The sequence below is a fragment of the Bidens hawaiensis genome, unplaced genomic scaffold (assembly GCF_021521415.1).
Source record: "Bidens hawaiensis isolate Kalapana, Puna unplaced genomic scaffold, B.hawaiensis_p1.1 tig00009385_1, whole genome shotgun sequence".
Classification (NCBI taxonomy): domain Eukaryota; kingdom Viridiplantae; phylum Streptophyta; class Magnoliopsida; order Asterales; family Asteraceae; genus Bidens; species Bidens hawaiensis.
This window is the reverse complement of record NW_027491692.1, coordinates 656,898-728,986: the sequence shown is the minus strand read 5'-3', so window position 1 is coordinate 728,986 and position 72,089 is coordinate 656,898. Positions and strand designations below refer to the sequence as shown.

Genomic DNA, 72,089 nt, shown 5'->3' with positions numbered 1-72,089 from the left:
ATTTCCATACATCCAACTGTTACGATCCATCTAAAATCAATAAACAGAACCAGATATTAATTGAAATAGGATATACAACGTGGATAAATAAACCCAAATTAACCTAAAGTGGTTGGTCCTTTATCTCCGTAAGTTTGCTTATAAATAGCAAGCTCGATAGAGTAAATAGAAATTTGTCGGTTTTTTTTATTAACCAATCAAAGTGCTAAAATGTTTATATATATATATATCGTAATGAGATAGAACAATCAAAAAGTAATACATTCGGACAAGGACAGTCCACATTTACCCGATCATATACCTGAATAACCCGACATAATTTTATTTTCTTATATATTTGTTTTAAACATATATATGTATATGAATATATTATTATACATAAAATCAATATTATATTTTAAATGCATTATCAAATTATCAAGACTTTTAAGTTTCCTAACACTAATTTCCCAAATTCCTCCTGCCCGCTTAATTACAATCCGGTTCTTTCTTTTAATCTTTCTATTTCTCTAGATCTTAATCAGTATTACTATTTGGCAAGGAGGATTAATATTGTTCCATTAAGTGATGCAACTCGCAACCCTATTCAGTGACACATTATGATTAAGTTTTAGTTACCCTTGTTTCAATATATCTTAAATCTTGAATTTGTAGTCCATATATTTTTTTAGTCGGTTCATGTTAAAACCGAAAAAAGGTTGCAGTCAATCTATGATGCCAAAACTCGTTAGAAACTCGATAAGTTTTGTGCCATTTATAGCCGATAGTATACCCGAAACCCGCGGGTGTGCCCGATACCCGACGGGTAATTACCCGATAAATACCCGATGGGTTTGGGACTGGTCTGGGGCGAGGTTTTTTAATCGGGTCCGGGTCTGTAAATACCTAGACCCGTCACAAACCCGACCCATTGTCATCCCTAATCATTAGTTGATATACGTGATGTTTATACCGGTAGCCACTTCTTAAAAAAATTGTGCATAATAAAACTTTAAAGTTTATTGGAAAAAATAATTTATTATTCCAAAAACCTATATGCGATCAACCAAAACATCTAAATTATTCAATAAATGCAAATGGATTCAAAGAAATAATAGGAACAAAAACGTACCTTGAATTACAGAACCTTGACTTTGGTTTGAAGAATGAATGGAACCAACATCTAGCAACATATATATTTTAATTAAACAAGATATGTATCTACTTTTTAAATTTTAAAACATCGTTGCTTAAATTTTAAATTCTAAAAGGATTAAGGATTTATATATATAGATATATCATCATCATTATTGATAGAAAGAATACATGACGAGTTTCTTTGTTTAAATCATTTGCATTTAAAATATTAATGAAAATTAATAAACTTAATATGAGGGTTGTTTCTTCAAATGTAAACTATCACATTTTCCGTCAATTTAAATAATATAGTCTTATATATTATTTAGTTTAAAAAAATGGGTTCACGTCTCAAATATGACATTCCATCAAATAATACAGTTTCCAATAATACTAGTTAATTTAAAAAATCTGGCTAAATATATATTCAAATATGATGTTTTAAATTTAGTAATCAAATGAGACGGTTATCAATAAGACTCTATTAAATAAGGTGCTCTCATTAAACTATTTAATTAAAAAAATTGGGTTGAATCTCAAAAGTGACGGATTTCTTCAAAACCGTCTTAAATAGTTTTCACAAACTGTCTTATTTGATGTTTTAACTTTAGTAATCAAATGAGACGGTTATCAAATAAGATGATTCTATTAAATAAGGCGTTTTCAGTAAATTATTTAATTAAAAAAATTGGTTTGAATCTCAAAAGTGTCGGTTTTCTTCAAAACCATCTTAAATAGTTTTCACAAAGTGTCTTATTTGATGTTTTTTGTACTAGTGATACCATAAATACAAATTTATCGTCATACCATTTATTTTTTTTTAACATATAAGTTTGTATGTTTAGGGCCCAATTTTCTACTATTACATGGCCCTCTGAGAGCCACCAAATTCTAAGGGACGACCCTTCTTTTGCGATAATTTTCTTTTTCAATTTGATTTAAATGTAACAACCATAAAATTTGGTTATTATTAAGTAAATTTTTTTCACTGTTACCTCCCTATATCAGTTAGATTTACAAAAATAATCAGTATCTACTTTTTGAACGACTAAAATTCATCAAATCCGAATTCGGTAGGTTGACCTCTTCAAGATCAATAGCGCACTACACTTTAACTCCAATGGCTTTGCTAATTGGACCAAAGTCTCCACCCAAATAACCATTATACGCTAATCAAAATCCATAAAGAGTTAGTTCTAGATCGCTAGCATAAAAAAATAATATATATAAAAGTTTCCACGATAGTGAAACAAAAGTGTAACTTGTTTTACTCGAACGTCAATAAAACTTGCTTATTAGTTATTACTCTTGAGCGGAATATTTCCTTATGTATTAGCAATGTTGTCGATGAGTTATAGACTTACCTTGTGAGCTTTTTGAAGGTTCTTAATTAATCTAGACATAAGTTTGCAGTTATTAATAATTTCTATGGCAAAAAGAAGACTATAGAACTTACCATGAGATCAAAGGAAAATATCACTCTTAACTCTCGCTAGGAAAATATCACTCTAACTCTCGCTCGTCAGTCGTCAGTCATAACAGTTTTTGAAGTGCTTTAGTCATAACCTTATGTATTAGCAGTGGCGGATCCAGGAATTTTTTTCAGGTGGTGCACAACTTTTAGATGATTCAATTTCATAGAATCGGGTATAAAAAATTCCGGGTCGGTTTGAGGTTCGGGTCGGTTAGATGGTTCGGGCAAAGTTCATTACATAATAAAAATACAATAATAAATTCCGGGTCCGTTTGAGGTTCGGGCCGGTTAGAAACCATATTCACACAATTAACCTTACCTCAACAAAAAACATCCACCAACACCACCACTCTTATCTTTCCAACTATTTTAACACCCAACACCAACAACCATGATTTGAAATATATTATTCGTGACCACAAGCCATTAAAACTAAATTTAACAAATAACCTAACAATTAAGTAGTTAGCAATCAAGAACAATTAACAAGTCAAGAACAATTAACATTTAACAAATGAATGCAAACTTACCTTCAAAGTGGGAGGATTCGAGCAATCGAGCTTCGAGAAAGAGTAGAAGACAGGAGGAGAGGAAGGCAGGAGGTTGGAGAACGGCCGGAAAAGCCGCGGTGGTGGTCAGGGAACGGCCGACGGGGACGAGGGGACAGGGGAGATAGCAGGCGCCATTGTGTTTAGTGTCGGTGTGTTTTATTTTTTGACTAATAAAACCCTAAATGGGTTGTGCAGTAGTTAGTAAAAAGGAAGAGTTCAAGAAAAAAAGTTCAAAAATTATATGGAAATCCGGAATTGAACTTGTGACCTTCAAGTTACAAAACCAGCACCTTACCAGCTGGCCAAGCGTTTCAAATGTTTTTAAGGTGGTTCCTTTCTAATTTATAAGGTGGTTCTTCTAATGTTTTATATATACAAATACACTATTATTTCGAAACTCGGGTGGTTCCGGGGAACCACCCATTTCTACTATAGATCTGCCCCTGTGTATTAGCAATTATATTTAAAAGATCTGTAAGTCATTTCTTGATTTTATATTCAAACAATTACAATGAATTGACAGGTAAATAGGCTACAAGTTGCGCTGCAACCTCCTTTTAAATAGCAAACCCAATCCTATTAAAAACAAAACTTTAGGTTTGGAAGTTTGTTATACCATGAACAACCTATGATCTAATTATCTATATCAAAGTCTAGACATGTATCATGACTATTGTGTTAAAATATGACCATAATTTTTTATGTTGAAGTCAAAGTTTAAAGGCAATATTATGAGTAAATTATTTTGCATGCTTTACTTATCATCAACTATATTAAGTTTTGATAAATGATAATTATCAGTTGCATGTGGTGTATATAATACAATTAAAAATAAATAAATATAAGGAGTTACTAAACAACTTTAAAATCTAATTTAATAAGGTTGCAAAATAAGATTTCATAATATTAAATTCTTTTTTACAAAATAAAGCAAAGAGAATTAAAATATAATTTCAAGTGGTTGTTGAGGAAAGACCAACACCACGTACCTACGCCCAAGCCTAAAAATGCTTCAAATTCTAGAAACGGCATAGTAGTTAAAAGATATAAACAATAATTAAAAAGATTGATAGATTAGGAAAATGTTAAAATACAAAAAAAGAAAAAAATAGAAAGTGTAAGAAGGATTTATGGCTTAATAAAAACTCATCAAAAAAATTTCAAAAAAAATAATAAAAAAATCATAATTCAAAAATATAGATACAAAAAACTAAAATGTTTCCCTCTTCTTTCTCGTTAAACAAAACGAAAAATACACAATGTCGGTAAAAAGACATAATGAAGGTAATAACAAAAAGCACAATTACAAAAAAAAAATAAATCGCAAAATATAACACAATGCATAACAAAATATAACACAATGTTGAATAATATATCGCAATATCAAAAAACATTTTGTTTTCTTTTTTGAATTTTTTTTAATTTTGAGATTTTTTATTAATTTTAATTTTTAAGGTTTTTTTAGCAACAAATTATTTTCATATTTCTTATTTTTATTCCTATTTATAAAATAACTTTACCTAAATTTAAAAGCTAGAAAAGGTAACTGTGACAATTCTTATTTTTTACACTTTTAATATAATAATGTTTGATGTATAAACTCTATTTTAGAGACAGCCCAAGAATTTTTAAAATATACAAAAAATTAATACATTTTCTGTTTTCTTCTCAATTAAACAATATTTTTTTATAACTTTATCATTATCTTTTCTTTCTTCTTCATACACAAGCACTTTCAAAAAGTATTAAAAAATAATAGGGGGTGAACAAAAACTTTTCAAATATACAGAAAAATCGCTGCATTTTCTCTCTTATTCTCTCCAAACACCTTAAACCACTCCCTACATTATAAAAACCTTAATCACAATTTTTTGTGGGTAGGATGTGAATGCTCTAACACAACAGAAATCTTTAAAAAACTACTTACAATCATTGCTAACTAAAAGTTGTAAGATCATGTGTAGTAGATGGAGCTCCTATGGGGGCGTTATGCGACATGTGGCGTCACGTCACTATCGAGGCTTTATGGCTAAAAAGGGTGTAGTTAATGGAATCTCTTCCAATCATTACCTCAATATTATTTTTTTATTTTTTATTTAAAATAATACAAATAACATTTTATTAAATAAAATAAATAAATCTTGCATTAAAATTAAAAAAACGACTAGAAATTACTCGTCTTCGTCATTATCTTCGTCTTCTTCATCTCTGATGACCATGTCGTACCGATCACGCAAAAACTTAATTTTACCTATAAACAGGGTAAGTTAGGTATCGAATCCAAAGAAGCATGTGGTCAATGTCATACTTTTGTTCGTTTATTTAACTATATTTACAAAACAATTATAAAGAAACAATTATGAAGATTTGTCGAGTGTTGATCACACCAGCAGGTTTTGTTTGGAGCAACGGAAACTTAAATGAGTTTAACAATCAACGAGAACAGAATCTCACCTAGGGTTCAAGCATGCAAAAAAACAGTAATCTCATGTTATTTAACACCTTAGTTATCGATAAACAAAATTAGGTTAACTGATTAATCTATTCTTAGGCATCAATAATCGCTAACATGCGGCACTGGTTATCAAATGGTCCCTACCAACGTGACTCAACTAAGAGCAGTTGTATGCTTCAATGACCTAAACTAAACAGTAAACCCTACGAAACAAGTATCATAGCAATTGGCAAATAAATCGTTCTAGATCGAAATAAACATAAACCGACTGAATGCTCAATAATACCAAACATCAATGTTCATAGATCATAAATCAATAACTACAATCATTTAGTTCTAATACAATAGAAAATACTGAAAACTTACAATACTCTACATCCCGGGAATGACCCAAGAGGATTCAGCTACTCATGATCTTCGATTAGTCTTCGGCTATTGATTCAGAATGATGAACTACGAATCCCGAGGTGATTGGAGGTGATCCGGGGCTCCCGAAATCTCCCCCTGTCATCCCACAACAGCTGGAAGTCATGATAACTGATTAGGGTTTGTAAAATAGAAGATATAGGTTAAAACCCGATTTTTCCCGTTTTTTATGCACATCACGATACGCGATGGTTGCACACCCATATGGTCGCATACCGCTATGGAAGATAACCTCAGTTTTGGATTCCTCTCATTGAGAAACCCAAAATTCATATATTATAGGTCCCAAAACTCAGTTTCTAGCCCAGGATACGCTAGTTTTACTTTTTGGTCGCCTTTTGTCAATCCATCTTGCTCAGTTTTAGCATCGGCTTTAGATTTCTCAACCAAACTCTTCCCGAATCCTTATAACACTTCCCAAGACTTCAATTTATGCTCCGGTTGTCCCGAGATATCATTCCATACTCATACAAGTCTTCAAGTTAGCATATTTAACAATCAATAACCTAAAATACAGAAGCATGTATGAAGTACCAAAGTTCTAACAATATACTCAACAAAATTACATAACTAACACAGTAATATATATACAAGATACCCGACCATCAGTCTCCGTCGAGCTCGTCTTCACTTTCCTCGTCTCCTTCATCATCCCCGCTTGATATGTTTTCACCTTCGCCTCGAATTGGCCAAACCGACTAAGCATGTTGAACCAAATCCGCCGTAAGCTCATTTTGTATCTCACTTGAACGCATTTGATAAGTATTTTTCACCCTCTCCTCCATAGTTGTTTGAGGATGGGCTTTATGGCTAAAAGGGGTGTAGTGGATGGAATCCTTCCCAATCATTACCTCATTATTATTATTTTTCTTTTTTATTTAAAATAATGCAAATAACAATTTATTGAAGAAAATAAATAAATGAGTTGAGTGCCATTTTAGTACCCGTGGTTTGTCTAATCACGCAACTTTAGTATTGTCTTTGAATTTATTGCAAATGGCTTCCTCACGTTTCTAAAACTTGCAATTTTAGTACTTTTTTTTCTAACCCTGTCAATTTTGGCTGTTAAGTCAAGGGCAAATTAGTAATTTTGATTATTTTATTTATTTTCTCTTTTAGCTAAGTGCCATTTTAATACTTGTGGTTTGTTCAATTACGCAACTTTAGTACAATTTTTGAATTTATTGCAACTAGATACTTTGATTAGTTTTGGATAGATAGGCAAACCAAGAGAGACATTACATATTACAATTAAAAGATTATCTCTAACCCTAAATAAACAGATCAACCCCCTTCCTCGGGGGTTTTTGGTCCTTTAAACCTTAACCATTGTTCATCTTTAAGTTCAATTAATTACGAAATTGTTTTGTCCATGTGATTCATCAGCCGTCATTCATATACAAGTTCAATTGATGTTATACTAAGAGGTGCGAAGTTGTGTTATTGTTATTTGGCTTGATCCTCCAATACGTTATAGAGCTAAAGTTATCATGCCCGAACTTTTTGAAAAAAAATTAATGCACATAAAGAAAATGCAAGAAAAATGGCTAATATGAACTCGGATCTTGAGCTACTAGAAGTAAATTGGCAATCAAGAAAAAATGCTAAAAAAATATGTTATACATTTCATGGTTGTTTTTCATCTTCTATCATGTATTTAGTTATCTTTTAATTGTAATATGTAATATGTAATGTCTCTTTTGGTTTGTCTATCTATCAAAAGCTAATCAAAGTATCAAGTTGCAATAAATTCAAAAAAAGGTACTAAAGTTGCATAACTGAACAACCACGGGTATAAAAATGACATTTAGCTCACAAAAGAAATAAATAAAATTATTGAAATTACCAATTTACCCTTGATTTAACGAAAAAAGTAGACGGAGTTAGAAAAAAGTACTAAAATTACAAGTTTTAGAAAAGTGGGGTAGCCATTTGCAATAAATTCAAAGACGGTATTAAAGTTGCGTAATTGGACAAACCACAGGTACTAAAATAACACTTAACTCTAAATAAATTTTGCATTAAAATTAAAAAAACGACTAAAAATTACTCATTTTCGTCGTTGTTTTATTCACCTTCATCTCCGCCGAGCTCGTCTTCACTTGCCTCGTCTCCTTTGTCATCCCCGCTTGATGTGTTTTCACTTTAGCCTCAAATTTGGCCGAACCGACCAAGCATGTTGGACCAAATCCGGCGTAAGCACATTATGTATCTCACTTGAACGAATTTGATAAGTATTTTGCACCATCTCCTCCATAGTCACTTGAGGTTGTTGTTGGACATTCCCCGGTATACAATGTTGACATACTACTCTCCGTCGTATTCTATAATCATAACTATATTATGCAATATGATACACGATACATAGCATCTCTCATTTTTTCCAATGTCCATGAACGACACGGATTTTTCACGTAATGCCAACGTTGGCGAAGAACCCCAAAACACCTCTCGATTGTCCATTCGCGAAGACTCTTGTACTTTCTTAAAATAGTTTCTCTTTTAATCCATCGGGCCACACGTTTTGACAATAATGCAATATTCCGGATATATCTCATCTCCCAAATAGTATTCGTGTGGGTAGTAGTTATCGTTAGCCCAAAACGATGTGACAGATGCGGCGAGGAGATGTAATCTACTACCACGGGCGACGCCTCCAAAACATTTATGTTGTTGTTGGACCCAGGGCTGCCAAAGAACCCAAAGGTCGTACGAAGCAACCGCTTGAAGACTCACCATTGGTACTTTTTAGCCACCACGTGCACGCAGTTGGACAGTTAACCCACTTTCAATGCATGCAATCTATACTCCCGATCATGTCAGGTAAACCATGTTCCCTTTTGTAATATTCGTTACTTTTCAAATCAAAAAAAACCCGACCCATTTTAAATTTTCGTTTTTTTATTTTGTTTTGTTTTGTTCATATATATATATATATATATATATATCCTAAAGCTTAGATTCATATTCTTGTATCTATATTCGTTAAACCGATCAATTTCATCGCTTCAATGCATTCGTGTTCATTAATCATCTTTTAATAACGTTTTCGATTAGTTACGTTCATTGCTCGTTTGTTTTGTAATTTTAACGAAACTTGTGATTTAAAGTGTTTTGTAAAGATAAACAATTCGTAAACTTTGCGGGTTAATATCCAAGTAATATAACTTACTCCAAGTTCAAGGTCTTTAATGTAAATATACTTTATTTCTAATTTAAAGAATCTTTAAACTTAAGGGGGCCAAAGTGTAAAATTTATTTTAAATTAATATTATTAAAATTAAACCCAGCCCACCCCCTTACACCCCCACGTTTTCCAGGCTGTAACCGCGGCGTGGATGTTCCGGCAACCTTAATTCAAGCCTAAAATCTCGTTTTGACTAATAATTTCGTTATAACAACTTTGGAGTGTAATAAGCAATCCGTAAACATCGCAATTAACGCATCATCTCGTCTAAAGTTGCTGTAAATAACCCGTGGATATCACCGGATAATCGGCCAACATATTAACGAGTATACGCTCCATAAAACTAGTATAAATAGGATTCCAGTCTAAGTCTAAACTCTTTCCCCATCTCAATAATCACTAAAACATTCTCGATAATGCGTAATCGACCAGCAAAGTTGAATTCCCACAAGTCGCCGTCTAACCCCAAACAAATCCGAATCCAGGTAATGGTTATATGTTTCAAGTTAGTTTTTGATCATCAAACTAAACCCCTAACTTAAACTAATCAAACATGGTACGTTTAAGAGAATTAGAACCTAGGGTTTTAAGGAGAAGATGATGAACTTGAACAATAAGGTTAAGTATTTTCATTTCTATCTGTTAATCAAACTTGTAGTCTGGTCTGCTGGTTAACACCTTAACATGCCATACATCAGACAACCCGGGTTAGCGTATCCTTTTGATTCATTTTTTTAAAGCCTATTTTAATCATATATATTGATTAAATTATTCAAAATAAATCATTAAAAATTATTAGAAATCAAATAAAATCATTTTAATTTAAATGAGTTATTTATAAACTAATTTATAAACCTTTCACCCAAAAACCAACTAATTATTTTCGTGAAACCCGACAATATTATTTTATAGTCCCGTTTTCGTTAAACTTATAACTCTAAAATTCGTTAGTTTTAACCTTATAACATAATTATTTTTTTTAGATCAAATCACCTCTTTAAAATCTGGGCTTTGTAAATAAAATTCCCATTTCATTAACAAGTATTAGATGAAATAATATTTACGCTAATATTATAATTCTTTCTCGTTAAATCGTTCATATAAGTCTCGATAAACATTAATTCGTTAGCTTATAATTCATTAAACCGTTAAAGATGGCCTTATAATTCATTAGCCTTTAAATTATTTAACATAAATATCCTCCATAATATGATTGCTATTTAAAATCCGTACCTTGTAATATCGTAACTCTCATATTAGTGATAAAAGTTGTAATATTAAAATAATATAAATCATTAAAAATCCATTAAATCTTAAAAATAACATTATATTACCATGCCATGAAATATATTAAAATAATACAAAATTCGTTAACCAAATCATTAATTTACTTTAATAATCCCGTTAGTTTACCCCTTAAATATTCGTATTTATTTTATTTATTTATAGTTCGAGAAGTTTGATCGTTTCGGATTCTTTAAAGTACATTCGGTTGCTTCGATTTCGTTATTGTACTTACGGTTTATATTTCAAGTTACCTTCAATTTCGAGGTGAGTTTCTCACAACCCCTTTTTAAATGTTTTCATATTTTGGGGTGACATATGTATCCTACAAAATTTCAAGTATTTGATTTCGATTACAAACTACAATTCACTATATGGACTTGTGTGCTACTCGATTACTTGCTCATAATTACTTGCTCAGTGGTTGCCTCAATAAGTATGATCATACGCCCCCCTTTGCACTCAGGTCCATTTGTATCGAGTGGAAAAAGGCCTCATTATCCGAGTACGTTGGTTGCTACCAACTGGAAAGGACCTTACTTGCATGATTACTCGAGTACGTTGGTTGATACCAACTGGAAAGGACTTTACTTGCTCGTTTATCACTTGTCCATGAATTGTATGATTTTTATGTATGTATATAAAACTGTGGAAACTCACCAGCTATGTTCATAGCTGACTTTATTTTATACATATGTTACAGGTGTAAAGATACGAGGATGAAAGTTATAAGACACATAGCATGCATATAGGATATTCAAAGAACAACCTTTCATTTATTTATTTATTGTTTCAACTTGTGTTACATGATGATTTAAAAGAAATAATGTTATAATGGTCACCTAATAGTGGCACGTGTGTCTGAGCAATCTGTACGTCACACTCAGGCGTTTCCGCTTTAGCCGGGGCGTTACACCTTTCATGCACCTAGTATATCTGTTGTAAGTCGTGCCAGGTGGGTCTTCTAAGATAACATTCACCGTATAGCTATGTTATGCCTATATTAAAATTATTAAATAAACAAATTTAAAATAAACGCAATATAATTTTTTTAAAGTTTAATAAATACCTTGGCAAAAATACTCCAAGGTGTCTCGTGTTGTTTTCCCCCATTTTTAAGTACTCGTCGTTGATGTCGGTCATGGTTCCGTAGGTGAGCACGCATAACGTTGACGTATACTTCTGGATACTGGTGAATCCTAACAGCCCTCTTGTAACATCCTAGAAAATCCCATAATTATTTTGGACTAAAAATGTCAACTTTGAAAGTTGAAGGATTAAAAATATTCACAAGACAAGTAATGGGAAAAATAAGATAAGAAAAATAAAGATATCTCATGTTAAGGAAGTAAGAAAATCCATCCCACATTGAAAGATAGAAGAAAATTGAAGCATTCCACATGGGTATAAATAAGAAAGATAACTTTCATCCCACATGGAAACAAGAAAAGAAATGAAAGCTCTTTATAAGGAAGCAAGTTTCCATAGTAATATTCTTATGTGGCTAATCACTTTCCAAAGTCCTATTGGAGGGTGCGAAGCACCCGATGCGCACGCCCACGGACACGGACTCGGACTCGTTCGATGGGCGTAATGTGGCGTTTTGATGGCGCACTTTGCGCTTCGCACGCTCGCATCGCCGCGAGCCGCATAAGGGCCGATTTAGTATTTTTGGAAAATGGAAGTATGACCAAGAAATGGCAAGTTATCAAAGACAATGGACTAAAAGTGAAAAATCTGAATTCCAGGACCCATCGCGCTACGCGATGAGCCTAGGAACAACACCATCGCGCTACGCAATGGATTTGTATGACGCAACAGACACGTGTCGCGATGGGGGGACACGTGGCAGACGCCAGGGCTAAGTCAGCATGTCACGCGTCATTCCCTGACATCGCGCTACGCGATGCCCCAATAGAAGGAACCATTGCGCTACACGGTGGTTCCCAAAATCAGCTATAAAAGGGGAGGGGTACGACACTTCCTATCTCACACCTCAAACACTATTTTCACACACACAACCTCGGTTTGCGTGCTAACCTCGAAGTACGTTCCAAGCCCTGAAGTTCCGACGGTTTGAGCCTCAATACGTGATCGAGAATAGAAGTGTTGCCCGTACAAGCTTAGGCAACTAACTCCAAATACCCGCGTAAGGTAGGGGTTCTGCCTAAATATTATTTTAATATTATATTATATGGCTTAGACCATAGTCAGGGGTATCGCCCAAACCTTGATCATAATTATGTTTACAAAAGCTTTATACATGCAAAGGTTATAGCTAACATAATGTTTCTTCATTATTAAGAAACATAAGCTTTTACATACAAGAAGGTATAGTCAAAAATAGTTTCTTCACAATTAAGAAACACTGCATGCAAGGGATATAGTTTTCTTTGTGACTAAGAAACATAAGATTTTACATACCAAGGTTATAGTCATTTATTGTTTCTTCCTGAAGAAAAACCTATCAATAGATGTTTCTTCTTGAAGAAGAAACCCAGCATATGATTTGTAAATAAATGAAAATGCTACGTGTCTAAATATTTTATTCAAACAAATAATCAATCAAGGTTTAAAGCTATCAAAACCAGACTAAAGGTCTGTAGCTGGATCAAGAGACGATCCGGGTATTTATACAAACCTATTTTTATCATAGATTGATCATCATTCATTTACAAGGATTTTCAAACGAGATCACCACATCATTCAGAAAAGACAATCACAATCACAGGTGAATACATTAAACCTTTTACAGTCAGATAAATGGGTTGTTTATCTTAAACAGTCGGTCAAATGTTTATAAGAAATTACATGATCTCTAAATTTTAAGGGGTTACGTGATCCCTAAGTCACAAGGTAGATAATAAAAACAACTCAGACCGAGTACACATGTGTCTGGATCCAAACATAACTGTTTAGTCTTTCAATCAAGGCTACGTGGCCGCAGGCTAAACAGTCATAACCAAAGTTCTCCAATGGGCATCAGTTCTTAGAGAACCATAATTATGTGTGTATGGCAGTGGCACAAGTTCCCAGAAATAAGAGACGTTTCGGCTGAGTTTGTTCCAAAACTATCTTGTCTGTCAAAAGATTTTTAAATGTTTTCAGAGTCAACGATTCACCATCATATCGCTGACGTATTTTCCCCCCACGTTACAGGAAAAGCAAAAGTAGCACAAATAGCAAGGAATTAGAGTCACTCATGGAGTTAGATGCTCGCAAGTGGAGACGGCTCAGTTTTCAATTAATAAAATAGTGTGAACAAAAATAAACAAAGTTTGTAAATCAAATACTTGGATATTTATTATCCAAGAGATTTTCAAAATAAATTAATATTTTATAATCAAAGACTTCCGCTAATAACCCGCAACTCTGATGCATTTACAAAACTGGTACCAACTACGGGTGTCACACCTAGGCCCTAAGTCGGGGCGTGACACCTCTTGTGTCTTGTTTTTGCTTAAAGTAATCATATTCGCGCTCCAAATCTTGGACAATGCGTAAAAATAAACGTTTAGACATCAGAAAGCGATGTCTAAAAGTCTTCGGGTTCTTGTATCTCGGCGAGTCAACGAAGTAGTCTTCTATCAAACGATTGTTGCGCCCTCGCGATCTCGTTCAATATATTCTCTTCTCAAAACCGGTTGAGGAGAAGAATTAATAGATTGCACATACTTTGTTGCAAGCGTAACTGCATTCGTAACCGCCTCCTCCGCCTTGTCATCGACCGTGTGCCCGTTATTTTGCAAATATCGATTGATTATGTCGGACGAAGAGGGGAATCCATTTTGTTGGTGTTTTGAATAGAAAGTTTATAAAAAATTGTGAAGATTAGTGTAAGTTTTGTAAAGAGTGTTTAAAAGTGTGAGGAATTTGTAGAGATTGTTTTAGAAAGTTTAGATGTTTGATGATAATTGTCAACCATATATCAATCTAGTGATTGATATCGTTTCCTGATATTGCTCCTATAAATATTATTATATTAATTAATTTTGATTGTTTCCTTATGTAACTATAACAAATCGTATTATATAATGCATGCAAATTTCTCCTAGTTGGGTAGAGAAAATTCTTCCTTTCAGATGATTATAAAATAAAATAATTGAATTTTTTTTAAAAAGCAGTCGTTATCAACGTCTATGCTGACCAAATGAAGAGGAGCCCGGCGCTATGGAGGGGGGGGGGGGGTTCCTGACACTATGGGGCTCCATGGATGGGAATGACGCCCTACTACAGTTGATCTAATTGTAAAATATTTAAAATGAGATGTAATTAACCAAAACATGGTTCAAACAAGCTTGATAAGTTTATAAACAAGCTTATAGAGTTCGAAGCTAAATAGATATACCATATGGGAGAGTAACAAAATTTTACATACGACGTTTAGGGAATCATTAAATATACCATCTTCAGTTTTTTATTACCATTATTTTTTAGTTTTAAGTACCATATGCTAATTAATAAATTTACGTAGGTCGATCTTTATTTGTCGTTCGTGCATGGCTTCCTCGTGGTTGATTGGTAGTTAACACATGAAAAACATTAGTCGTATTTTAATTTCGAAACTTTTTCTAGAAGGTTACTTGAAAAAGAGGACTCATGTCCATTTTTTTTTAAAAAAAATGAGAAAAAAAATTGAAGTTGATAGACAAAAGAAAGAGGGGGGTTAGTTGATAAACACCAAAAAGTATATGACAGAAAAAAGAAATTTAAATAAAAAATGTTTATTCGTTAACGTAATTTTGATATATTTTATGATGGTAATTAATAACCCGTAATATAAGCTAGATTCATATAGGGATTTTTACATATATCCCCTTACTAACATATTTCTCTAACCTTAAAAATCAATTACATATTTCCCCATTTTCATATCAAATTACTATTTTACCCCTCTTCAATATTAAATGTCACAACGAGAACAAATCAAAGGAGCAGCTTCTTTATTCTATCTTGAGAACCTAACTTAGCTGATATATTATATTTTTGGTTTTAACATAAATTTGACGAAGATTTTTGCCCAACGTGACTCGATTGAGAACTCTTCTTTTCTGATGGTGACGGCGCCATTGTAAAGTCCGGCGGGGCAGTGGAAAGATCCAGGGTCGGAGACACTGACGAATATGATTTCTAGAGCTACGACGTGACTGGCTAACGAGTTGACGACGACGCTGAACCTGTGGTCCACGCTTTCAAGAAGGTGATTGCAGTCGATTAAGGCGGTTTGTTCACCCGATTTAGCCAAAAGTTATACAACTGAAACAAAATTTGGTTAAAATTGTTTATTGCAAATTTCTCCATATTTTTGTTGATTGCAGATCTACTGTAGAAGAAGGTTGTGCACAAGAAACGAAGCCACCGACTTTCTATTTTGGTTTCTAAATGGACTGTTATTTCACCACTGTGCTGTTTTTATTTTGATTTCTAATGAAATTTTAATTGGCTATTCAAAATAAATAAAGAATACGGATTACATAATCAAGATTTACATTCAAACTATTGTTTTTAGTTGAGAAATTGGGGATTGCAAAGTGAAAATAAAGAAGACACCTTTAAACAAATTAAATTCATTAGCAAATATAAGGGTAAAATTGTCATTTATAAAGTTAATTTTAACAAAATGGATAAATATGTAATATGTATGGTTTACAAAGAGGAAATATGTAATTAATTTTTTAAGTTGGGAAAATATGTAATTAATAATTTTAATAGGAGGATATATGTAAATGCCCATTCATATATTATACACTCTAAAATCTAAATCTCCGTTCGACACATATTTTAACTTATATTAATCTTTTTGAAATCATATATTAACAGGCACTTTTTTCATACATTTCAACTTTATTACTTTTTTTAATTTCGATATGATATGTTAACGTTTCACTTCAAACGACATTTATTCCCTTTTTGGGCGTGGGCACGACTAGCAAAACATGCAGAATCCCAATATGCATGAACGAATTATATCTCTTTTTAATCTATATTATTATGCATTTATGCTACTACATATAAAATTACGTATATGTCACTCTTATTATAAGCCTTTTTAGAGCATTCTTATATGGTTCTCTAAAATTTTATGAGGAGAGTTTGTAAATTATAGAGTGAGGTTTTGAGTGGTTGTAAGTGTAAATTATAGGGTGGAGAGAGAAAAAGTAGTGATTTTTTGTGAATTTGAAAAAAAGATAGTGATTTTTTGTAAATTATAGAATGAAAAGAGAAAACTGTAATGATTAAAGTACAAAATGAATATTATTTAATTAAACAAAAGAGAGAAATATAGTGTTTTAATTTAGTGTAATTACAGAGATGATGATAGAGGATCAGTTGAGAATGCTCTAAAAGAAATGATCTATATAATCTATATATATTTAACTCGGTGTTAATTAAATAAACAAATAAAACACTATTTAGAAAAAAAAATCTGTTATATCAATAAATATATTATAATAATAACAATAGTATTAATAACGGATTTTCTAATGACACCGCCCAATTGCTAAAACACCGGCCTATACGCGGTGTATAGGCCGGTGTTTCTAGAAAATCCAACCAATTTTGTCTTATTATGTTTTTTTTCTTTGTTATTTTGTTATTGTTATTATTATTATCATTATATATTAATTATTTATTATTTAATATCATTTCGGTGAAAAACAGTTAACACATATATATACCAAAAATCATTGTTAAATATGTACAAATAAAAGAAAATACGACAACTAGAACATAAAATCTACGTGAGGTCCCCCATGTCCATGCCCATGTCGTCGTTTTGGCCCACGAGCCCCCCGAACGCGTCGCCAACGTCGGCGTCGTCATCTCCCCTGCGCCTCGGCCCCGAACCGTCCGGGGCATCCACGTCGTCGCCCCATCCGCGTCTTACGCCAGACGTGCTCGCCTCGTGGTCAAAACTAGGGGGTGGTGGCGGTGGCATGGTGTACTGCTGTCCAGACATCTCCGCTACCCTACTGGCAACAAGCCAGTCGATCTGGCGCGACATCTGGCTCATCCGCCAGTCAATCTGGCGCGACATCCGCCGCATCTCCAACTCTAGGGCCTCCAACCTAGCGTCGGTGGCGGGACCCAGACGCACCGCGCGATATGTGCGTGGAACGTGCTGCGTCAGCCCCTAACAACAAAACCACAGAAATACGTTTAATACGAAGTCGAATTAAAAGAAACGATAAAACGTTAGTATATTAAAACGTACCTGAGATGCGCCTGGATCCTCACGTCCGGCACCACCGTCGTCCGAATCCCCGCCGGCCCCCTCCCTCGCGTCGACAGGCTCATGGACAAGCTCCACCTCCGGTGCCGCGAGCGGGGGAGGCTCGACTAAAGGCACCGGAACGTAAGGCGCATGTGCCCCCGCCTCGTCCACCAGTCGCTCCCGCGGACCGTTGGGCCCGGGGAACGAACACACAATGTGCATGCCGCCGCAACGGAGGCGGTCAAGCGGGCTGGGAGGGGTCGAAGTGATACGCAAGCCGTCCACCAGGGCTCCATGGCCCAGAGATATCGCAAGCTGGGTGACGTACCTGCCACCAATCAAGGACCCTCGTCCCTGCCTGAACTGGTAGCCAACAAAATAGTCTGCAAACCCCCTAGCGAGGTTGCAGTGCCTGTGAGTCAGCAGACACCTAAAAAAAACAGGTCGCGCAAGTTGCAGTGCTCCGCGCCCTGATTGCGACCCGCGATGGACATCGCAATCAGCCTGTGAAGGTATCTGTGTAATATAATATAATATAATATAATATAATATAATATAATATAATATAATATAATATAATATAATATAATATAATATAATATAATATAATATAATATAATATTATATTATATTATATTATATTATATTATATTATATTATATTATATTATATTATATTATATTATATTATATTATATTATATTATATTATATTATATTATATTATATTATATTACGTTATACTAAACAATAGAATACATTTTAAGAACATACCTGTGCAGCGGGTCCCTAATAGCCGAGACATTGGAACTGGTGTCCAAGGTCCTATCCCGAAGTCATGATCGCTGATGGCCCGCCACCACACCCGCAGCTCGTCCTCCGGCATCTGGTGGATGCTCTCCGTGTATATCGGGCTGCGTACCTCCTGCGCGGTGTATAAGCCCAGAGCAACCGCGAACTCCTCCATCGAGAGATGGACGTCATGCCCGAACATGCGGAAGTAGACCTCCGACTGTGTCGTATCGGTGCCTGGCACCCTCATCTGAATCTCTGGCATACCAGACGCACGGGGCCTGCAATAATATAATATAATATAATATAATATAATATAATATAATATAATATAATATAATATAATATAATATAATATATATATATAATATAATATAAACATAACAATGTGGAGTAAACTTACGTAACGCGTATCGTGCTGTAAACCTCCAGTGTCAGCTCCCGGTGGTCTGATAGTGGCATACTGAAGTATCGGCTCCAGGGCGTATCCTGTCCAATGTACGCAGCCGCTCGCTGGTGCGCGTCACAAGACTCCAAAAACGACCAGAATATAATCGTGCTGGGAAACGGGTGCATCTGGCGTAGGAGAATGTATCGTGTGTGGGCGGGAGAATCCTCATCAAACTGCACATGAGGGTAGGTGAGCAACACGTCGTTGCCCTCGGGGGGTCCGCGGCCCCGGCCACGGACATAGCCCTGGCCCCGCCCCACCTGCTTGAGCTCGGCCTCAATCTCGTCGTCCACAAACTATAATAATAACAAATAATAATAATTATTATAACAACAACAATAATAATAATAATAATAATAATAATAATAATAATAATAATAAATACTAATAATAAATATTAATAATAATATTTATAATAATATTAATAATAATATATATAATAAAACAGAAAATTAAAAAAAATATATCAGACGCCGCGTATAGGGATATACGTCGCGTCTGATAGTCCATGTAAACCGACGGCCGGACTTCGGCCATTTTACGGCCCGACTCCGGCCGACGGTTTTATCCATCCAAACAACAGGATCATCATCATCACATCAACAACAATACATCATCATCATGTTAACATAATCATCATCATTAATATAATATTAAAAAATTACCTCCATGTCGTGTCGGTGTCGGGTGAAATCTCGTCGGCTTATTTGGAATTTCCAGTCGATGTCCGTCCGATATAGGCTCGTGTGTGGATGCTCGGATGCTCGGTTGATCGGACGGGAGTTTGAGTTTTGAAATTATGTGGCTGTTGAGCTGCCGGCGACTGATATAAGGAGTCAATACGCCACGTATAGGCCTATACGCAGCGTATTAGGCCTTTTTTTTATTTAATTTTCATCATTTATTAGTATTTATTATTTATTAGTTATAAATATTAATAATAATTTGTTATTTAGTTATTATTTATTATTATTATTATTGTTGTTTTTATTTTTTATTATTTAGTTATTAATATTAATTTGTTATTTAATTATTGTTATTTATTATTATTAAAATTATTATTATTTATTATTTAATATTTATTATTATTATAGACTTTTGTCCATTGATACAATGTCTTCTACAAGCTGTCTAGATCTACGTTAAAGGATTCCTTCGCCAACCCCGGCGTATGTCTTCGTACTCCTTCAAACGCTGTCCGAACCGTGTTTTCCATTCGAGCGCCGCCGGTACGGCGCTTCTTTCCCAATTAAGGTTTGGCGTAGGCATTGGGAAATCCCCTACCAGGTTGATATATATCCAGTGATCACCTCCCCAGTTAGCGATGCCTATAACCTGTGGATCCGGAACCAAGTCAGGACCGATTCTTAATGGGAAGTAAGATTCGGTTTGATTGCCAGCTAGGTTGAGTAACACACGCGTATGTCTGAGCAGCCACGGGCCCGTGACCGGGTAAGCTGAACCAACGACTCGGCGGCGCCGGTTTGACCGTGTTGGAGTACGGAATGCTGGAATGAACCCAGCCGTACAATCTGTCATCCTCTTTGTTGAACATCGCCCTCCATCACCCTTCGTTCGTTTCCAGCTCGTTCTGCATCGTCCGCCTAATATCTGGCCAAACTTTCTCATGTATCCCTAAACCCACTGCGATTGATCGAAAACCGCAGTAACCATCTAGGCGTACGTTTTTGATGTCTGCGACGAACGGCTGGGCCCAGCTAGGAATGACGCTCCTAAACGTTTCTATCGCCGGTACTTGCGCTGGCGAAACCATCAAAGGAAACCCGAGGGGAGCTGTCACACCCCGACCAAAGGCGGCGGAACATGCCGAGGTGTAACGATTGTCCATAAGCACATGACACTAATTAAAGTGACAGTATTTAATAAACTCATTTCATTTCACAACATCGAAAATGTCACATAACAATTATCCATAAAATAACCATAAACAAGATATCACAAAATATGGCAAATTGATATTGTTCATTTTTACTAATATCCTAAGGTCTTTGATGTCGTTTTCTTCACAATCATAAATCAACCAAGATGCAACCTGCAACATTTCATAAAATAAAGTTTGTCAACACAAAGGTCGGTGAGCAATTCATAAGTTTAATCATATTAGTATATAATAAAGATGGCCACAAAACTTGCATACGAAACGATAAATAAAAGTGGTAATTTGGAAAAATAGATATCGCTAAACACATTAGCGACACCTAGCTATAAGGGGATGCCAAATAGTCTAGGATTTTATAGTTATCGTTAATTGCATTACTTTAACGACACCTTGCTATAAGGGGATGCCAAATAGTCTAGGATTTTATAGTTCCACCAACCAAAAGCGATAAACACATAGGCATATAAGCATAGAACACCAAATCGAGCAATTATTTAGGTAAAGTATACAACTACGTTTGTGGTTTAAGATTCAAATATAAAGCATTTTGTTGAATAAGTATGAAATGTCACCCCCAAAATAAAAGATGGAAAATGGGGTATGAAGTGCTCACCTTCAAGTGGTAAACTTGAAAGATGATAATTTGGAGATTTGTTGGAACGACGAGTTTAACGCACAATGCCTAAAAAGAAAAGAAGTCTTGAATTTAGAAAGGTTGTCTTGAAGGTCTTTAAACAAAATAAATGTTGAGAAATGTAAATAATTAAAGTTCAAGGTTTAAAATGTGACTATTTAAGAATTTATAATAATAACCCTTTAAAAATGTAAGTTTGCTCGAAACCGGGTTAAAGTATCTAACCTTAATATTTACTCAACCTATGTTAAGTAATAAGGTGGGTAAAATGCAAGAATGCAAATCCATTTGGAATAAAGATACTAAAACGGGTTTTTTTTATCGAGTATTCGGGTTGTCGGTTCGGGTCTTGATAACTGGTCAAACCCAAAGTCAACTTTCCAAAATATTGAATGTTATGAGATAACTCAATAAAATTTAATAATACTTAACCAAGTATGTAGTTTCATTGTTTTAGAACTAACAACGCACGTTAAGCGAGTGTTCGGTTTTGTCGGTCCAAACTTTGTTATGAGATCAAGTTGGATCCAACATTTCCAAGTACTTAAGAAAATATTTAAAAATCAATTTGTAACTATTTTTAAAGAAATATACAAGTCTTGATGGCTATAAAAAACACACTTGTGTGTCTTAAGCGAGCAAGAATTGGTTTGGTTCGGTTTCCATCTCACAACAAGTTCATAGATGGTTTCCACATGTCCAAACACTAAAGAACTTGTATAATAATGTACAAATAAAAAAAATACCAAAAGTTAACAATAAAGTCTTTAAACAAAAGTTTGGTTTTCGGTTCGGATCGTGTTTTGGGTTAAGAATTTGTAAAAATGATTTTAGAAACTTAGATCTAACACTAAGTATGTTTAAACAAACAAAACTAGTAACAAAGTTCGGTTTACGGTTTAGAGCTATTTACAGTTAAACCGAAGCATAGACTTTTAAAAACCCATAACCATGGAACTTGTAAACATGACCAACAAACTAAAATAAGCAAGATTAATATGTATGAACAAGTTATATAGATGTATATATATCAAGGACACGAAGTCCTCCATGAAGCCTTGCCTTATGGGGTCCGAAACCTCACCGACCGGAATCGGATAAGTAACTACCAAAGGTAAACAAGGGGTGTATATTATATATATGTTGCACAACCATAAACAAGTATTAATAAGGCTACATAAACTAATTAAGATGAAAGACCAAAATCCTTCAAGAACACTTAAGAAGATACCCTTGAATCTTTGATGTTTGAGAGAGTTTTTTTTTTTTGGAGTTGTAGCAAGGGAAAATGAAGAGGAAAGGTGGTGTATATATAGGGTAATGTTGGTGGTCAAATATGGGTGTGAGACACAAGAGTTTTCATGCAAAATGGATCAAGACAAAAACACAAAACAACAAATAAATAAATAAATACAAATACAAATAAAAATAGGATGTTTTCAAGACCCAACAAGTGTGAAACAATATTGTAACATAAATCTATCATTTTGATTATAACATAAGCTTCGGTTTACAAATCGGGTCGGTTTACATAATAAACAAATACAAAAACGAATACAAACAAGACCCGAAATTGACGAATGTCACAGGAGCTCCCGTAGGTTTCGATGTCTTAGGTCGTCCACGAGGAGTTTTAAACCGTGACCCTGACTGGTACAACGAACGAGTCAGCGAGGATGGGGTGGGGGTTTCTTGGCTGGGCCCCTGTGACGAGGATGGGTTGTAGGAGCTGTGTTTGGGGAGATCTGGATCGGGGGTGTATGTGCTGTGCCTCGGGGGATCTGGTTTTTTGGGACGCCCCCGAGGATCATCTCTTTTTTCTGGCTCCTTCTTTTTAGATCTCCCTGGAATAGCAGACAAGAGCTTGGCGAAAAAACTTTTTTTTTAATTAGGGTCATCTATGGACGATAGTGTATCTGTGATGTCCCATAGACCTGCTGCGTAGTCTGGCTCTTCGTTCGGCGGACAGGTTGGATCAAAATTAAGCCTCCTCCAGAACGGGTTAACATCCTCTATTGGGATACACGTGTCGTTAACTATGTATCCCTCAATCCGACAAGCACATGGCAGCCCCGAAGACGAATACAAATGTTGGTCGAATGAAGCGCCGCCGTCACGCATCTTGTGTATCAACCCATACTCGTTCACAAGTAGACCCAGAGAGTGAATCGACACCCTGTTTATTAGCTTCTTCAACCAGACGTGCTGTCGATGTCCTTCCATGACCTTCGAACGAGAAGCTTCAAAAGATTTACCGATTTCTTTCATCTGCGAGTTGACCATTTTAAGGATTTGCCTGGAAATTGTGTCGAGCGAGTTGTTGCTTCCATTGAGGTACCTTTTCAGATTTGCGTGCTGGCTCTCAACTCGGTTCGTCGTAGTTTCACCGTAGTTTCGGCATTCGTCGATCCAGCAGGCTACAAACTTGTGTTTGTATGGATCCAGCCAGCTCTTGCGAATGTATTGCTAGACCTCTGAAAAATAAAAGGCCACGTTATTAAGACGTATGTTGTGACATCTGACCCGATCCGACCCGACCCAGGTACCCGTTTCTCCGATCCGATCTCTTTCTTTTATGATTTAATATTTATTTATACTTATACTTTATTTTTATAATAATATTTTCCTTCCCGCCGTCCCGCCTCTTTCTCTCTCTTGTCGTCGTTCCGCCCTTAAGCCTTGAACCCCTTCTTATTTTCGTGTCCTTTGTTTCTTCCCGCCTATGGTTGTCTGCGCAGCTCCACGCGCCAGACTCCTTACAAGGAAGCCTGCGCGAAGACCAGTTGTTCCTGCGATACGCGAGGCGAACTGTTCTCGCAGCGCGCTAAGAACGGTAGTTCTTCCCGCGGCGCGCTAAGAATGGAAATTCTTCCCGCGGCGCGTCAAGGATATTAGTTCTTCCCGCGGCGCGCTAAGGTTTGTTCTGTCAGCCTTCGCCCCCGCGCGTGCGCTCGAGCCTTCTCGCGCTAAACCCTTTGAGTTTCCTTCTGTTTAATCTAGCCGTTTGTTTTTTTGTTGTCTTACCTTCTGTGTTGTTGACCTAACCTGCCTTATGTCTGAAAAGTTACTTTCGGCGCAGCATGCGCACCAACCCCATTGGTTGACAGAAAAAGTGACTGACATTATCTTTTGAGATCTGCTTTTTCCATGCTTGACCAGTACCTTTATCTGAACCGCCCATGCTTTTACTGTTACCTGTCAGCTTTTCTCTTGTCCCCTGCAGCTGCCATATCTTTCCATATCTTTTGCTTTTGTTTTCTTATGCTTTTTGATATCTTTTGCTTTTGGAATCTTTTACTTTTTGGAGATCTTTTCCCCTTTTCTAGGGATTGTGTTCCCTAGGGTTTCCCTATAAATAATAATGTTATTTTCTTAACACATCACACACAAACACTTATTTTAACCTCCTCCTTGCTCTCTCTGCCGCCTCCCTCTCTGCCTCCGTCTTCCTCTCTGTTCTGCCCTGCTTTTCCGGTAATATATATATTATATATAATAATTTACTTATTAATTATGCTAACTTATAATCAAGACTTAAATCAAATCATTAAAACAATAATCTTATTTATAGGTTAACTTGTGCTTGTTTAAAGTTGGTTCTTGCTTTATCTTTCACCGCACCGTTTATCAAGTGAGTAATCTCGTACCTAATCCCTTTTTATTTTTAATGTTTTGGGATGTTCATGTGTTCATACAAACTTAGAGTCTTAAACTATTTATGAACTTTAGTCGCGCAGTATCCCATGTGTTGAGGACGTAGACTTGGCTGTTTATTTGTATGTGTGGATCATTAACCGTCTTGTCGGTCTATTCCGCAGTTTTCATGGTACCATTAGATGAACACGGGAGAACAATCGTTTATGATTTCTCTTTTGTTTACACTTGCACAGTTTTCTTGTTTTATGCTCAATTGGGAGCACAGATTGACTATGAGCTATGAATCTTAGACTTGATCCCGATCTGATTACACCCTTGTTGAAAACCAGACATACACATGTTGCGCGCAGATTTATTGTTATCTATATATTGTATTAAACTTGATTTCTCACCAACACGCAAGTGTTTGACGTTTATTTTAACACATGTTCAGGTTTGCTGTAGCTACATTTGGAGCTTGTGGACACGTAGGACGTTTTTACTTTTGGACCTAGATTAAAATGTATCAAGACAAGTTATTGTTGTTCGAATATTTTGCCTTATAATATATTGAATTATGTTGCTTTATGTTATCTTTTGTTTACGCTGCGCGTGCGCGAATGAATGTATTTATTAAATATTGACACCCAATAGTGTCACGAGTAATGAAACAATATGTGGCGCCCCGATGTATAATCCGCCTTTGGTCGGGGTGTTACAGATTGGTATCAGAGCTCGTTGACTTTAGGATAGGTGGTTAGACGTAACGGCCTAGAATACCTAAGAGTCCCTTCTCGCGCATGAGAGAAATCTCATGTTTGCGCGCTTATTGTTAATTACTCGTTATTTATGAATATGCTCGCGCTTGCGCAGTATATGATTTTATGTTTTATTTCGCGATATTTCGATTTTTGCTGAATTTCGATTTTTATTGATTTTTCTTACATATTCGTTTGTTGGGATTTGAAAACCCGAAAAGTCATGGTGATACATGAATAGTTGATTTTCAATTTCCATTTACGATTATGTTCTGAGGTTGGAGACTTGAAAAGTCATGGTGATACATGAATTGTCAACCTCCAATACTCATTTTCTTGTATATTTTATATATTGAGAATTGAAAAGTCATGGTGATACATGAATCGTCAATCTCCAATACCCGTTTGCTCGTACATTTTAAATTGAGAATTTGGAAGGTCATGGTGATACATGAATTGTCGATTCTCGATTCGGATTTGTTACCTTTATTAAGTCTGCATTTAGGGTCATTTAATTTACTTTGACTTTTGACAGTAACTGACTCCGTGAAACCAAGCTTTTCGAGGTTATACTTTGCGTTAAAACCAAGATATTAACAAAAATTAAAACTTTTATAGAATGCCTCCACTATCTCGCCGTCATCAGAGGAGAGAAGCCTCGCGCAGACGATCGCAGCAACGTTCCCAGGAAATGGCCACCGCAATAGCCCAAGCCTTAAACCAAAACAATGCTAATACCTCCAGTTATAACATTAAGTCCTTTAACGCGGGTAACCCTCCAAAGTTCACAGGTCTTGAAGGAGCCACCGTGATGCTCCAATGGCTCGAGAAGATTGAAAACACTTTCCTCCATACCCAATGCCCCTCAGACAGACGAACCCTATATGCTTCCAGTGTCCTGGAATCCAGAGCGCTTACATGGTGGAATGGAGTAGCTCATGCGCGTGGCGCAGAGGCTGCTACCAGCATGCTCTGGGAGGAATTTAAGGATCTCTTGACGCGAGAATTCTGCCCTCCCAACGAAGTAAAGCGCCTGGAGGAAGAATTTTGGAACCTAAAGCAATACAGTGGAGAAGCGCGCGAGTACGCGACGGGCTTCCATGAACTAAGCCTGCTTGTCCCTCACCTTGTTACCCCTTCCCGCCGAGCCATCGAGAAATTCCTTGGGGGTCTCCCCATGGAAATTCAAGATTCTGTATGGGCCAGAAACCCAGTAACCCTCTCTGACGCCATAGAGTTGGCCGCTGTGCTCAGCGACAACCATGTCAGAGCAGGAACCCTGTTCCTGCGGGGAACTGAGAAGACCAAACCCACCAAAACTGCCCCTGAACCAACAGAAACCAAACCAGAACCCTCAAACCGTAACAACCTAAAGCGCAGGCGCAAAGCCTATGCGCTTACCAACCCACCCATTTTCCAGCAACCCACCTACCAACCTCCAGTTTACGCGCCTAACCCACTGTCAACCTACCCAACACCTCCTATAGTCCATAACTATGCCTTAACCAATTCGGCACTCCCTGCCCCGCCAACTAAGAAACCTTACACAGGAAACCAACCCTTTTGCCCAACCTGTAGATTTCACCACCCAACCCAAACCCCGTGTCGACTTTGTCACCGATGTGGCCGCGCTGGTCACATGACGGAAAACTGTAGAGTTCTTCCCGCCAATCCAATTACGCCAACACCACCAGTCTACCCGCAGAACCCACAACCAACCTACCAAAACCCACGACCCAGATCGTGCTTCAACTGCGGTGATCCTAGTCATTTCCGGAACGCATGCCCGAGGTTACAAGTTCAGATTACGCAAGCGAATCCGGTAAACCAGATTTCGAACCAAGTGACGCGTGGCCGAGCTTTTAACATAACCGCGCACCAAGCGCAAGCGAATAATGACGTAGTTAATGGTACATTTTTGCTTAACGGATTTTATGCTTCTGTACTTTTTGATACTGGCGCCGATCGAAGTTTTATCTCTCGCGCGTTTGAGCAGAAGCTTGCGCGACCGCGCAGCGATTTAAAAGAAAATTTTTCAGTTGAATTGGCTAATGGCGAAACTGTTTTAATTAACTCAGTGATTAAAGATTCCACGCTTAACCTTAACGAAAACGATTTTCTGATCGACCTCATCCCCATGCCTCTTGGAAGTTTTGATGTTATCATTGGTATGGACTGGCTTACGCATAATCGCGCCGAAGTTATTTGCGCCAAGAAGATGATTCGCATACCTCGAGAAAATGGTGATCTTCACATCTACGGCGAAAGACCCTCCAGTGGTCTTAAGCTTATGACTTGCGCCGAAGCCCAAAGACTCATGCGGAAGAAGTGTGTTGCATTCTTAGCCCATGTGGTTAAACCCGATGAAGGAAAGAAGCTTCGCGATATCCCTGTTGTGCGTGATTTCCCTGAAGTTTTCCCTGATGATCTTCCTGGTATCCCTCCCGCTCGTGAAGTCGAGTTCCGTATTGATCTTGTCCCTGGTGCTTCCCCCGTAGCTAAATCTCCTTACCGTCTTGCGCCCGCTGAGATGCAAGAATTGGCAAGCCAACTTCAAGAGTTGACCGCTAAAGGATTCATTCGCCCTAGCTCTTCGCCCTGGGGTGCTCCGGTGTTGTTCGTTAAAAAGAAAGATGGTTCGTTTCGCATGTGTATCGATTACCGCGAGTTGAACAAACTCACCATTAAGAACCGGTATCCCTTACCGCGTATTGACGACCTCTTTGATCAACTCCAAGGTGCCTCTTGTTTCTCCAAGATTGATCTCCGCTCTGGCTATCACCAGTTGCGCATCTGCGATGAAGATGTTCCGAAGACTGTCTTTCGAACTCGTTATGGCCATTTTGAATTCTTGGTCATGTCCTTCGGTTTATCCAACGCACCCGCCGTTTTCATGGATCTAATGAATCGGGTGTGTAGGCCTTTCTTGGATAAATTCGTGATTGTGTTTATCGATGACGTTCTGATTTATTCTAAGACCAAGGCCGAGCATGAGCAACATCTTCGGTTGGTGTTGCAAAAGCTTCGAACCGAGCAGCTCTTTGCCAAGCTCTCCAAGTGTGAATTTTGGTCGGATGAAGTACAGTTTCTTGGCCATGTTGTGAACAAGATGGGTATCCATGTCGACCCATCCAAAATTGAAGCAATCAAGAACTGGATTACGCCATCCACTCCTACCGAAATCCGTTCGTTTTTAGGCTTAGCTGGTTATTACCGGCGCTTCATTTCGAACTTCTCAAAGATCGCATTGCCTTTAACAGCTCTGACGCACAAAGGTAAACCGTATATTTGGGGCTCGAAGCAAGAAGAAGCCTTTCTGACGCTCAAGCGTTTGTTGTGTGAAGCTCCTGTTCTTGCGCTACCTGAGGGTAATGATGATTTTGTCGTATATTGCGATGCATCCAACCAAGGTCTCGGTTGTGTTCTTATGCAACGAGGCAAGGTTATCGCTTACGCATCAAGGCAACTCAAGGTTCATGAAAAGAATTATACAACTCACGACCTCGAACTAGGCGCAGTTGTTTTTGCCTTGAAGATCTGGAGACACTACCTTTATGGTACTAAGTGTATCCTCTACACTGACCATAAAAGCCTTCAGCATATCCTTGATCAAAAGGAACTCAACATGAGGCAACGCCGATGGAGCGAACTCATCAGCGATTACGATTGTGAGATCCGGTATCATCCCGGTAAGGATAATGTGGTAGCCGATGCGCTCAGCCGAAAACCCAGCCAGCTTAACTGTATCTTGCCGCGCACCCAGCTTCACTTCGCGCCGATCCAAAGCAACCTTGAATCGCGCATTCGTGACGTGCAGCGCGCATCCATCAGTAATGGTAACCTTCGCGCCGAGTTAGCGTGTGGCGCGGAAGCGCACTTTGTCCCTAATCTGAGTGGAATTCTCTGCTATCTCAATCGCATCTGGATTCCCTTTGATGAGAATCTTCGCGCTGATATCCTGAGTGAAGCGCACAAATCTCGATATTCCGTTCATCCTGGCGCCGATAAAATGTACAAGGATTTGCGCATTACTTATTGGTGGCCCGGTATGAAAAAGGATATTGCTGTGTTCGTAGCTAGATGTCTGACTTGTTCTAAAGTAAAAGCTGAACACCAACGCCCATCTGGTTTGCTCGAACAACCAGAAATTCCTATGTGGAAATGGGAAGGTATAGCGATGGACTTTATTACCAAGTTACCTTTGACAGCAAGCAAACATGATAGCATTTGGGTAATAGTGGATCGTTTGACTAAGTCTGCTCACTTTCTGCCCATTCGTGAAAACTACCGTGTTGAGCAACTCGCGCAGCTTTATGTCAAAGAGATTGTCTGCCGCCATGGTACTCCTTTGAGCATCATATCCGATCGCGATGGCCGTTTTATATCTCGCTTTTGGAAATCTCTCCAATCTGCGCTAGGAACTCGCTTGGACATGAGTACGGCATATCATCCTCATACTGACGGTCAGTCTGAGCGAACTATTCAAACTCTTGAGGACATGCTCCGATCTTGTGTTCTTGATTTTGGAGGTAATTGGGATTCACACCTGCCTTTGATCGAGTTCTCTTATAATAACAGCTATCATTCCAGTATTGGTATGGCCCCATTTGAAGCACTTTACGGTCGTAAGTGCCGCTCCCCGATTTGTTGGAGCGAAGTGGGTGAAACTCAAATCACAGGACCCGAACTTGTTCAAGAGACAACCGATAAAATCGCCAAGATCCGTGATCATCTGCTGACTGCCAGAAGCCGACAGAAGAGTTACGCAGATCGCAGGCGAAAGCCTCTCGAATTTCAAGTTGGTGATCTTGTTCTCCTCAAAGTGTCGCCTTGGAAAGGTGTTGTCCGCTTTGGGAAGAAAGGTAAGCTTGCTCCTCGATATGTTGGACCGTTTAAGATTCTCGCGCGTGTGGGAAAAGTTGCCTACAGACTTGACCTGCCGCCCGCGCTCAGTAATGTGCATCCAACGTTCCATGTATCCAATCTCAAGAAGTGTTTAGCTGACGAGAACCTTCACATTCCACTTGATGAAGTTCAAGTTGATGAATCCATGCATTTCGTTGAGAAGCCTGTTGAGATTATGGATCGCGAGGTTAAGCAAACCAAGCGCAGTCGTATCCCTATTGTGAAAGTTCGCTGGGAGTCCAAGCGCGGAGCCGAGTTTACATGGGAAAGGGAAGATCAAATAAAGATCTAGTACCCGCACCTGTTCTCTGCGCATCCTACTTCGAGATAAATTTCGGGACGAAATTTCTTAAAGTAGGGGAGACTGTGACATCTGACCCGATCCGACCCGACCCAGGTACCCGTTTCTCCGATCCGATCTCTTTCTTTTATGATTTAATATTTATTTATACTTATACTTTATTTTTATAATAATATTTTCCTTCCCGCCGTCCCGCCTCTTTCTCTCTCTTGTCGTCGTTCCGCCCTTAAGCCTTGAACCCCTTCTTATTTTCGTGTCCTTTGTTTCTTCCCGCCTATGGTTGTCTGCGCAGCTCCACGCGCCAGACTCCTTACAAGGAAGCCTGCGCGAAGACCAGTTGTTCCTGCGATACGCGAGGCGAACTGTTCCCGCAGCGCGCTAAGAACGGTAGTTCTTCCCGCGGCGCGCTAAGAATGGAAATTCTTCCCGCGGCGCGTCAAGGATATTAGTTCTTCCCGCGGCGCGCTAAGGTTTGTTCTGTCAGCCTTCGCCCCCGCGCGTGCGCTCGAGCCTTCTCGCGCTAAACCCTTTGAGTTTCCTTCTGTTTAATCTAGCCGTTTGTTTTTTTGTTGTCTTACCTTCTGTGTTGTTGACCTAACCTGCCTTATGTCTGAAAAGTTACTTTCGGCGCAGCATGCGCACCAACCCCATTGGTTGACAAAAAAAGTGACTGACATTATCTTTTGAGATCTGCTTTTTCCATGCTTGACCAGTACCTTTATCTGAACCGCCCATGCTTTTACTGTTACCTGTCAGCTTTTCTCTTGTCCCCTGCAGCTGCCATATCTTTCCATATCTTTTGCTTTTGTTTTCTTATGCTTTTTGATATCTTTTGCTTTTGGAATCTTTTACTTTTTGGAGATCTTTTCCCCTTTTCTAGGGATTGTGTTCCCTAGGGTTTCCCTATAAATAATAATGTTATTTTCTTAACACATCACACACAAACACTTATTTTAACCTCCTCCTTGCTCTCTCTACCGCCTCCCTCTCTGCCTCCGTCTTCCTCTCTGTTCTGCCCTGCTTTTCCGGTAATATATATATTATATATAATAATTTACTTATTAATTATGCTAACTTATAATCAAGACTTAAATCAAATCATTAAAACAATAATCTTATTTATAGGTTAACTTGTGATTGTTTAAAGTTGGTTCTTGCTTTATCTTTCACCGCACCGTTTATCAAGTGAGTAATCTCGTACCTAATCCCTTTTTATTTTTAATGTTTTGGGATGTTCATGTGTTCATACAAACTTAGAGTCTTAAACTATTTATGAACTTTAGTCGCGCAGTATCCCATGTGTTGAGGACGTAGACTTGGCTGTTTATTTGTATGTGTGGATCATTAACCGTCTTGTCGGTCTATTCCGCAGTTTTCATGGTACCATTAGATGAACACGGGAGAACAATCGTTTATGATTTCTCTTTTGTTTACACTTGCACAGTTTTCTTGTTTTATGCTCAATTGGGAGCACAGATTGACTATGAGCTATGAATCTTAGACTTGATCCCGATCTGATTACACCCTTGTTGAAAACCAGACATACACATGTTGCGCGCAGATTTATTGTTATCTATATATTGTATTAAACTTGATTTCTCACCAACACGCAAGTGTTTGACGTTTATTTTAACACATGTTCAGGTTTGCTGTAGCTACATTTGGAGCTTGTGGACACGTAGGACGTTTTTACTTTTGGACCTAGATTAAAATGTATCAAGACAAGTTATTGTTGTTCGAATATTTTGCCTTATAATATATTGAATTATGTTGCTTTATGTTATCTTGTGTTTACGCTGCGCGTGCGCGAATGAATGTATTTATTAAATATTGACACCCAATAGTGTCACGAGTAATGAAACAATATGTGGCGCCCCGATGTATAATCCGCCTTTGGTCGGGGTGTTACATATGTTTAGGCTATTAAAAACTGTCAGGTGATACGAAGGACTCACCGGCTCTATTGTCCCGTATCAAATGACGCTTTATGTTGAGGTGACGGTGGTCGTACTCCTGCACCGTCGGCGACTGATACAGGACCTTCCACCTGTACGCAAAGTCCGTCCCCATTTCCGTGTTATATAGGCCCTTAAATTTTCTTCTTATATTCTCGGATATGTGCCACCTGCATAAATTTTTGGTGGCATTAGGGAAGACCGCGTCGCATGCGTTCATGAGGGTCCGCGTCAGTCAGGATCATGTGTGGCTCCATGCAGTCATCGAGCATTTGTTTAAGTTTCTCCAAAGTCCAGCTGAAGTTCCTCTGCCGTTCCCTGATCACAAACGCGGCGTCGATACAAAACGACTGTGATGTCGAGGTAACACTGATAAACTGAACCAACGGACAGTCGTACATGTTGGTGTTGTACGTCGTGTCAATCATCAGCACCTCGGGAAATGCACGCCACATCTTATGCGAGTTACTATGACAGAAGAAAATTTCCTCCGTCCTGTCGTCGGTATCACTCTCCCGGGTATATAACGTGAAACCGTTGCCTGCGAGAAAGTTTTCCAGCGCCTGCATTGGATGAAATAAAACTTTGGTAAATATTACAAGCACGACAAGTACACATTAAAACTACAAGTGTTTTGAACTACCTTCATAAGGGTGTCGCCTAGTAGCCCATCCCTCCTAATCTTGGCGGTGTGGTTGTATATATCCTTTATTACAGGTTGCACACCGGGAAACTTTTCTCGGAGGGCTGCTTCGATTTCTTGCGGCTTCACGCCGGCCCTGTGTAAACTCTCAACCATAACCAGCTGGTCGGTGTTCATTTTTCTAAAAGACGCACACCCCTCCTAGAATTCAACGAGATCGTGGTTGTGAGTCTCGTTTACCACTTGAACCCTCCAACATGCACCCCTCGAGTCGTACCTGCCCAGAATCTTTTCTAGAAAACTATAATAAGACAACACTGATGCTCTTTTCTAGAAAAACTCACTAACATAAATATAACATAATACAATATAATAATATAATAATATTATTGTATTATATTATATTATACAATACGCTATACAAACGTACCTCCGAAAGTCTTGCGTCGCCGCCTAACCCCGGCATCTGACTCTCTGACGTACATCAGGTACCTAATAATAATAATAATATTTTAGTACTAATAATAATAGAAAAATTAATGCTTTAATACTAATAATTATATGTTTAGAATAAAAATAATAATAATATAATAATTAATATTTTAATAGTATTTTACTGTAATTATTTTAATAATAATAATAAAAATATAATAATTTATATTTAAATTGTATTTAAATATTATTATTTTAATAATAATAATATTATTTTAATAAATACAATAATAGTATTTTATTTTACTAACAATAATATTTTCATAACAACAATATCTTAATAATAATATTAATATTTTAATAGTAATAATATAATAAAAATTTTAGCGCTAACGGTAACAATACGGGAAATCTATTTTAAGTTTAGGAGGCCCGGCGAACTAGGGTTACCGTCAAACGGTCGGTGCCTAGACAAATTTCTAAAGTAAACCATTCACCAAGTCTTTGTCCTAACATCTACAACTATGTCCTAACATGTAAAAAATAAAGATAAAACGAAACCTGGTTTAACTCCGACTGACCATTAGCGCCGTCCGGCATCTCCTCGTCCGACTCCGGAAACATACATGGTTTAACTCCGACTGACCGTTACCCGTCCGACATCTCCTCGTCCGACTCCGGAAACATATATGGTTGTTGGTGTTGGTTGAATGAAGAGGGTGAGGGTTAAGAAAAAAAAATAAAGGAAAAAAGAAATGGTGGAGAGGAAGGGGAGGGAGCCGGGCTCCAAAAATATACAAAAGACAATACGCCGACCTATACGCGGCGTATAGCCCGTACGATCCGACAACCCTATGACAGGCCAGGCTAGAAGGTCAAATCGTACCCTAATATGTCACGTATAGACCTATATGCGACGTATAGGGTGATGGTGGGGCGGTGTCCCTAGCAGGACCCAACCATAATCATAATCATAATCATAATCATAACAACAACAATTAATGAATGGAACCTAGTAGTGATACTGATCACTGAACAATTCAGTACTATCGAACTCAGAAAAAAAAAACTTCAGTTTTGATTCTAAGTATAATAGAATATGATTTTTTAATTTTAAATAAATTTCAGATAATTTTTCAAAGTCTGAACTATCATACTTTAAACACACTTTAAATTTAAATTCCTTCGATCATCTTTCTATTTATAAATGTATGTATATTTACGTAACTATATCTGAAAACCTTAGTATTATTTCTAGCACTTGGCTACTTATGTTACTATGTATATTTTTTTATGCATATTTTTCTAGAGATTAAGAGCATTCTCATCCCATCCCTTATTCCTAAACCAAAAGTTACACTAAAACTCACTACATTTTTTCTCTTTATTTCAATTAAATAATACTTTCTATACCTTTTATCATTACCTTTTCTCTTTCCTTCACTCACAACCACTTTCAAAATATATTAAAAAATTATATGGGGCGAACAGTAGCTTTTCAAATATACAGAAAATCACTACTTTTTCTAAAATATAAAAACTCTTCACTCACAACACCCTGAATCACTCTCTAAATTTTAAAAACACCCCTCACATTAAATGAGGGCCGGTTGGATGAGAATGCTCTCATTCATGATTTTTCTTTTAGCCTTTTCTTTTTGACCTTGTTTAAATAGTCATATATGTTACCTTATCATACCCGATTGTAAAACCGGGTTATAGGATGATCACCAAATCATTGTCTTCTGTAACTAAGTCCTGCAATATAAGTCGCATGATTTTTTTTAGTGTATTACATATAACTAGGTTAATTAACTCGTATTTAATATTGCCATTGCCTTAGTTTTATCATTTAGTACCGAAAATAACTCAATAAAAAAGGAAGCAGAAAGGGCGGATCAACTCACCAAGAACCCTTAATTTATGTCACATGATCGGTGACACTGATAATTTTTCATAATATGTACTCTGTATTTGATATTCAATTGACACCGTATCTTTAAAATATATCTTTACTTGCTCAAATATGATTTTAGAAAGTCTTTAAAAAGGGAAATATGTATTCATGCTAACCTAAGATCGTATGTAGCTTAATTGGCGTGAAGGAACCCTAGTTAGGTCAAAAGGATAAAGATTAAAAGACAAATTCCATCCTTATGCTAATGGGTTATAAAAAGTTTAAAGCAAAGAAGATAATAATCTTTTTTTGGCGATTCTAAAGTAGATATCTTTTAAGGTTAAAAGAAGAGATGCTTATCCTTGAATTTCATAATACCAAGCTTTTGCTTTTTTAGGTAATAGTTTTTTTCTTTCTTTTTCACATATAATTTATATAAATTGTGTATTTATATTATATTATATCCCACCTTTTAATGCTTTTTCTTAATCTTAATACTGGAATGTCGGGTCTTACTAAAACAACCAGAGGTCGAAAGTTATTCTTTTTGGGAAACTCATCACACACCATAAAAAGTTGAGCTCTTTCTTTCTCTTGATATTTCTTAGAGAAGATTTTGCTTTTCATATTTTGGAGAACTGCTTACAATAAGAAATCCTATTTCCTCTTGCACTAACCTACTGTGGCCTTGTTTAATAAGTTACAACTAAAAAGATGGTTTCATCTTCACATAAGCCCTTTTTCAATTTTGCTCCTTCATTCTTTTTCATCTTTATTCTTCTTCATTTTTCCATCTTCATTAATTCTTCCACTTATATATATTGCATATATTTGCTGCAACTTTCAGTTTGGCATTTAAAATCAAAGATTGAATTCAGAAAATGGAAAGTGATTTGGTCATTAGGATCGTTAATTAGAAGCTCTTTATTAAATTAAGTCATATGCAATAGTTAGTGATTGTGAAATTATGAAACGTACACGAGGGTTGTCCTCACTCACTATCATTTAACATATGCTATGGTTAGTGAAAGGTGAGTGCTCTTTCTTTAAAAAAATTAATTGTACTTAAACACCTATCATTAATTGTTTTAAACGGTTACCTATCATCTAGGCATGTGTAAAAACCGTTTAGGAGACCATAAATACCTTTTTTGAAAATAACTCTGATTTTGTTAATATATATTTTGAAAATAACTCCATACGGCTGGGTTGGGCTAGCTGACGGTAGCCCTTAGCAATTGGGTCATACCGTACGGAATACCTAGCCATTCTATGTTTGTTGGTCGTTAAAAATAAATACTGAAAGAAAAAAAGTAAAAAAAAAAATTGTATTTAGTTATTTCGAAAAAAAAATAACCACGTAAGTTCTTTGAGAAAAATCAAATTAGCCTTATGTTAAATAGTGCAATAAAAAAATACATAGAAACATTTGATTGGCTAAAAATTAAAAAATAAAAATACATATTCAATGTTGGGTATGTTTGGCAAAAAGCTTTTAGGAGCTTTAAGCTTTAAGTTTTTAAGAAAAAACTCATACTCAACAAAAAACTTTGTTGGTTGAAGACTTGAAGAAGCTTCAAGCTTTTAAGGATGGAGAAAAAGCTCAATATCTAAACGCTACTTAGCGTGCGTTTAAGAAAAAGTTAGAAGCTTTTACATTTAAATTTACAAGTTTGGTACTTGAACTTTTATCAACTTTTGTTAATTTATATAATAGTTACATATTTTATCCTTATTCAAACCTAACTACCCCCATGACTCTTTAATATACCATAACTTTTTCACACGTTAATATTTTTAAAACAAATTACATCATAAAAAGGAACATTTTATTCTCTTTAATTTGAGTATGATATTGTTATACTTTTTTAACTTTAAAAAATTAGTACACTACGTGATTACCGGTCATGATTGGCAACAAATCGAGTCATACGAGCTCAGGTCATGTGTAGTCGATACAAAAAGGGTCAATTTAGTTCGATTCATGTCGGTACGGTTTTGAGTCGAAAAGGGCCAGGTCAGAACATGTTTTAGATTAAAACGGTGCGAAGTCAGAAAGGGTTTCAGATCAAAAGAGGTTGGTTTAAAAAATTATCTATATGAAATTACTATATATTTCAGCTTTGTTTCTTGATTTTCGTCACCGGTTGCATGCTTGCTGCCTTTGCACGAAGTACACGTCTGCAGTCGGGTTATGTGTGCACTATTATCAAGTGAATCACGTACCGACACTGATTATACGGTTGATGTTAGGTTGTGCGTGCACTCCGCCGCACCGTGCGGGCACCCAGTTAGTTTTAGTAAAAGCTCCAGCTACCCTGCAAAACACCTAAATATATCTAAAAAGCTATAGCTACAGCTTCCAGCTACCAGCCACCAGCTTTCAGCTAACAGCCACCAACTACTTTTACCAAACATACCCGTTAGCTTCACATCACTGATCTCACACTATGGTTGCCCTCACAAGTCACAACCAGTCAGCCACACCACAAACGAGTGGGGATGGTGCCATGGTCATGGTTCCAACATGGCTGCAGGCCACTCATGGCCACAATCCATTACGAATGATCTTGTAATATACATACAACACTAAGAGTGATGTTAGGCTAAATATATATATATATATATATATATATATATATATATATATATATATATATATATATATATATATAATGTGAAAGGAGTATTTTATTTCTCAATATTTAAATTCGATTACATTATAAGTTCATATGATAATAAATAGAAACCAACTATACGCTACTCACTACTAAAAACTACTTACTAATTGTTTGATTTTGAAGTTATTTTTAACTACTTACTATTTTATATAGTTTCTTTTTTCATTAAAATATTTTTACTAAATTCAAGAAGCAAATATTTCCCCGATAAAACTTAAAGGATTCAGTCCCTGTAAAATGTAAAATTTTAGTTGTTAAAAAAAAAAAAAAAGAAGAATTTTAAAAATCATAATTGTTGTTACGGTTGAATTAAAGGCATCATTTGTGCATGCCTCATTATTAATATTTTTTACTTTTACATACTTTATAAAGTGATCCTTGTGGGAAATTATAAGCAAATAATTTGTATGGAGCCCCACCGACTTGGTATTCTATGCACATATTGATTGCCAAACGTTCTTCTTTGTGCACAAGTTTCATGAAAGTTTTAAAGTCTTTTTGAAAATACAAATTGTTCTTCCTAATATGAATTCCACCAAGGATCATTATCATGTTTAATTCAAAAAGGAATGCTTGGAGGTGTCAGTCTTCCCTCTTAAAACTTATATACCTGTGTTGCACCCTTTATGAGTTTATTTATACACAAAGACAGATTAACTAAGAGTTTAAATATGGTAGATTCTGTCACGTTAGGATGAAGCACGACGAAACAAAAAAAAAAGGATATCTAGTGGTGGTTTGAAGAATGGCTAAGCATATAGCGTTTTCTGAAATTATTTGTACAAATAGGCAACAGACTAGTGTAAAAGCCTACAAAAGAATGTGACAAACTCGTCTTGCTTTATGCTTCTGACTGAACTTTTAAGTTTGTTGCGAACTAGATGAGTTTGTTTTCCATTCCAGCAAACTTCAGCATTTGCGAGCTTGCTTAATTGAGTTCGCTATATGCAATTATGCATGCCTATGACCTATAAGCACTTTCAAGAAATACCTATGCATACTTAGCCATATCAACTTAAAAATCCAAAAAGTTATTGGAAATAAAAGAAAAAAAAGTTACATGATAATGAAATAGAGATTTAGGGCTTTGATAAACGAAATCGTTTGTGTAATCGCGTATATTTAAATGCGTTGGAAACACCCTCAATTTCTCCGTCTTTCCCGGAGTTGTTATCACGTAAAGCAGACTTCCCAAACCAATTTCTTCAACTTGAGTTTCAAGCAATGGTCCTCCGTCTTTCTTTTTATTTTACTTAGTTCATATACTTACAATTTATACTCTTTAGTTTGGTTTTAATTTTCTAAATCCTTTTACTTGATATATTAACTAACTATATAACTTATATCATAAACTACGGATTACTTAAATTTATTTTACATCACATTCAGTTAGTCAAAATTAATATTTGATCGGTTTTATTAATTATCAATTTGTTTAGTCGACATCATTTAAATCGATTTTTCGATGTATTAAATCCATTTAAATCCAACACATTAATACAATATATTTATTATTTTAGGGTTTTTGAATTTTCGTATATTACATAAACATTCTATTTTACAACACAAGAGTTTTTATTCAATAGTTTAGTGTCACTTTGAAACAAGATATATAATATTAATTAGTAACATATGTTTATTAAAATAGCATATTTAATGCTTCAAAATCATATCAGAATATAGATTTCTTTTTTCGCTTCACAATCATATCCAGTTAAGTTGATTATTGATAATGGGCTGCTACATGGGGTTTATAATTTATTTATATTTGTTCACCTCGCCTTTCAAAATAAATCAGAATATTTGTTTTTGTGGAATTGATATTGTCATATTGATGTATAAGCAAAACTTTAGCAATTGTATATGTTTATATTTTTAGTACCACATCAACAGCGTGCTTGTACTACACTAGCTACAAGAAAACAAGAGCTTAGGCGATGGAACTAGGGCTGTAAACGAACCGAACGAACATGAACAAGGCTTTGTTCATGTCTGTTCGTTAAGAAATAATGTGTTCACGAACACTTACCGAACAAGATTTTCTGTTCGTGTTCGTTCATTAAGGAAATTAATGTGTTCACGAACGGTTCACGAACACAAATAAAATCAGTAGAGCCTAGAAGATCAAGACCGATATATTCATCAATGTGAATAATGAAAGCGTGTAAACGAATCGAATGAACACGGACAAGGGCATGGTCGTGTTCGTTCATTTACTTTAAAATAACACGGACACTTAATCCAACAATTATTTATGTTCATGTCCGTTTATTTAAAAATGGACATTTGTGTTCATTTGTTTAAATTCTAAACGAGCATAACTGAACAAAGATAAACGAAAATACATGAACAAATGTAAATGAACACAAACAAACACAAATAAACTTAAATGAAAACACTTAAATGAACACAAATTAACAAATATAAAACCTATAAGTAGATGACCTATCTAGATAATATTTAATTATTTTCTATTCATACATAAACGAACATAAATAAACAGACATAAACGAACATAAATAAACGAACGTTCATAAACATAAATGAACGAACGGAACATGTGTTCATTTTCGTACGCTTAATTAAACAAACACAATTTTTTTGTTCATGTTCGTTCGTTTATTAAATAATCAAACTTAACTAGATATGATTATGAAGCAAAAAAAGAAATATATATTCTGATATGATTATGAAGCATTAACTATGTTATTTTAATCAACATATGTTACTAATTAATATATATCTTGTTTCACAGTGGCACTAAATTATTGAATAAAAATTCTTGTATCGTAAAGTAGAATATATATCTCTGTTTCAATATCCAAATCATAGTTTGGATACCTTATATAAGAAAAAAATAAATTGGTGTGGATAAATACCGTTGCATTCATGATAGAGTAGATTATAAAGACTAAAAGGAGTACTCAACTGCAAGAAAATCGTACAAGGAAATTGTTCCTGATTCCTTTCAAAGTTGAGTTGCCTTTGGGACTGGTGAATTCTTCTTCCTGCTTGTCAGCACATGCATTCCACTTTCCACTACAAAATCCACTTTGGCCCTCTAAATCTTACCTCACCCCCAAGCAAAGCACACCCCATCTTTCTCCTTAATTACTATTCCAAAATCAAGATTTTTCATCTTAAACTCGAAAGTCTTTATGTTGTAGCTACCATCAACAATCAAACATGAGAGCTGGTGGTTTCACTATCCAACAAGCTTTAAGTGCAGATGCAACAACCATCATAAAACAAGCGGTCGCACTCGCACACCGCCGTGGACATGCTCAGGTTACCCCTCTTCATGTTGCAAACAGCCTGCTCTCCCCCACCACTGGCCTCCTTAGAGTTGCCTGCCTTCAATCTCAATCCAACTCACACCCTCTTCAGTGTAAAGCTCTTGAGCTTTGCTTTAATGTCGCCCTAAATCGTTTACCGACATCTTCATCTAGTCCTATGCTAAATCCAAATCACTCTTCTCATCATCCTTCCATGTCAAACGCTCTAGTTGCGGCGTTCAAGCGTGCGCAAGCTCACCAGCGGCGTGGATCAATTGAAAATCAGCAACAACCGTTGCTTGCTGTAAAGATTGAGCTAGAACAGCTTATAATATCGATTCTAGATGATCCAAGTGTTAGTAGAGTGATGCGAGAAGCTGGGTTTTCAAGTACACAAGTGAAAACCAATGTTGAACAAGTTGTTTCTTTAGAGTTATCCTCTCACACACCTCCTCCTACTGCTTCAAAAGATTTCACTCAACATAATGGTATTGATAACCGGCATCATAATCAAGTTACCGTGAGGAATGAGGATGTGATGTGCGTAATCGACAATCTTGTGAACAAGAAGCGATCACAAAGCTTTGTGGTTGTCGGCGAATGTGTTACTACCATTGAAGGTGTGGTGACAAAAGTGATGGAGAAGGTTGATAAAGGTGAAGTTCCTGAAGCTATAAAAGATGTTAAGTTTATAAGACTTCCACTATTCTCTTTTGGTCAACTCTCTAGAGGAGATGTAGAACACAAACTTGCAGAATTAAGGAGTCTAGTAAAAGGGTATGTTCAAAGAGGGGTTGTAATTTATGTAGGGGATCTTAAGTGGATTGTTGAGTATAGGATTAGTTCATCGGGTCATGGGAGGGGATACTATTGTCCAATCGAACACTTGATTATCGAGTTGGGAAGATTAGTTTCTAGCGTGAATGACGAGATTAACATGAAGATTTGGGTAATGGCTATATCATCTTTTCAAACATACATGAAGTGTAGGAACGAAAACCCTTCACTAGACATCATTTGGAAGCTTCATCTTCTTACTATACCCGCGGGGAGCTTAAGCTTGAGTCTTGTTCCGCAAAGGTAATATTCGCTTACATGTATGGCGTGTTAAGAGTCTCTTTCTCATGAATCATGTATTCCTACGAAGTTTAATTTAGCATGAAACTTTATTTTCTTCTTCTTCTTCCTACTTTTCCTTTTTTCATAGCATTCATAAAGTAACATTGATCATGATAAATAAATAAAAACGTCTCTTATCATTAGAAATAAGTAAATGAAATTTATGTCCAATCATTTAATCTTCCTCACATGATGATACTTATAATTATAGTAATAACGAAGACAAGTGTGGAAGCAAGAATGGCAACAATGGGGATGTTCAAATGATGCCGGAAAGCGTAGAGGAGAAGCAGCTTACATGTTCCTTCGATTGTGTGGATAATTTCAAAAGTGAAGCTAAAAACTCAAGATCTTCAAGCCTCCCTTCTTGGTTGGCTGATGAGAAAATAGCAAATAATCAAGATCAGGCAAGTATCTTATTAGCTATACATTTTAACTTGGATGATAACAGTCATATATAACAACATAGGGTCTAATATTATTCTTATTTCTGAATTCAGGAATGTGTTTCAGTAAAAGAGTTGTGCAAGAAATGGAACTCAATATGCACTTCAGTTCATAGAACCAAACCCTTATTTCAAAGAAGCTTAAGCTTCTCTTCTGCTTCACAAGCTTCTTGCTTTTCCTATAATCACGAACACCCTAATTCCAATACAACCACAAAACTTTTGGATTTAACAGCCTTAGATAAAAACTTTGAACCAAATAATCTCCAAGATGAGGTAGAGCCCAGAAAGTGGTTTTCATCAAACCCAAATTCCACTCCAAATTCAGCTTCTTCAAGTGATCTTATGGAGGTAGAATACATGCAAAAGTTCAGGGAGTTCAATGGAGAGAACTTGAAAGTTCTATGTAATGCATTAGATGAGAAGGTTCCATGGCAGAAGGATATTGTTTCGGATATTGCAGGTACGATACTAAAATGTAGATCGGGTATGCTCAGAAGAAAAGACCACCAAAACTATGATGAACCGAAAGAAGAAACATGGTTTTTCTTTCAAGGAATCGATTCACAAACAAAAGAGAATATTGCTAAGGAATTAGCTAAGATTGTTTTTGGATCGTATTTGAATTTCATTGCAATTGCTCTGAGCAACTTCTCAACATCCCCAAGAGTGGATTCTACTGATGAACCGAGAAACAAGAGGTCGAGAGATGAACAAAGTTGCAGTTATCTTGAAAGATTTGCTGAAGCAGTGTCTGTGAATCCTCATAGAGTTTTTTTGGTTGAGGATGTAGATCAAGCAGATTATTTCTCTCAAATGCGTATCAAACGAGCTATTGAAAGAGGGAAACTAACACACTCGAATGGGGAAGAAGTTGGTTTTGGTGATGCGATAGTTGTGTTGAGTTGCGAAAACTTTAGCTCGAGATCAAGGACATGTTCTCCACCAGTGAAGCAGAAAGTAGAAGAAGGAAGCCCTTGTGCATCTTTGGATTTGAATATTTCATTTGATGAATATCATGAGGAGCAGTCCATATCCATGGATGATATAGGGTTACTTGAATCTGTAGACAAATGTATCAATTTCAACATTCAAGATTTGTCACTCTAGATCTTGAATCTTGAACTTAATATCCTATGCAATCATCTCAAATTTAAATGTGAAATCTATTTCTTTCTTGAAATCTCTGGATATGTATATATTTCATTATCATGTAACTTTTTTTTCTTTTATTTCCAATAACTTTTTGGATTTTTAAGTTGATATGGCTAAGTATGCATAGGTATTTCTTGAAAGTGCTTATAGGTCATAGGCATGCATAATTGCATATAGCGAACTCAATTAAGCAAGCTCGCAAATGCTGAAGTTTGCTGGAATGGAAAACAAACTCATCTAGTTCGCAACAAACTTAAAAGTTCAGTCAGAAGCATAAAGCAAGACGAGTTTGTCACATTCTTTTGTAGGCTTTTACACTAGTCCGTTGCCTATTTGTACAAATAATTTCAGAAAACGCTATATGCTTAGCCATTCTTCAAACCACCACTAGACATCCTTTTTTTTTTGTTTCGTCGTGTTTCATCCTAACGTGACAGAATCTACCATATTTAAACTCTTAGTTAATCTGTCTTTGTGTATAAATAAACTCATAAAGGGTGCAACACAGGTATATAAGTTTTAAGAGGGAAGACTGACACCTCCAAGCATTCCTTTTTGAATTAAACATGATAATGATCCTTGGTGGAATTCATATTAGGAAGAACAATTAGCATTTTCAAAAAGACTTTAAAACTTTCATGAAACTTGTGCACAAAGAAGAACGTTTGGCAATCAATATGTGCATAGAATACCAAGTCGGTGGGGCTCCATACAAATTATTTGCTTATAATTTCCCACAAGGATCACTTTATAAAGTATGTAAAAGTAAAAAATATTAATAATGAGGCATGCACAAATGATGCCTTTAATTCAACTGTAACAACAATTATGATTTTTAAAATTCTTCTCTTTTTTTTTTTTTTTTAACAACTAAAATTTTACATTTTACAGGGACTGAATCTTTTAAGTTTTATCGGGGAAATATTTGCTTCTTGAATTTAGTAAAAATATTTTAATGAAAAAAGAAACTATATAAAATAGTAAGTAGTTAAAAATAACTTCAAAATCAAACAATTAGTAAGTAGTTTTTAGTAGTGAGTAGCGTATAGTTGGTTTCTATTTATTATCATATGAACTTATAATGTAATCGAATTTAAATATTGAGAAATAAAATACTCCTTTCACATTATATATATATATATATATATTTAGCCTAACATCACTCTTAGTGTTGTATGTATATTACAAGATCATTCGTAATGGATTGTGGCCATGAGTGGCCTGCAGCCATGTTGGAACCATGACCATGGCACCATCCCCACTCGTTTGTGGTGTGGCTGACTGGTTGTGACTTGTGAGGGCAACCATAGTGTGAGATCAGTGATGTGAAGCTAACGGGTATGTTTGGTAAAAGTAGTTGGTGGCTGTTAGCTGAAAGCTGGTGGCTGGTAGCTGGAAGCTGTAGCTATAGCTTTTTAGATATATTTAGGTGTTTTGCAGGGTAGCTGGAGCTTTTACTAAAACTAACTGGGTGCCCGCACGGTGCGGCGGAGTGCACGCACAACCTAACATCAACCGTATAATCAGTGTCGGTACGTGATTCACTTGATAATAGTGCACACATAACCCGACTGCAGACGTGTACTTCGTGCAAAGGCAGCAAGCATGCAACCGGTGACGAAAATCAAGAAACAAAGCTGAAATATATAGTAATTTCATATAGATAATTTTTTAAACCAACCTCTTTTGATCTGAAACCCTTTCTGACTTCGCACCGTTTTAATCTAAAACATGTTCTGACCTGGCCCTTTTCGACTCAAAACCGTACCGACATGAATCGAACTAAATTGACCCTTTTTGTATCGACTACACATGACCTGAGCTCGTATGACTCGATTTGTTGCCAATCATGACCGGTAATCACGTAGTGTACTAATTTTTTAAAGTTAAAAAAGTATAACAATATCATACTCAAATTAAAGAGAATAAAATGTTCCTTTTTATGATGTAATTTGTTTTAAAAATATTAACGTGTGAAAAAGTTATGGTATATTAAAGAGTCATGGGGGTAGTTAGGTTTGAATAAGGATAAAATATGTAACTATTATATAAATTAACAAAAGTTGATAAAAGTTCAAGTACCAAACTTGTAAATTTAAATGTAAAAGCTTCTAGCTTTTTCTTAAACGCACGCTAAGTAGCGTTTAGATATTGAGCTTTTTCTCCATCCTTAAAAGCTTGAAGCTTCTTCAAGTCTTCAACCAACAAAGTTTTTTGTTGAGTATGAGTTTTTTCTTAAAAACTTAAAGCTTAAAGCTCCTAAAAGCTTTTTGCCAAACATACCCAACATTGCATATGTATTTTTATTTTTTAATTTTTAGCCAATCAAATGTTTCTATGTATTTTTTTATTGCACTATTTAACATAAGGCTAATTTGATTTTTCTCAAAGAACTTACGTGGTTATTTTTTTTTCGAAATAACTAAATACAATTTTTTTTTTTACTTTTTTTCTTTCAGTATTTATTTTTAACGACCAACAAACATAGAATGGCTAGGTATTCCGTACGGTATGACCCAATTGCTAAGGGCTACCGTCAGCTAGCCCAACCCAGCCGTATGGAGTTATTTTCAAAATATATATTAACAAAATCAGAGTTATTTTCAAAAAAGGTATTTATGGTCTCCTAAACGGTTTTTACACATGCCTAGATGATAGGTAACCGTTTAAAACAATTAATGATAGGTGTTTAAGTACAATTAATTTTTTAAAAGAAAGAGCACTCACCTTTCACTAACCATAGCATATGTTAAATGATAGTGAGTGAGGACAACCCTCGTGTACGTTTCATAATTTCACAATCACTAACTATTGCATATGACTTAATTTAATAAAGAGCTTCTAATTAACGATCCTAATGACCAAATCACTTTCCATTTTCTGAATTCAATCTTTGATTTTAAATGCCAAACTGAAAGTTGCAGCAAATATATGCAATATATATAAGTGGAAGAATTAATGAAGATGGAAAAATGAAGAAGAATAAAGATGAAAAAGAATGAAGGAGCAAAATTGAAAAAGGGCTTATGTGAAGATGAAACCATCTTTTTAGTTGTAACTTATTAAACAAGGCCACAGTAGGTTAGTGCAAGAGGAAATAGGATTTCTTATTGTAAGCAGTTCTCCAAAATATGAAAAGCAAAATCTTCTCTAAGAAATATCAAGAGAAAGAAAGAGCTCAACTTTTTATGGTGTGTGATGAGTTTCCCAAAAAGAATAACTTTCGACCTCTGGTTGTTTTAGTAAGACCCGACATTCCAGTATTAAGATTAAGAAAAAGCATTAAAAGGTGGGATATAATATAATATAAATACACAATTTATATAAATTATATGTGAAAAAGAAAGAAAAAAACTATTACCTAAAAAAGCAAAAGCTTGGTATTATGAAATTCAAGGATAAGCATCTCTTCTTTTAACCTTAAAAGATATCTACTTTAGAATCGCCAAAAAAAGATTATTATCTTCTTTGCTTTAAACTTTTTATAACCCATTAGCATAAGGATGGAATTTGTCTTTTAATCTTTATCCTTTTGACCTAACTAGGGTTCCTTCACGCCAATTAAGCTACATACGATCTTAGGTTAGCATGAATACATATTTCCCTTTTTAAAGACTTTCTAAAATCATATTTGAGCAAGTAAAGATATATTTTAAAGATACGGTGTCAATTGAATATCAAATACAGAGTACATATTATGAAAAATTATCAGTGTCACCGATCATGTGACATAAATTAAGGGTTCTTGGTGAGTTGATCCGCCCTTTCTGCTTCCTTTTTTATTGAGTTATTTTCGGTACTAAATGATAAAACTAAGGCAATGGCAATATTAAATACGAGTTAATTAACCTAGTTATATGTAATACACTAAAAAAAATCATGCGACTTATATTGCAGGACTTAGTTACAGAAGACAATGATTTGGTGATCATCCTATAACCCGGTTTTACAATCGGGTATGATAAGGTAACATATATGACTATTTAAACAAGGTCAAAAAGAAAAGGCTAAAAGAAAAATCATGAATGAGAGCATTCTCATCCAACCGGCCTTCATTTAATGTGAGGGGTGTTTTTATAATTTAGAGAGTGATTCAGGGTGTTGTGATTGAAGAGTTTTTATATTTTAGAAAAAGTAGTGATTTTCTGTATATTTGAAAAGCTACTGTTCGCCCCATATAATTTTTTAATATATTTTGAAAGTGGTTGTGAGTGAAGGAAAGAGAAAAGGTAATGATAAAAGGTATAGAAAGTATTATTTAATTGAAATAAAGAGAAAAAATGTAGTGAGTTTTAGTGTAACTTTTGGTTTAGGAATAAGGGATGGGATGAGAATGCTCTTAATCTCTAGAAAAATATGCATAAAAAAATATACATAGTAACATAAGTAGCCAAGTGCTAGAAATAATACTAAGGTTTTCAGATATAGTTACGTAAATATACATACATTTATAAATAGAAAGATGATCGAAGGAATTTAAATTTAAAGTGTGTTTAAAGTATGATAGTTCAGACTTTGAAAAATTATCTGAAATTTATTTAAAAATAAAAAAAATCATATTCTATTATACTTAGAATCAAAACTGAAGTTTTTTTTTTCTGAGTTCGATAGTACTGAATTGTTCAGTGATCAGTATCACTACTAGGTTCCATTCATTAATTGTTGTTGTTATGATTATGATTATGGTTGGGTCCTGCCAGGGACACCGCCTCACCACCACCCTATACGCCGCATATAGGTCTATACGTGACATATTTGGGTAAGATTTGACCTCCTAGCCTGGCCTGTCATAGGGTTGTCGGATCGTACGGGCTATACGCCGCGTATAGACCTATACGCGGCGTATTGTCTTTTGTATATTTTTGGAGCCCGGCTCCCTCCCCTTCCTCTCCACCATTTCTTTTTTCCTTTATTTTTTTTCTTAACCCTCACCCTCTTCATTCAACAAACACCAACAACCATATATGTTTCCGGAGTCGGACGAGGAGATGTCGGACGGGTAACGGTCAGTCGGAGTTAAACCATGTATGTTTCCGGAGTCGGACGAGGAGATGTCGGACGGCGCTAATGGTCAGTCGGAGTTAAACCAGGTTTCGTTTTATCTTTATTTTTTACATGTTAGGACATAGTTGTAGATGTTAGGACAAAGACTTGGTGAATGGTTTACTTTAGAAATTTGTCTAGGCACCGACCGTTTGACGGTAGAGGTGCACAAATCGGTTTTTTTGAAAAAACCGGTTCGGTTATTAACCGGACCGGTTTTTTTTATCCAGAAAAAAACCGGTTCGGTTAATAACCGGACCGGTTATTAACCGGTTTTTATCAATGAAAACTCTAACCGGCCAAACCGGTTTGGACCGGTTTAGAAACCGGTTAGAACCGGTTATTAAACCGGTTTTTTTATAACCGGTTTTTAATAACCGGTCTAACCGGTTAACCGGTTTTTTTTTTTTTTTTTTTTATTTTTTTTTTTTTTTTGCTTTAGGGTTTAGGGTTTAGGGTTTCGTTGTTAGCATTCTTTGCTTGGAAGATTAAAAACACATAACTTTCATTTATAGCTTTTACATTAAAAATACAAACATTAAATCGTTATCGCATATTCGTAACTCAAAAATACAAACATTAAAGAATGCTTAGACACGATTACATTAACAAGTTGATGTTTGTTACTCATTTTCTTCGCTACCCGATCCCGAGCTATTCCTTAGGTAATCGTCGTACGCGGCTTCTTCATCGGTCATTGGTTGAGTGTGTCCTTGATTGACCTCGTCTTCATACAAGGCCGCCTCATACTCCATTTCCCCCTCGAGTGAGCGTTGATGTTGTGCCCTATCTAAAGAGTCCAAGTAATCCTTGTAGCAAATCGACATCTCTACAGCTGGTGGAGTGAGTCGAGTCCTCCTAATCGATATAACCCTGCCAGAAACAGAAAAAGCAGACTCCGAAGCTACCGTGGAAGCTTGGACCGTTAGTAAATCTTTGGCCATGGCGGCGAGGATCGGAAACTCATCCTCCTTACCTCTCCACCAAGCCAGCAAATCAAGACTTCTAAATTCATCCGGAGTCATGTGTTTCACAAAGTTGGTACCACCATACCTTCCAAGTTCACTGCTTGGGGTGTTTACCCTTTGACGTTTACCGGCGTCTTCCCAAATCATGTAGTACATCCCCATTTCAAGGTCGGTTTGGGATTGGGATTGGGCAACAGCTCTTAACGAGTCATGAATTTGGGAAGACGACCCGTGTTTTGTAAGGTAAACATCATACATGTTTGCCAAGGTGGTGTTGAAAGCATTCTTTAAAGTTTGGTTATAATGGGGGTTTTGATCGTCGTTTAACTCTAGCTCATCACAAATTTTTTCTATTAAAGCTTCAACACCACCAACATTGATGCAAGGGTTTAACGCAGCCGCACAGGTCAAAACAGCGGGTAGTTGTTGAAAATATTTTCTAAATTTTTCTTTCATTTTTGCACCCATATCAAAATAAGGTGCACCCCTACAATGAATTTCAGTCAACTTTGTGCACATGACAGCAATTTTTGGTAAAGCAATGGGGCTTGTTGGATAGTAAACCCCGGATAAACTAGTTGTGCAAGATTTAAAAATTTGAAGAACCTCCGTAACGATCTCAATCAATAACCAGTTTCTAGGATCGTACGGTGCACATTTACCCCTATTTGACAAAATTTGATGAAACGCAATTAACGATTGTTTTTGTTGGATGGCTTTCTCAAACATTTCACAAGTCGAGTTCCATCTTGTTGGACAATCCCAATTAGGCCCCAACCATTGACAGTTAGCTTCTTCACAAAATTTTTTGTATCTTGAAAATGTTGAATTGTTGCTAAAAACATCTCGTAACATTCTTTTAAAATTGTTTCTTTGCGTTTCGATCACGTTTAACCCATCTTGCACGGCCAAGTTGATAATATGTGCAATGCATCGGCTATGAAAAAACGCTCCATCACAGATAGGTTTATACTTTAATTTTAAATGGCCAACCGCGGCCGTATTGTTGGACGCGTTATCAAACGATATTGAAAAGATTTTATCTTCAATCTTGTATTGTCGAATGACTTTATCCAAGAGTTTAAAAATATTTCTACCCGTGTGCGGGTAATCAAACAATTGAAACGCAACGGTTCGTTTCATCATTTGCCACGACCGGGGGTCAACCCAATGAGCCGTCACACAAATGTATGAGTCGGGCGAACCATTAGGTACCGACCACACATCCGTTGTTAAGTTCACACCAGTTTGTAAGTTTGAAAAGTATGAAATTAGTTCGGACTTAGCGTTTTTCCATGCTTTAAGACAATCTCTTCTAAGGGTCGAACGACTTACGTGTTGGTAGCGTGGTTGAACATACTTTTGCATCATCTCCGTGAATTGAGGGTTGTCGAAGTGGTTGAAAGGAAGTGATTGTTGAATCACAAAGTTGCCAAACTGTTGACGTACCGCTTCAAGGTCGTACGTAAACACCGTTCCTTGATTCGTCATCTCCGGCTGCGAACTACTTCCGGATTCGTCCTTCAAGACCTTGCAAGAGGGCTTTTCTACATGAGCTCTTAAACTGGAGTTTGCTTCTTTGTTATAAAACTTCAAACAATGTTTGCATCTAGCTTTTTGGGTTCCGTTAGACATTTCGCATAGGTCGAAATGTTGCCAAATATCTTGGTTTCGTTTCGTGGGGATGACCCGAACGACGGTTTCTCCCGTGTTCGAGGCACCCATGTTGACCGATGAAGCAGCACTTTGGGAGGCCATGATAATCGACTACGAATTAAGAGTGGTATACTCGAGTATGAAATAAACGACTACGAAAGAAGAGCGTTTGGAGTTGTATAATCGCGTATGAAATAAACGTTTAGAGCGTTTGGAGTTGTATAATCAAGTGTGATCTAACCAATACCCAACCTAAACTATATATAGATGTTTGTGGGGGTAAAATGGTAAAAAAACAAAAAAAAAACGGCTAAAAAACGGTCAAAAAAAAAAAAAAACGGCTATAAAGCCGTTTGGTAACGTTCGAAAACCGGTTTAACCGGTTAACCGGTTATTAAAAAACCGGTTAACCGGTTTTTTTTATAACGGTAATAAACCGGTTATTTTAAAAACCGGTTAACCGGTTTTTTAATAACCGGTTATTTAAAAAAACCGGTTTTTTTTATAACCGGTTATAAAACCGGTTTTGGCTCCAAAACGTATAACCGATACGTAAACCGGTTACGTAAACCGGTCAAACCGGTTTTTAAAAAAACCGGTTTTTAAAAAACCGGTTTCCGGTTGAACCGGCCAAACCGGTTCCGTAACCGGTTTTTTTGAACACCTCTATTTGACGGTAACCCTAGTTCGCCGGGCCTCCTAAACTTAAAATAGATTTCCTGTATTGTTACCGTTAGCGCTAAAATTTTTATTACATTATTACTATTAAAATATTAATATTATTATTAAGATATTGTTGTTATGAAAATATTATTGTTAGTAAAATAAAATACTATTATTGTATTTATTAAAATAGTATTATTATTATTAAAATAATAATATTTAAATACTATTTAAATATAAATTATTATATTATTATTATTATTATTAAAATAATTACAGTAAAATACTATTAAAATATTAATTATTATATTATTATTATTTTTATTCTAAACATATAATTATTAGTATTAAAGCATTAATTTTTCTATTATTATTAGTACTAAAATATTATTATTATTAGGTACCTGATGTACGTCTGAGAGTCAGATGCCGGGATTAGGCGGCGAAGCAAGACTTTCGGAGGTACGTTTGTATAGCGTATTGTATAATATAATATAATATAATAATATTAATATATTATTATATTGTATTATGTTACATTTATGTTAGTTAGTTTTTCTAGAAAAGAGCATCAGTGTTGTCTTATTATGGTTTTTTTTTCTTTTTTTTATTTCTTTTCTTTTGTTATTATTAATGTTATTTATGATTATTATTAATATTAATAATATTTAATTATCAATAACATATTATTGTTGGAAATTCGATAAAGGGCGTTTAGTAGCAGGACTTATTTGGGAAAATTGACAATGCGAAACGAACTTTTAAATCATTGGCTGCTTTCGTTATGGGCATCTTCAATCAGTTACAGTGGCTTACTTGGGAACACTGGCATTTCCAAACAAACTTTCAATTTCTTGGCTGCTTTCGTTATCGACATCTAAAATCTGGCTCTTCGATTTCTTCGAACTCCAACGGTCTTGACCGCCGGTCACCACTAACAACCGTAGTTGTGTTCACTCGAACACATATCAGTCATCACTAAGCTTAAGCTTAGGCTTGTTATTAGTTTTATTTTTAGTTGGGGGTATTCTAAGTTGTTCATGTTGCGTATATTAAAGAATTATCGGCTTATATATATACGTATATATATATATAGTAGATGTGCGGTGTAATAATTCATTGCGTCGAGATAACCAGCACCATATCGAGACGCTAGTTTGATGAGTTTGAATCTCTCGGATCCGCGGTATCCGCTAACGACAGCGAGAACGTGAGCCGCTACTTTGGAGAGATAGGTGGAAATTCGGTCATTGCTCCAACATAACGAGCACCAGATTGAGATATTAGTTCGCACTTAGTTAAACCGGTTGACACGTATGCAGACGTGGATTTAGGTTAGGTGTTGACCCGGATATTAACACGTTTGTTTACAGCATTCGTTGACACGTTTGCATAATACACAATGAAAGCACAAACTCAAACAACAATCCATACAATAGCAATTGTCTTCGTTATTTTTCTCTTCTTCTTGTTTAACTGGTCGTTGAAGAGAATTGTTATTGTATGGATTGTTGTTTGAGTTTGTGCTTTCATTGTGTATTATGCAAACGTGTTAATATCAGTGCCAGCACGAAGCCTAAATCTACGTCAGCATACGTGTCAACCGGTTCAGGTAAGTCCCGGCTAATACCTCAGTCTGGTGCTCGTTGAGCTGGAACAATGACCGAATTTACACTTATCTGTCCAAAGTATAGACTCACGTTCTCGCTGCCGTTAACGGATACCGTGGATCCGAGAGATTGAAACTCATCAAACTAGCGTCTCGATCTGGTGCTGGTTATGTAGGCGCAATGAATTCTTATAACGCACATCTACTATATATGTATACGTATATATATACGCCGATAATTCTTTAATACATGCAACATGACCAACTTATAATACCCACAATTAAAAATAAAACTAATAACAAGCCTAAGCTTGACGACTGATATGTGTTTGAGTGAACAAAACTACGGTTGCCGGTGGTGGCCGAAGGTCAAGACCGTTGGAGTTTGAAGATATCGAAGAGGCGAATTTGAGATGCTGATACCAAGAGCATCCAAGAAAGGGTTCGTTTGGCACTGCCCGTTTTTCCCAAGGTAATCACCGTAACTGATTCAAGATGTCCATAACGATATCAGCCAATAAATTGAAGGGTCATTTTGCAATGTCAATTTTCCAATATAAGGCCTGCTACCCGAACACGCTTTGCCGAATTGTGAATAATAATATATTATTCATAATTAAAATAATATTAATAATAATTATTATAAATAACAAAAAAAAAAGAAAAAAAAAACAAAAAACATAACAAGACAAGTTGGTGGGTTTTTCTAGAAAAGCTCCCTTATACGCCGCGTATAGACCTATACGCGGCGTATTAGTTTGATTCCAACCTGCCCTACAAAAGCTGGGCAAGGTTGTCAAATCATACCTTATACGCCGCGTATAGGCCTATACGCGTCGTATTGCTTTTGCTGAATTATTGGAGCCCGGCTCCCCTCCCTTCCCTCATTTCCTTTCTTTATTATAAATGGAGACGTTGTATCTCTCAACGTTCAACAAAAAAACAACACAACATTTATACTATATATACCCAGAATGTCTTGGTTTAACCATTTATTTCCAGAGGAGGAGCCGGGTTACGCCGCTAACGATCAGCCTGGCACGTCGTGGTTACCCGACTTGAACCAGGTTTCGTTATATATTTATTTAGTATGAATTTGGTAGTTTTTTTTTACTAACACATGCTGCATTACGTTTTGTTAGGAGTATGTCGGGTATGATACCCAGCCCCAACAACCTTACTGTCAGCCCGAACAGTTTTATGGTAACACTGGCTCGCTGGGCTTGCCAAACTTGAACCAGGTTTCGTTATATAGTCTTATTGTAAATATATGGTTATGTTATTATTATTTTAACATTCTTATTTATTATTAAAATATTATATTTTATTTTTTATAGGTATTATTGTTATTTATTATTATCACTAGCACTGTTGTTTGAATTTCTAATTTATGTATGGTAGGAGTACTTCGTGTCAGATTACGGTAGTCAGCTGTCGTACCCGTCATCTGTCGCCTGGTCGGATTATGGAGGTCAGCCAACGTCATCGTACCAGCCACCGGTAGCAAATGATCCGTTTTATGGAACCGAGTCTTCATCGCACCACGGGTGAAATGATCAAGTCGGGCCAAACCCAAATAACGAAGATGGGTACGATGACGGTTATATTATCGAGGTGAAGGTTTCGTATAAAACAGATGTTGTAAGACACCGTGTGTTTTGTTTAAGTTAATATTGTTTGTTTGTATGTTATTTAATAAACGGCTTAAGAATTAGCGTAAAACGTTTCAGAGTTTTGAGAGCCGCGAGGAGCTGGAGAAATGGGTAAAAATTAGAGGGCGGGAGCATGGGTTTATTGTTGTTGTCCAGCGGTCAAGGAAAAACGCCGTGGACCTTGCATGAAATCGTGGAGGCGAACCCAAAATAAAGGCGACAGTGAGACGTACCGGCAGCATCAAAAAATGCTCTCCGTTTAAGATCCTGGGCAGGTACGACTCGAGGGGTGCATGTTGGAGGGTTCAAGTGGTAAACGAGACTTACAACCACGATCTCGTTGAATTCTAGGAGGGGTGTGCGTCTTTTAGAAAATTGAACACCGACCAGCTGGTTATGGTTGAGAGTTTACACAGGGCCGGCGTGAAGCCGCAAGAAATCGAAGCAGCCCTCCGCGAAAAGTTTCCCGGTGTGCAACCTGTAATAAAAGATATATACAACCACACCGCCAAGATTAGGAGGGATGGGCTACTAGGCGACACCCCTATGAAGGTAGTTCAAAACACTTGTAGTTTTAATGTGTACTTGTCGTGCTTGTAATATTTACCAAAGTTTTATTTCATCCAATGCAGGCGCTAGAAAACTTTCTCGCAGGCAACGGTTTCACGTTATATACCCGGGAGAGTGATACCGACGACAGGACGGAGGAAATTTTCTTCTGTCATAGTAACTCGCATAAGATGTGGCGTGCGTTTCCCGAGGTGCTGATAATTGACACGACGTACAACACCAACATGTACGACTGTCCGTTGGTTCAGTTTATCAGTGTTACCTCGACATAACAGTCGTTTTGTATCGACGCCGCGTATGTGATCAGGGAACGGCAGAGGAACTTCAGATGGACTTTGGAGAAACTTAAACAAATGCTCGATGACTGCATGGAGCCACACGTGATCCTGACTGACGCGGACCCTCATGAACGCATGCGACGCGGTCTTCCCTAATGCCACCAAAAATTTATGCAGGTGGCACATATCCGAGAATATAAGGAGAAAATTTAAGGGCCTATATAACACGGAAATGGGGACGGACTTTGCGTACAGGTGGAAGGTCCTGTATCAGTCGCCGACGGTGCAGGAGTACGACCACCGTCACCTCAACATAGAGCGTCATTTGATACGGGACAATAGAGCCGGTGAGTCCTTCGTATCACCTGACAGTTTTTAATAGCCTAAACATACGTCTTAATAACGTGGCCTTTTATTTTTCAGAGGTCTAGCAATACATTCGCAAGAGCTGGCTGGATCCATACAAACACAAGTTTGTAGCCTGCTGGATCGACGAATGACGAAACTACGGTGAAACTACGACGAACCGAGTTGAGAGCCAGCACGCAAATCTGAAAAGGTACCTCAATGGAAGCAACAACTCGCTCGACACAATTTCCAGGCAAATCCTTAAAATGGTCAACTCGCAGATGAAAGAAATCGATAAATCTTTTGAAGCCTCCCGTTCGAAGGTCATGGAAGGACATCGACAGCACGTCTGGTTGAAGAAGCTAATAAACAGGGTGTCGATTCACGCTCTGGGTCTACTTGTGAACGAGTATGGGTTGATACACAAGATGCGTGACGGCGGCGCTTCATGCGACCAACATTTGTATTCGTCTTCGGGGCTGCCAGGTGCTTGTCGGATTGAGGGATACATAGTTAACGACACATGTATCCCAATAGAGGATGTTAACCCGTTCTGGAGGAGGCTTAATTTTGATCCAACCTGTCCGCCGAACGAAGAGCCAGACTACGCAGCAGGTCTATGGGACATCACAGATACACTATCGTCCATAGATGACCCTAATCAAAAGAAAAGTTTTTTCGCCAAGCTCTTCTCTGCTATTCCAGGGAGATCTAAAAAGAAGGAGCCAGAAAAAAGAGATGATCCTCGGGGGCATCCCAAAAAACCAGATCCCCCGAGGCACAGCGCATACACCCCCGATCCAGATCTCCCCAGACACAGCTCCTACAACCCATCCTCGTCACAGGGGCCCAGCCAAGAAACCCCCACCCCATCCTCGCTGACTCGTTCGTTGTACCAGTCAGGGTCGCGGTTTAAAACTCCTCGTGGACGACCTAAGACATCGAAACCTACGGGAGCTCCTGTGACATTCGTCAATTTCGGGTCTTGTTTGTATTCGTTTTTGTATTTGTTTATTATGTAAACCGACCCGATTTGTAAACCGAAGCTTATGTTATAATCAAAATGATGGATTTATGTTACAATATTGTTTCACACTTGTTGGGTCTTGAAAACATCCTATTTTTATTTGTATTTGTATTTATTTATTTATTTATTTATTTATTTTTTTGTTGTTTTGTGTTTTTGTCTTGATCCATTTTGCATGAAAACTCTTGTGTCTCACACCCATATTTGACCACCAACATATACACCACCTTTCCTTTTCATTTTCCCTTGCTACAACTCCAAAAAAAAAACTCTCTCAAACATCAAAGATTTAAGGGTATCTTCTTAAGTGTTCTTGAAGGATTTTGGTCTTTCATCTTAATTAGTTTATGTTGCCTTATTAATACTTGTTTATGGTTGTGCAACATATATATAATATACACCCCTTGTTTACCTTTGGTAGTTACTTCTCCGATTCCGGTCGGTGAGGTTTCGGACCCCATAAGGCAAGGCTTCATGGAGGACTTCGTGTCCTTGATATATATACATCTATATAACTTGTTCATACATATTAATCTTGCTTATTTTAGTTTGTTGGTCATGTTTACAAGTTCCATGGTTATGGGTTTTTAAAAGTCTATGCTTCGGTTTAACTGTAAATAGCTCTAAACCGTAAACCGAACTTTGTTACTAGTTTTGTTTGTTTAAACATACTTAGTGTTAGATTTAAGTTTCTAAAATCATTTTTACAAATTCTTAACCCGAAACACGATCCGAACCGAAAACCGAACTTTTGTTTAAAGACTTTATTGTTGACTTTTGGTATTTTTTTATTTGTACATTATTATACAAGTTCTTTAGTGTTTGGACATGTGGAAACCATCTATGAACTTGTTGTGAGATGGAAACCGAACCAAACCGATTCTTGCTCGCTTAAGACACACAAGTGTGTTTTTTTAGCCATCAAGACTTGTATATTTCTTTAAAAATAGTTACAAATTGATTTTTAAATATTTTCTTAAGTACTTGGAAATGTTGGATCCAACTTGATCTCATAACAAAGTTTGGACCGACAAAACCGAACACTCGCTTAACGTGCGTTGTTAGTTCTAAAACAATGGAACTACATACTTGGTTAAGTCTTATTAAATTTTATTGAGTTATCTCATAACATTCAATATTTTGGAAAGTTGATTTTGGGTTTGACCAATTATCAAGACCCGAACCGACAACCCGAATACTCGATAAAAAAACCCGTTTTAGTATCTTTATTCCAAATGGATTTGCATTCTTGCATTTTACCCACCTTATTACTTAACATAGGTTGAGTAAATATTAAGGTTAGATACTTTAACCCGGTTTCGAGCAAACTTACATTTTTAAAGAGTTATTATTATAAATTCTTAAATAGTCACATTTTAAACATTGAACTTTAATTATTTACATTTCTCAACATTTATTTTGTTTAAAGACCTTCAAGACAACCTTTCTAAATTCAGGACTTCTTTTCTTTTAGGCATTGTGCGTTAAACTCGTCGTTCCAACAAATCTCCAAATTATCATCTTTCAAGTTTACCACTTGAAGGTGAGTACTTCATACCCCATTTTCCATCTTTTATTTTGGGGGTGACATTTCATACTTATTCAACAAAATGCTTTATATTTGAATCTTAAACCACAAACGTAGTTGTATACTTTACCTAAATAATTGCTCGATTTGGTGTTCTATGCTTATATGCCTATGTGTTTATCGCTTTTGGTTGGTGGAACTATAAAATCCTAAACTATTTGGCATCCCCTTATAGCAAGGTGTCGTTAACGTAATGCAATTAACGATAACTATAAAATCCTAGACTATTTGGCATCCCCTTATAGCTAGGTGTCGCTAATGTGTTTAGCGATATCTATTTATCCAAATTACCACTTTTATTTATCGTTTCGTATGCAAGTTTTGTGGCCATCTTTATTATATACTAATATGATTAAACTTATGAATTGCTCACCGACCTTTGTGTTGACAAACTTTATTTTATGAAATGTTGCAGGTTGCATCTTGGTTGATTTATGATTGTGAAGAAAACGACATCAAAGACCTTAGGATATTAGTAAAAATGAACAATATCAATTTGCCATATTTTGTGATATCTTGTTTATGGTTATTTTATGGATAATTGTTATGTGACATTTTCGATGTTGTGACATGAAATGAGTTTATTAAATACTGTCACTTTAATTAGTGTCATGTGCTTATGGACAATCGTTACACCTCGGCATGTTCCGCCGCAGCTCCCCTCGGGTTTCCTTTGATGGTTTCGCCAGCGCAAGTACCGGCGATAGAAACGTTTAGGAGCGTCATTCCTAGCTGGGCCCAGCCGTTCGTCGCAGACATCAAAAACGTACGCCTAGATTCTCCACGTGTTGCTCACCTACCCTCATGTGCAGTTTGATGAGGATTCTCCCGCCCACACACGATACATTCTCCTACGCCAGATGCACCCGTTTCCCAGCACGATTATATTCTGGTCGTTTTTGGAGTCTTGTGACGCGCACCAGCGGGCGGCTGCGTACATTGGACAGGATACGCCCTGGAGCCGATATTTCAGTATGCCACTATCAGACCACCGGGAGCTGACACTGGAGGTTTACAGCACGATACGCGTTACGTAAGTTTACTCCACATTGTTATGTATATTATATTATATTATATTATATTATATTATATTATATTATATTATATTATATTATATTATATTATATTATATTATATTATATTATATTATTGCAGGCCCCGTGCGCCTGGTATGCCAGAGATTCAGATGAGGATGCCAGGCACTGATACGACACAGTCGGAGGTTTACTTCCGCATGTTCGGGCATGACTTCCATCTCTCGATGGAGGAGTTCGCGGTTGCTCTGGGCTTATACACCGCGCAGGAGGTACGCAGCCCGATATACACGGAGAGCATCCACCAGATGCCGGAGGACGAGCTGCGGGTGTGGTGGCGGGCCATCAGCGATCATGACTTCGGGATAGGACCTTGGACACCAGTTCCAAGGTCTCGGCTATTATGGACCCGCTGCACAGGTACGTTCTTAAAATGTATTCTATTGTTTAGTATAACGTAATATATAATATAATATAATATAATATAATATAATATAATATAATATAATATAATATAATATTATATTATATTATATTATATTATATTATATTATATTATATTATATTATATTATATTACACAGATACCTTCACAGGCTGATTGCGATGTCCATCCCGGGTCGCAATCAGGGCGCGGAGCACTGCAACCTGCGCGACCTGTTTTTTTTAGGTGTCTGCTGACTCACAGGCACTGCAACCTCGCTAGGGGGTTTGCAGACTATTTTGTTGGCTACCAGTTCAGGCAGGGACGAGGGTCCTTGATGGGTGGCGGGTACGTCACCCAGCTTGCGATATCTCTGGGCTATGGAGCCCTGGTGGACGGCTTGCGTATCACTTCGACCCCTCCCAGCCCGCTGGACCGCCTCCGTTGCGGCGGCATGCACATTGTGCGTTCGTTCCCCGGGCCCAACGGTCCGCGGGAGCGACTGGTGGACGAGGCGGGGGCACATGCGCCTTACGTTCCGGTGCCTTTAGTCGAGCCTCCCCCGCTCGCGGCACCGGAGGTGGAGCTTGTCCATGAGCCTGTCGACGCGAGGGAGGGGGCCGGCGGGGATTCGGACGACGGTGGTGCCGGACGTGAGGATCCAGGCGCATCTCAGGTACGTTTTAATATACTAACGTTTTATCGTTTCTTTTAATTCGACTTCGTATTAAACGTATTTCTGTGGTTTTGTTGTTAGGGGCTGACGCAGCACGTTCCACGCACATATCGCGCGGTGCGTCTGGGTCCCGCCACCGACGCTAGGTTGGAGGCCCTAGAGTTGGAGATGCGGCGGATGTCGCGCCAGATTGACTGGCGGATGAGCCAGATGTCGCGCCAGATCGACTGGCTTGTTGCCAGTAGGGTAGCGGAGATGTCTGGACAGCAGTACACCATGCCACCGCCACCACCCCCTAGTTTTGACCACGAGGCGAGCACGTCTGGCGTAAGACGCGGATGGGGCGACGACGTGGATGCCCCGGACGGTTCGGGGCCGAGGCGCAGGGGAGATGACGACGCCGACGTTGGCGACGCATTCGGGGGGCTCGTGGGCCAAGACGACGACATGGGCATGGACATGGGGGACCTCACGTAGATTTTATGTTCTAGTTGCGTATTTTCTTTTATTTGTACATATTTAACAATGATTTTTGGTATATATATGTGTTAACTGTTTTTCACCGAAAGGATATTAAACAATAAATAATTAATATATAATGATAATAATAATAACAATAACAAAATAACAAAAAAAAAAAACATAATAAGACAAAATTGGTTGGATTTTCTAGAAACACCGGCCTATACACCGCGTATAGGCCGGTGTTTTAGCAATTGGGCGATGTCCTTAGAAAATCCGTTATTAATACTATTGTTATTATTATAATATATTTATTGATATAACAGATTTTTTTTTCTAAATAGTGTTTTATTTGTTTATTTAATTAACACCGAGTTAAATATATATAGATTATATAGATCATTTCTTTTAGAGCATTCTCAACTGATCCTCTATCATCATCTCTGTAATTACACTAAATTAAAACACTATGTTTTTCTCTTTTATTTAATTAAATAATATTCATTTTGTACTTTAATCATTACAGTTTTCTCTTTTCATTCTATAATTTACAAAAAATCACTATCTTTTTTTCAAATTCACAAAAAATCACTACTTTTTCTCTCTCCATCCTATAATTTACACTTACAACCACTCAAAACCCCACCCTATAATTTACAAACTCTCCTCATAAAATTTTAGAGAACCAGATACGAATGCTCTAAAAAGGCTTATATTTAGAGTGACATATACGTAATTTTATATGTAGTAGCATAAATGCATAATAATATAGATTAAAAAGAGATATAATTCGTTCATGCATATTGGGATTCTGCATGTTTTGCTAGTCGTGCCCACGCCCAAAAAGGGAATAAATGTCGTTTGAAGTGAAACGTTAACATATCATATCGAAATTAAAAAAAGTAATAAAGTTGAAATGTATGAAAAAAGTGCCTGTTAATATATGATTTCAAAAAGATTAATATAAGTTAAAATATGTGTCGAACGGAGATTTAGATTTTAGAGTGTATAATATATGAATGGGGCATTTACATATATCCTTCTATTAAAATTATTAATTACATATTTTCCCAACTTAAAAAATTAATTACATATTTCCTCTTTGTAAACCATACATATTACATATTTATCCATTTTGTTAAAATTAACTTTATAAATGACAATTTTACCCTTATATTTGCTAATGAATTTAATTTGTTTAAAGGTGTCTTCTTTATTTTCACTTTGCAATCCCCAATTTCTCAACTAAAAACAATTGTTTGAATGTAAATCTTGATTATGTAATCCGTATTCTTTATTTATTTTGAATAGCCAATTAAAATTTCATTAGAAATCAAAATAAAAACAGCACAGTGGTGAAATAACAGTCCATTTAGAAACCAAAATAGAAACAAGTAGAAAGTCGGTGGCTTCGTTTCTTGTGCACAACCTTCTTCGTTTCTTCGTTTCTGACACTTACAACCACTCAAAACCCCACCCTATAATTTACCCTATCTTTTTTTCTAGATGATCCAAGTGTTAGTAGAGTGATGCGAGAAGCCGGGTTTTCAAGTACACAAGTGAAAACCAATGTTGAACAAGTTGTTTCTTTAGAGTTATCCTCTCACACACCTCCTACTGCTTCAAAAGATTTCACTCAACATAATGGTATTGATAACCGGCATCATAATCAAGTTACCGTGAGGAATGAGGATGTGATGTGCGTAATCGAAAATCTTGTGAACAAGAAGCGATCACAAAGCTTTGCGGTTGTCGGTGAATGTGTTACTACCATTGAAGGTGTGGTGGCAAAAGTGATGGAGAAGGTTGATAAAGGTGAAGTTCCTGAAGCTTTAAAAGATGTTAAGTTTATAAGACTTCCTCTATTCTCTTTTGGTCAACTCTCTAGAGGAGATGTAGAACATAAACTTGAAGAATTAAGGAGTCTAGTAAAAGGGTATGTTCAAAGAGGGTTTGTAATTTATGTAGGGGATCTTAAGTGGATTGTTGAGTATAGGATTGGTTCATCGGGTCATGGGAGGGGATACTATTGTCCGATTGAACACTTGATTATCGAGTTGGGGAGATTAGTTTCTAGTGTGAATGACGAGATTAACATGAAGATTTGGGTAATGGCTATATCATCTTTTCAAACGTACATGAAGTGTAGAAACGAAAACCCTTCACTAGACATCATCTGGAAGCTTCATCCTCTTACTATACCTGCGGGGAGCTTAAGCTTGAGTCTTGTTCCGCAAAGGTAATATTTGCTTACATGTATGGCGAGCTCTCTTTCTCATATTTCAACCATGTATTCCTACGAAGTTTATTTTAGTATGAAACTTTATTTTCTTCTTCTTCTTCCTACTTTTCATTTTCATTGCATTCATAAAGTAACATTGATCATGATAAATAAATAAAAATGTCTCTTTTCACTAGAAATAAGTAAATGAAATTTATGTCCAATGATTTAATCTTCCTCACATGATGATACTTGTAATTATAGTAATAACGAAGACAAGTGTGGAAGCAAGAATGGCGACAATGGGAATGTTCGAATGATGCTGGAAAGCGTAGAAGAGAAGCAGCTTACATGTTCCTTCGATTGTGCGGATAATTTCGAATGTGAAGCTAAAAGCTCAAGATCTTCAAGCCTCCCTTCATGGTTGGCTGATGAGAAAATAGTAAATAATCAAGATCAGGCAAGTATATTATTAGCTATACGTTTTAACTTGGATGATAACAGTTATAACGATATAGCGTCTAATATTATTCTTATTTCTGAATTCAGGAATGTGTTTCTGTAAAAGAGTTGTGCAAGAAATGGAACTCAATATGCACTTCAGTTCATAGAACCAAACCCTTGTTTCAAAGAAGCTTAAGCTTCTCTTCTGCTTCACAAGCTTCTTGCTTTTCCTATAATCACGATGTTGGGTTCGTAGGCCTTGTTGGCCCGGTTTATTATATGAAGTCAAAAGAGGAGACGGGTGTGGGCGGTCGGGCCCAAGCCCGGCCCGGTTTAGATTTCTTGCATAATAATTTACTAACCCTAGTTCAGTCTCTATATAAACAACATTATGTACTTGTAATATTGGTCACTCAATAAAGATATACCTAGTTGCCACCCGTGGACGTAGGTCAGTTTAGACCGAACCACGTTAAATCCTCGTGTTCGTTTACTACTTTCGTGTGTGTGTTCAGTTTCGTGTGTGCGTTTAATCCTAACAAGTGGTATCTAGAGCTTAGGTTCAGATCACGCGAAGAACACGTTGAACCATCCGAGTCGCCGCCAAACCATCCAGCCGCCGCCACCCTATTGCGCTAGGGTTCCGCCGCCGCCTACGGTTTTCCGATCGCCGTTAGGGTTTCCGCCGTCGATTGAAGGTTTTGTTACTGTTCGAAAGCAGGTCCACCGCATCACCAACGTGTACCGCCGCTACCAACCGCCGATCGGAGTAAAAAGAAAGAAAAATAAATAAATCGGCAGTTCCGTCGATATTTTTTCTTTACTGTTTCTAGACTTGTTCGTCGTTGTAGTCGACGGGTTATTGAAGAAGAATAAACAATTGAGTTTGGTGAAATACCATAGTGTCCACAGCCGCCATCAAGATAAGTGTTGACCTAGTTTTTTGTTTGAACCACATATTTATTTTCATTTAGCCACGTTCAATTGAAGTTGTGTTTGGGCTTAGGAGTTAGACCAGATCAGTTTTTTTTGGGCTTTTAAATTATAAGGGCAGCAGGCCCTAATTTGATTAATTGTGTGGACCAAAGTTTGGGTAGTTTAGCCCATAAATAATATTGGGTCAAGATCATAGTTGCAAAATACGAGCCAAGAATAGTTGAATCAAGATCCTATTTTTATTGAAGAACCGTTGTCAATCAGAAGAAGTCGTTTAAAGAAACGGAGAACCAGTGCCAACCGCGTTTGTCAGGTTTTATCGTTTCGGTTAAAGTTTCTGTTTTCTGATTTACAGTTCGTATTTCTGCTGCGGTTTAAATAGGTTGATTTTTAACAGAGTTCAGTAGAACAGTTGTTAAGTTCAGGCTCGTGTTGCTGTGTCTGTCTCTGTTTTTTATCCAGTTTTTCGTTTTAGTCATTGTTATGGCAGAAGACGGAAAGTTTTCGATACAGAAGTTTGACGGACAGAAGTTCGGTTGGTGGAAGATGCAGATTGAGGCACTACTTTGTCAGAAAGACTTGGATGTAGTGTTTGAGGATGAAAAACCAGAAAAGATGTCAGAAGCAGATTGGAAGAAGTTAGACAAGAAAGCTAGGGCTTGTATTACATTGTCGTTGTCGGAAGATGTGGCGTTTAACATCATGAAAGAAACCACAGCACGTGGTATGATGGAGGCGCTATCCAACATGTATGAGAAGCCTTCGGCAGCGAATAAAGTCTATCTTATCCGAGAGCTAGTGACAACAAGAATGAAAGAGGGTGGGTCAGTTACAACTCATATCAATAATCTTAATTCGATCTTGTCCCGCTTAGTGTCAGTTGACATTAAGTTTGATGATGAAGTTCAAGGTCTCTTGTTATTATCCTCTTTGCCCGACAGTTGGTCGCAAACAGTGACTGCAGTTTGTAGTTCGTCTACAAATATTACTTTCGATGGGATTCGAGATCTGATTCTGGGAGAAGATTCAAGACGCAGAAGTTCAGGTGAATCATCAGGCAATATGCTAGTCACAGAAGGTAGAGGTAGGGGAAAACAGCGAGGCAGTGGGAGCAGGAAGAGGAGTCAGTCTAAGACTCGTAAGAATATTGAATGTTGGGGTTGTAAAGAGAAAGGACACTTCAGGAATCAGTGTCCGAATGGTAAGAAAGAGGTGAACGTTACAGAAGACGACACAGATGACGGGGTCAGTAGTGATGAGGCTTTGGTTTGTAGTGTTGAGAGTAGCGTTGATGCTTGGGTGATGGATTCTGGTGCATCGTTTCATGCCACTCACTGTAGTGAAACGATGAAGAATCTTAAATTTGGGGATTTTGGAAAGGTTCGACTAGCGAATGATGATATTTTAGAGGTTACGGGTATGGGAGACGTTGATTTGATAACTTCAGCCGGTACTTCTTGGACTTTGAAAGACGTGAGGGTTATTCCAAGTTTGAAGAAACGTTTGATTTCAGTTGGGCAGTTGGATGACCAGGGGCACGATGTTAAGTTCGGGAATGGGCAGTGGAAAGTAGTCAAAGGGAATCTCGTGGTTGCTCGTGGCAAGAAAATGGGTTCGTTGTATATGGTCGATATGTCACCGAAAGGAGTGGATCCAGTTTTGGTGAAAGACAAAGTCCGGTTCACAGAATCTCGTGGGCAGAAGAAGGTTCGTTTTGCAAGTAACAAACCCATAGCCAAAGTGAAGATTCAGGATGAACGAGCTAGGAAGGTTAAATCAGTTGGGGGACATCGTGACAGTGGGAGCACAGGTCGTGTTTCAGTTACAGTTCCAGGTCGACAGTGGATTAAGAAAACCAGTATTCCAGCTGTAAAAGTCTCTCCAATGAATTACTTGCTGAATATGGAGAGTGTTTGTTCTCAGGTTATCTCAGGATCCGGTAGTTCGTTACAGTGGGAGCCGGTAGGGACAGAGAATGGGTCAGGGGCAGTTTCAGCCGTGACTGACGTGTTGGAGCTCCGGGGAGCTTCAACGGGCCTTCAGGTTAATTGATGAGAAGGCGGTGGCAACTAGAAGAAGTTTAATGTTCAGATTACAGAAGTACAATCAGGAGTGCAGACGAGAGTACTCAAGGCCTCCGAGTGGGAGATTGTTGGGTTCGTAGGCCTTGTTGGCCCGGTTTATTATATGAAGTCAAAAGAGGAGACGGGTGTGGGCGGTCGGGCCCAAGCCCGGCCCGGTTTAGATTTCTTGCATAATAATTTACTAACCCTAGTTCAGTCTCTATATAAACAACATTATGTACTTGTAATATTGGTCACTCAATAAAGATATACCTAGTTGCCACCCGTGGACGTAGGTCAGTTTAGACCGAACCACGTTAAATCCTCGTGTTCGTTTACTGCTTTCGTGTGTGTGTTCAGTTTCGTGTGTGCGTTTAATCCTAACACACGAAACCCCTAATTCCAATACAACCACAAAACTTTTGGATTTTACAGCCTTAGATAAAAACCTTGAACCAAGGAATCTTCAAGATGACGCAGAGCCCAGAAAATGGTTTTCATCAAACCCAAATTCCACTCCAAATTCAGCTTCTTCAAGTGATCTTATGGAGGTAGAATACGTGCAAAAGTTCAGGGAGTTCAATGGAGAGAACTTGAAAGTTTTATGTAATGCATTAGATGAGAAGGTTCCATGGCAGAAGGATATTGTTTCGGATATTGCAGGTACGATACTAAAATGTAGATCGGGTATGCTCAGAAGAAAAGACCACCAAAACTATGATGAACCGAAAGAAGAAACATGGTTTTTCTTTCAAGGAATCGATTCACAAACAAAAGAGAAGATTGCTAAGGAATTAGCTAAGATTGTTTTTGGATCGTATTTGAATTTCATTGCAATTGCTCTGAGCAACTTCTCAACATCCCCAAGAGTAGATTCTATTGATGAACCGAGAAACAAGAGGTCAAGAGATGAACAAAGTTGCAGTTATCTTGAAAGATTTGCTGAAGCAGTGTCTGTGAATCCTCATAGAGTTTTCTTGGTTGAGGATGTAGATCAAGCAGATTATTTCTCTCAAATGCGTATCAAACGAGCTATTGAAAGAGGGAAACTAACACACTCAAATGGGTAAGAAGTTGGTTTTGGTGATGCGATAGTTGTGTTGAGTTGCGAAAACTTTAGCTAGAGATCAAGGGCATGTTCTCCACCAGTGAAGCAGAAAGTAGAAGAAGGAAGCCCTTGTGCATCTTTGGATTTGAATATTTCATTTGATGAATATCATGAGGAGCAGTCCATATCCATGGATGATATAGGGTTACTTGAATCTGTAGACAAATGTATCAATTTCAACATTCAAGATTTGTCACTCTAGATCTTGAATCTTGAACTTAATATCCTATGCAATCATCTCAAATTTAAATGCGAAAACTATTTCTTACTTGAAATCTCTAGATATGTATATATTTCCTTATCATGTAACTTTTTTTACATTTTGTTTCCAATAACCTTTTGGATTTTTAGGTTGATTGAAGAATGGCTAAGTATGCCTAGGTATTTATTGAAAGTGTTTATAGATCATAGGCATATATAGCGAACTCAAGCAAGCTCACAAATGTTGAAGTTTGCTGGAATGGTAAACAAACTCATCTAGTTCGCTACAAACTTAAAAGTTCACTCAGAAGCATTAAGAAAGACGAGTTTGTCAGTTGTCTCATTCTTTTGTAGGCTTTTACACGAGTCCGTTACCTATTTGTTCAAATGGTTTCAGAAAACGCTATATGCTTAGCCAATCTTCAAACCACCTCTAGATATCCTTTTTTTGTTTCGTCGTGTCATCCTAACGTGACAGAAGCTACCTAATATAAGCTCCTAGTTAATCTGTCTTTGTGTATAAATAAACTCATAAAGGGTGCAACACAAGTATATAAGTTTTAAGAGAGAAGAGTGACACCTCCAAGCATTCCTTTTTGAATTAAACATGATAATGATCCTTAGTGGAATTCATATTAGGAAGAACAATTTGCATTTTCAAAAAGACTTTAAACTTTCAGAAACTTGTGCACAAAGAGGAACGTTTGGCAATCAATATGAGCATAGAATACCAAGTCGGTGGGGCTCCATACAAATTATTTGCATATAATTTCCCTCAAGGATCATTTTATAAATTATATAAAAGTAAAAAATATTAATGAGGCATGCACTAATGATGCCTTTAATTTAACCGTAACAACAATTATGATTTTTAAAATTCTTCTATTTTTTTAACAACTAACATGTTACATTTTAAAGGGAGCGAATCCTTAAATTTTTTCGTTATCGGGAAATATTTGCTTCTTGATTTTAGTAAAAAAAAAATTGATGAAAAAAGAAACTATATAAAATATAGATTGAGTTATTCAATAAAGGTTAACAAAAATCTTACTATACTATTAAAGCAATACAAGGTTTTCACTTGTCATTCAACTAACATGTTTACATAGGCTTCCAACTCATCAATTTCCTATTTATATAATTTTTACATGTTAATTTGAACATAATTTAAACATTAACTCCTAAGTAAGAAAGTTTTAAAATAAATTGTTATAATTATCATTTATGGAGTAATAAAGACAATAAATTGTTTTCATTGTTATTTTTTTAAAACTTTGAGACTTTGTTATTTATTTGTTTACTTTTTTATGGATTTAGAAAATTATTTATGAACGTTTGGACTGGATGTATGGATATTTGGATTGAAATGGTGGTTTAAGTCACGAGTTTTGGATTATATTTTTGCTTTATTAAACGCGTGGTTTAATAAAAATTATAATTATATCTCATTGTTATATTTATATTTTTAACATTTTTTATGTTGTGTACTTAAGTGTTTAATTATTTCAATAAAAATAGTTTTTGTAACACACAACTTATGTTACAGCATCTACATGTTTACGCTTCATAGTTTACAACATATTACTTAAGTAGATGATGAAGTTTTAATTAATATGTCTTTTTTGTTTCATGATATAAGTTAGAAATATGTGACATAACTTATAATTATGTTTTAAATTGTTATTTTTTCTTTATTTGTCTTTTATGTTAGGTTCTTTTAATTAAAATAATAATGTGATACCTTATAATAATAATAATAATAATAATAATAATAATACATTATTTTATGTTTATAATTCATTAAAACATATATAACACACGTGCGCGCGCATACACACACACACACATCTATCTATTCTAATAAAAGAATACCAATTTATGTCACTTGTCACTCTCACAATCCTCCTCACCTTTTTAAAACCCATTTTCATTATATGGTTTATTTTCGGATCCAGCGTGGATAGCTACCCAACCCAGACGTTGTATTTTGGATCTTTAAATTGTTATAACCAAGTTTTAATTCAACATATCTGTAACCCCTCTCCAATTACAAACTCTAGATAATGCCTCTTCAGACAAAAATGCTGCAGATTTTATAGGTAAAAGTAAAACTCTTCAGTAACACACTTTCCATTGATTTTGTTTGGCGATTCGATTGATTTACAAATATTTTAGTACGAAGAACCCTAACCTCGAAATATTAGGGGCTTTGAAGGGCTCGTTTTGATTAAGTAATCATCGATTTTAGCATCTTATGTTTTTACTTCAATGATGGTTATTAAATCGATTTGATTTTGTCTTTCTTTCAAAAAACATAAACCCTAAATATATATATATATGTTTGTTTATTGTTTCCTTCAGTGATTGATGTGGTTGCATTAGATCCTTGTGATGATTTTTTTTTTGGCATTTCGTTTAAAAAGTTATTAATC

General features: G+C 36.7%; 2 protein-coding genes and 1 pseudogene across 3 annotated transcripts; 2 read left to right on the top strand and 1 right to left on the bottom strand.

The window, feature by feature from the left end:
* Positions 1-33,230: 33,230 nt before the first annotated feature.
* On the bottom strand, positions 33,231-33,859 carry LOC143532188 (protein FAR1-RELATED SEQUENCE 5-like). Its single transcript, XM_077027307.1, has 2 exons — positions 33,683-33,859; positions 33,231-33,602 (listed from the first exon to the last, which is right to left on the bottom strand). Exons 1-2 carry the CDS (start codon positions 33,857-33,859, stop codon positions 33,231-33,233), a joined length of 549 nt encoding a protein of 182 aa, XP_076883422.1.
* A 7,677-nt stretch (positions 33,860-41,536) lies between these two features.
* Positions 41,537-44,679, top strand: LOC143532169 (protein SMAX1-LIKE 3-like). Its single transcript, XM_077027296.1, has 3 exons — positions 41,537-43,047; positions 43,298-43,493; positions 43,587-44,679. The coding sequence occupies exons 1-3, from the start codon at positions 41,879-41,881 to the stop codon at positions 44,640-44,642; spliced, it is 2,421 nt and encodes an 806-aa protein (XP_076883411.1). The 5' UTR covers positions 41,537-41,878; the 3' UTR covers positions 44,643-44,679.
* A 17,321-nt stretch (positions 44,680-62,000) lies between these two features.
* On the top strand, positions 62,001-69,708 carry LOC143532187 (protein SMAX1-LIKE 3-like; annotated as a pseudogene). Its single transcript, XR_013135133.1, has 6 exons — positions 62,001-62,222; positions 62,304-62,520; positions 64,191-64,923; positions 65,170-65,365; positions 65,455-65,586; positions 68,735-69,708. The product of XR_013135133.1 is annotated as a protein SMAX1-LIKE 3-like (transcript).
* The last annotated feature ends 2,381 nt before the right edge of the window (positions 69,709-72,089 follow it).

Excerpts from the sequence above, each read along its gene's own strand:
- LOC143532169 (XM_077027296.1), top strand. The coding sequence starts at position 41,879 with ATGAGAGCTGGTGGTTTCACTATCCAACAAGCTTTAAGTGCAGATGCA. Across the intron at positions 43,048-43,297 it reads TTGAGTCTTGTTCCGCAAAG|TAATAACGAAGACAAGTGTG; the intron begins GTAATATTCGCT and ends TTATAATTATAG. Across the intron at positions 43,494-43,586 it reads TAGCAAATAATCAAGATCAG|GAATGTGTTTCAGTAAAAGA; the intron begins GCAAGTATCTTA and ends TTCTGAATTCAG.
- LOC143532188 (XM_077027307.1), bottom strand. The coding sequence starts at position 33,859 with ATGAACACCGACCAGCTGGTTATGGTTGAGAGTTTACACAGGGCCGGC. Across the intron at positions 33,603-33,682 it reads TAGGCGACACCCTTATGAAG|GCGCTGGAAAACTTTCTCGC; the intron begins GTAGTTCAAAAC and ends CATCCAATGCAG.